Source organism: Zalophus californianus, chromosome 12 (genome assembly GCF_009762305.2).
Source record: "Zalophus californianus isolate mZalCal1 chromosome 12, mZalCal1.pri.v2, whole genome shotgun sequence".
NCBI classification, from domain to species: Eukaryota; Metazoa; Chordata; class Mammalia; order Carnivora; family Otariidae; genus Zalophus; species Zalophus californianus.
In genome coordinates, this window is record NC_045606.1 from 33,200,666 (window position 1) to 33,272,754 (window position 72,089).

General features: G+C 38.4%; 1 protein-coding gene and 1 pseudogene across 1 annotated transcript; both read left to right on the forward strand.

Moving 5' to 3' along the window:
- Window positions 1–36,574: 36,574 nt before the first annotated feature.
- LOC113911969 lies at window positions 36,575–36,920 on the forward strand (annotated as a pseudogene).
- A 7,889-nt stretch (window positions 36,921–44,809) lies between these two features.
- STEAP1 (STEAP family member 1) lies at window positions 44,810–56,599 on the forward strand. The gene is made up of 5 exons (XM_027574960.1): window positions 44,810–45,035; window positions 50,246–50,334; window positions 52,297–52,809; window positions 53,412–53,576; window positions 56,152–56,599. The coding sequence occupies exons 2-5, from the start codon at window positions 50,251–50,253 to the stop codon at window positions 56,407–56,409; spliced, it is 1,020 nt and encodes a 339-aa protein (XP_027430761.1). The 5' UTR covers window positions 44,810–45,035; window positions 50,246–50,250; the 3' UTR covers window positions 56,410–56,599.
- The last annotated feature ends 15,490 nt before the right edge of the window (window positions 56,600–72,089 follow it).

Sequence of the window (72,089 nt, forward strand, 5' to 3'; positions counted from 1 at the left end):
ACTCACTCCATTCCAGCCACATTAGCTTTCTCATTGTCCTTTGAACAAGCCACATATTAGGGATTCTGTTTTAACTATTCTTCACCCAGAACACTCTTACCCAACATCTGTTCACTTCCTGAAAGGTTTTGTTCAAATCAAGGCCATTACCTGGACCACTCTACTTAATATTTCAACTTGTTCTCCCCTACCCAGAAATCTACTCCTACCTTGCCTGCTTTCCTTTTTCTTTTTCCATAGCCCTTAAAGCGTCCTAAATGTTTATTGATTTGGTAGTTTCATTGGGCATTGTCTATTTCACCAACTAAAATGCAAGTTCCATGAAGGCATAAATCTCTGTCAGTTTTGATCCCTAATGTTTCCCAGTGTCAGGAAAAATTGTCCAACTATTGGAAAAGAGCAAGAGACATTACTATGTATCTTTTCAGTGGAATACTAGACATTTCTAGTAAACCTTCTGAGGATTTTCAGATTCTATAAAAGGTGTATACCTTGGGTTTGTCTTGATAGATTCTGTACAGATAGAAGTTAACTTACTAAAAAACTAATAGCAATGCAAGTGTCTCTTTCCATAGTAATGCAAATTATTTCTTTTCACAGCAATACAAATGTATTTTGTTCACCACTTCTTATTGGTTGCATTGTTAATTAATGAGTTAAGAAAAATATTTGAATGTGTTCATATTTTATTTCTATCAATGTCATATTTTCACCTTTCTGAAAATTATCTTTTAGTGTTTTCGCAAATCACTGGACTGACTTGATGGATCCAGGTAAACTGGGTTGCCAGAGAAGCATACTTCGTTAGCTATTTAAACCCAGCACGTCTTTTCTTGGTTTCCACAGTGAATCCCAAGGGGCAATAGAAGCTTAGCTTTGCTAATGGTTTCTCTAGGACTTTTGTTTCCTCTCTACTGAATTTGTGTTTTGTTTTTGTTTCTGGTTTGTACCTAATAAAATAATTCCCCATTGGTGGCAGCAATGATTGGGACTTTGGTTTATAATCTAACCATCTGATGAATTTCTTGGAGGAGGATGGAGAAGCATTTTCTGTTAAGTGAGGGAGAAGAGAAATCTGATTTGCTAGTCTTTTTTGTTTGCTTGTCTATTTGTGACCACGAATCAACTAGGATTTCATACCCACTGAGAAGAAAGTCCTTGAGATCTGAATCAGAGAGTTGCTGTTTTTCTCTGTTTATTTATTTACTTTTATTTTTTTAGAGAGGGAGACAGAGAGAGCAAGAATCTTAAACATGCTCCATGCCCAGAGCAGAGCCCTATGTGGGGTTCAATCTCACAACCCTGAGATCATGACCTGAGCTGAAATCAAGTCGGACACTTAACCAACTGAGCCACCCAGGCGCCCCTCTGTTTATTTTCAACCAATAGGTAAAGTAATACAACTTAGTTATACAACACACTATCTATGTGTCTGGGTGTCTATATGTTTATAATTGACAAAGGTCTTGACCTCTTGTTATGTGAATGCAAAATGTTATCCTATCTCCAAATAGTATTAATAATTTAGATTATATCTCTGAAATTGAAGGAGTTCCACTTTAATTAGTTTATAGAGATTGCTATCAAGATTGCCTAAGCAACTACCATCTCTAATATTTCCATAATTCACAAAACAATAAGGAAATTGAACTTCTAAGGATAATAAATTTCTAAATGCACTGGACATTTAAGGAAAAGAATCCTGTTATGGAAACTGCTAGCTCAGAAATATTTGAAAAATCCAAGATCACATAATTAAGTCTTAGTTATATGGGTTTAATATTTTTTTAAAAATAAGCTATGTCTTTTCTCTAATTTATCAGAGTTACAGATAATACAAGTGTACATTTTTTTTCTTTTCCTTCTATAGTCTGTTTTACATCAACTACATTTTTTTTCTTTTTACCTTTTGACCCCCTTCACCCATTTCTTCTACCTCCTACCACCTGCTTCTGGCAACCACCAATATGTACTCTGTACCTATGAGCTTGGTTTTGTTGTTGTTGTTGTTGTTGTTGTTAGTAGGTTTTTGTTTGTTTGTTTGTTTTCTTTTGTTTTGTCTCTTAAGACTCTACATATACAAAAGGTCATATGTTATTTGTCTTTCTCTGTCTGACTTTTTTCACATAGTATAATGCCTTCAATGTCTATCCATGTTATTGCAAATGGTAAGATTTCATTCTTTTCAGTAGTTGAAAAATATTCTATTGTATATATATACACCATAATTTCTTCATCCATTCATTCCTTCATTATTTTACTTTTTATAAGACGTAGGTTGTTATCTCATGAACATAAGAGTGAGTGTATCTTTGTGTCATACTGATGAACATGTTCATTTTTGGTACTTGAATATGTGAATTCTGTGTGGCCAAAGAAAATTTTGTTATGTGTATGCACAGTTATAGTCTGCTAAAATGCTTGTATTGACTGTTTTCAGTTACCTGTCCCTCAGTTTTCTCTGTGCAATAAAGGTCAAATATTTTGATTAAAAGTTATAATATTATGACACAGAGGAAAATGGCAGTGGAGTAGGAGAACCCTAGGCTCATCTCATCACACAAACACAACTAGATAACTATCAAATCATCCTAAATGCCCCAGAAATTGACCTGAAGAGTGAGAACAAACTCCACAAGTAAAGGGATAGAAGAGGTCACATTGAAGAAGGTAGGAAGTGCAAAGATGTGGTTTAGGGGAGAAATGGATTGCAGGTGCTGTGGAAGGGAGGGTGTTATGGTCATGGAGAAGGGCAAGAGAGAGCGGAGCACACAGGGAATGCACAAGGAGAATGTTTCCCCAAAGCCATTGGCTTGGAAAATGAGAGGGGTTGAGTTTCATGAGTTCTTGCAACCAGCAAGGCTCAAAGCCTAGATTTTTAAATGTTACCAGGTTTGGCTGGTATAGAGCCAGGAGGCCACTGCACTGCTCCTGGAGAGAAGGCAGGCAAACAACCTGGGGGCCAGACAGTGTGGAAACATCAATCTGAAAAATGCTACAAACCCCTGCCCATGCCACATCTCCCAGCCAGAGAGTTCTGCAGGGCCTCAGTTCTGGTGGAGCTGGTGTCAGGTCTCATTTCAAAAGCAGACCAGAGCACACCTAGTTAAAACTCACCACATACAGGCCAGGGGCCAAACACTGCCTACAGCAGGCAAGGAGAGCCTCTGCAAATGACTGGCCTAAAGGATAGAGCAGCCAAAACACAACAGCAGAGCGCAGGCAGCACACACCAGAGACACTCACTGAAGCACCAGGCCATAGACACTACATGACCTCTTCTTCATAAAGCCATTATTTTCCAGAAGCAGGAGACATAACTGGCTTTTCTAACACAGAGAAGAATGCAGAGACTTAGACAAAATGCCAAGACAGAGGAATTTATCCCAAATGAAAGGACAAGATAAGGCGACGGCCAGAGATCTAAGCAAAACAGATATAAGTAACATGCCTGATGGAGAATTTAGAGCAACAATCATAAGGATACACAGGGGCCTTGAGAAAAGAAGAGAAGACCTCAGGGAGACCCTTACCACAGAGATAAAAGAGTTTAAGAAGAAACAATCAGGGATGAAGAACACTCTAAAAGAAATTGAAATGGGCTTGGAGCAATGAGCAAAAGGCTGGAAGAAGCAGAGGAATGAATTAGTGACCTTGAAGACAAAATAATGGAAAATAATGAAACTAAACAAAAGAGAGAAAGAAGAATTATGGAACACTAGAATAGACTTAGAGAACTCAGTGACTCCATCAAATGTAATAATATTCCTATTACAGGAATATCAGAAGAAGAGAGAGAAAAGGGGACAGAAAATTTATTTCAAAAAATAATGGCAGAAAACATCCCTAATCTGAGAAAGGAAACACAGGAGGCACAGAGAATTCCCATCAAAATCAACAAAAGCAGGCCAACACTAAGACACATTGTATTTAAATTTGCAAAATATAGTGATAAAGGAAAAAATCCTAAAAACAGCAAGACAAAAGAAATCCTTAACTTACAAGGGGAGATCCATAAGGTTAGCTGGAGATTTCTCAACAGAAACTTGGCAAGCCAGAAGAGAGTGGCATGATATATTCAAACTACTGAATGGGAAAAATCTGCAGCCAAGAATATTCTATCCAGCAAGGTTATCATTCAGAATAGAAAGAGATATAAAGAGTTTCCCACACAAACAAAAACTAAAGGAATTCATGACCACTAAACCAGCCCTGCAAGAAATATTAAAGGGGACTCTTTGAGCACAAAGGAGAGACCAAAAGGGACAAAAACAAGAAAGGATCAGAGAAAATCACCAGAAACAATAATAAAACAAGTAATAAAATGGCAATAAATACATATCTATAAATAATTACTTTGAATGTAAATAGACTAAACACTCCAATCAAAAGACACAGGGCATCAGAATGGATAAAATAAAAATAAAAATAAAAGACCTATCTACATGCCACCTACAAGAGACTCATTTTAGACCTGAAGCCACCTGCAGATTGAAAGTGTGGAACTGAAGAAACATTTATCACACAAATGGATGTCAAAAGAAAGCCAGAGTAGCAATACTTATATTGGATAAACTATACCTTTTTTGTTCTTGTATTGTTTTTATCCTGCTTTGGTATCAGGATAGTGCTGGTCTCATGAAATGATTTTGAATGTGTTCCCTCTCTTCCATTATTTGTAAGATTTTGATAAAATTTACATTGTTTTTTTTTAAATGTTTGGTAGAATTCACCAAGGAAACCATGTGGTCTTGGGCTTTTCTGTACTGGGAGATTTTTTATTCCTAATTTAACTTTCATTCTTGTTACTGGTCTAAGATTTTCTACTTTGTGAAATCAAGATTCATGATTCAATTTTGGTAATTTGTCCATTTTTAGGAACTACCTGGGTTTTTTCCTAAGTTATCTGATTTTTTAGTATATAATTGTCTATGGTAATCTGTTATCACATTGTGTAATTCTGTGGTGTCTGTTGTAGTGTTTTCTATTTCTCATTTTGGTTTTTGAGTCTTCTCTCTTTTTTTTCTTAGTATAGTTAAAGCATTGTCAATATTGTTTTTTGTTTTTTTTTTTTAAACTGGTCATTACCTTCAATGTTATGTTATTATTTATTCTGGTCTCTCATTTATTTCTGATTTTTCTTGGTTATTTCTTTCCTCTACTAAATTTCAGCTAAGTTTCTTCTTTTTCTAGTTCCTTGTAATGTAGTTGTATATTTGAACTTTTTTTCTTAATACAAGCACTTATAGCATAAATTTCACTCTAACATCTGCTTTTGCTGTATCCCATAGGTTTTGGAATATTGTATTCTCTTTTCTTTTGTTTTGATACATATTTTGATTTGCCATTTGATTTCTTATGTGGCCCATTGCTTGTGCAGTAGTGTGTTATTTAATGTTTACATATTAAATATTCATAAAAACAAACAAAACTACAATGAGATATCCCCTCACACCTGTCAGAATGGCTAAAATCAACAACACAAGAAACAGCAGGTGTTGGCAAGGATGTGGAGAAAAAGGAACCCTTGTGCCCTGTTGGTGGGAATGCAAACTGCTGCAGCCACTGTGGAAAACAGTATGGAGGTTCCTCAAAAAGTTAAAATTACAACTACCTACAGTCCAGCAATTGCACTACTGGGTATTTACCCAAAGAATACAAAAACCCTAATTCAAAGGGATACATGCACCCCAATGTTTATAGCATCATTATTTACAATACCAAAGATATGGGAGCAACCCAAGTGTCCATCAGTTGACAAATGGATAAAGAAGATGTGATATATACACACAATGGAATGTTACTCAGCCATTAAAAAGTATGAAATCTTGCCATTTGCAACATGGATGGAGCTAGAGGATATCACACTAAGTGAAATAAGTCAACCAGAGAAAGACAAATATCATATGACTTCACTCATATGTGGAATTCAAGAAACAAAAAACAAACAAAGAAAAAAAGAGACAAACCTAAAAATGGACTCTTAACTATAGAGAACAAGCTGATGGTGACCAGAGGGGAGGTGGGAGGGAGGGATGGGTGAAGCAGGTGACGGGGATTAAGAGTACACTTATCATAATAATGTATAGAATTGTTGAATCACTATACTGTACACCAGAAACTAATATAAAACTGTATGTTAACTACATTGAAATTAAAATGTTTAAAAATATAAACATAAAACACAAAAATAAAAATGAAAGTTATAATAGTATGAATGGTTAAGACTATACTAAGCAATAGCAATAGAGAACCACAGCTGAGCATGTGGGGGAAAAAAAGTACAGTTTTGTCCTAAAGTAGAATGTCAGTTTGTCCTAGAATATGAAAAAACATAGTAAAGGACAAAAGTTGAAGCAAGTGAATTTTATTTGCTTGGTTTATAACACCTGAATTTGGAGGGAAAATATATATATATATATATAAAATGCATTCCAACCTTGGGGCACCTGGATGGCTCAGTAGGTTAAGCATCTGACTCTTGATTTCAGCTCAGGTCATGATCTCAGGGTCATGACATTGAGCCCTGAGTCAGGCTCCAGCTCAGCACAGAGTGCTTGAGATTCTCTCTCCCTTTCCCTCTCCTTCTACCACTGCCCCCTGCTCACGCTCTCTCTCTCAAATAAATAAATAAAATCTTTTTTTAAAAAGTGCATTCAATCTTTAGGAAATGTTGCACAATTTTGACGATCTTTTGTTCTAGCACATTTATAGATAGATAATTTGATAGATAATTCTTTACCTTTTATAAACCTATCTAGATTGCAGAGATTCTGTTTCTTAACAGAATAATTTTTCTGCTCTTTATGTTGACACATTCACTCAATTAATTTTAAAAAAAGTGCTAAGGACAAAAGTTTTTTCACTTGTGAAAGAGCTAAGTTTCCTATACTTGAGTTACTTTCTTCTGTGTTCATTTTAATATACTCTGTGTTCACTTTGCTTGAATAGGAAAACAAGTGTTATTTCTTAGAAACCCATGAGCCCATCTTCAAAAATTGACAATATCTTCTCTGACAACTGCTCACTTTGTTTTCTGAACATCATAGCCTATGGTTAGAAAAAAATAATAATAAACTAAAACTTTCAGGATATCCTTTATAACTAAAACTATCTTTGAATTTCCCAGAAGATTCCTGGAAAAATCACAAAGATTTGTTCTTTCATCTAATAAAAAGAAGGATGTTCTTGACTAAGATGGTCTTAATGCTCTCCTCTGCTTGACTAAACTTTAGACAAGCTTCTTCCAGATACTAGGCCCCTACCCTCCCTTCCTTAGACTATTTACTTTATAAAATTTGCAATCATAAATTCTTCCTCTTTCTCTTTTATATGTAAATCTTTTAAAAAGCCTCCTGCCAGTTTTAGAGCCGAGGACCATCTTTTACAAAGACCTAGGAACCATCCCTTTGAAATGTATCATCAAGGAAGATAGTGCCCCTATCTCTTACTCTCCATGGGACAGTAGGAGACTAGCTGTAGTGACTGCCTTGCTCCAAGTTGTAAAACCATCTCCTGTCATGAAGGTACAAGAAAATGTACTTTTCCTACGGGAAATACCACTTAGCAAACATGACTAGCCTACAGTGCCCCCACCTCAGCTCTTCAAAACTCTCCTGATGTTTATTTTACTGGAGTTAAGATTTTAGGTCTAGCCTCTCTCCCCTATTGTAATAGCCTTGAATAATGTCTTTCTTGCCTGTTTAACTTTGTCAGGTATAATTTCTACTTTGACCCTATAAACAATTAGATTTGATTTGTTCCATAGGGATCTTAATTAGATTCAATAGAGGAATAGCTGCATAGGAAACACTGTCAAATCAAAAGATATATTCAACCTTCCTTAGATTAAGGTAAAAAATCTACCAAGGTAAATATTTCAGAAAGTTTATGTGTTATGGAAAAGCCTTGTAGATTTGTCAATGCCTTACTGTTTATAACTGGTTTTTAACCTCAGGGAAAATGTTGATCAAACTCTTAGGAAATCATATGTACAATACTCCAATAAAGAATTTTACTCTCCAAGGAATCGATTCCATTTACAATAGCACTAAAAACCATAAGATACCTAGGAATAAACCTAACCAAAGAGGTAAAGGATCTATACTCTAGAAACTACAGAACACTTATGAAAGAAATTGAGGAAGACACAGGGCGCCTGGGTGGCTCAGATGGTTAAGCGTCTGCCTTCGGCTCAGGTCATGATCCCAGAGTCCTGGGATCGAGTCCCGTATTGGGCTCCCTGCTCCTTGGGAGCCTGCTTCTCCCTCTGCCTCTCTCTCGCTCTCTCTCTCTCTCTCTGTGTCTCTCATGAATAAATAAATAAAATCTTTAAAAAAAAAAAGAAATTGAGGAAGACACAAAGAGATGGAAAAACATTCCATGTTCATGGATTGGAAGAATAAACATTGTGAAAATATCTATGCTGCCCAGAGCAATCTATACTTTCAGTGCAATCCCTATCAAAATACCCATTGACATTTTTCACAAAGCTGGAACAAACAATCCTAAAATCTGTATGGAACCAGAAAAGACCCCGAATCACCAGGGGAATGTTGGAAAAGAAAACCAAAGCTGGGGGCATCACAATGCCTGACTTCAAACTCTATTACAAAGCTGTGATCATCAAGACAACATGGTATTGGCACAAAAACAGACACATAGATCAACGGAACAGAACAGAGAGCCCAGAAATGGACCCTCAACTCTATGGTCAAATAATCTTCGACACATCAGGAAAGAATATCCAATGGAAAAAAGACAGTCTTTTCAATAAACGGTGCTGGGAAAAATGGACAGCTATATACAGAAGAATGAAACTCAATCATTCTCTAACACCATACACAAAGATAAACTCAAAATGGATGAAAGACCTCAATGTGAGACAGGAATCCATCAAAATCCTAGAGGAGAACATAGGCAGTAACCTCTTTGACAGTGGCCACAGCGACTGCTTTCAAAATACATCTCCAAAGGCTAGTGAAACAAAAGCAAAAATGAACTTTTGGGACTTCATCAAGATAAAAAGCTTCTGCACAGCAAAGGAAACAGTCAACAAAACAAAGAGGCAACCCACAGAATGGGAGAAGATATTTGCAAATGACACTACAGACAAAGTAATGATTTCCAAGATTTATAAAGAACTTCTCAAACTCAACACCCAAAAAACAAATAATCCAGTCAAGAAATGGGCAGAAGACATGAAAAGACACTTCTCCAAAGAAGATATACAAATGGCCAATAGACACATGAAAAAATGTTCAACATCACTAGCCACCAGGGAAATACAAATCAAAACCACAATGAGATACCAACTTACACCAGTTAGAATGGCAAAAATTAAAAAGATAGAAAACAAGTGTTGGTGAGGATGTGGAGAAAGGGGAACCCTCTTACACTGTTGGTGGGAATGCAATATACATGGTACAGACACTCTGGAAAACAGTATGGAGGTTCCTCAAGATGTTAAAAATAGATCTACCCTACAACCCAGCAATTGCACTACTGGGTATTTACCCCAAAGATACAGATGTAGTGAAAAGAAGGGGCACATGCACCCTAATGTTCATAGCAACAATGTCCACAATAGCCAAATTGTGGAAGGGCCCAAGATGTCCTTCAACAGATGAATGGATAAAGATGTGGTTCATATATACAATGGAATATTACTCAGCCATCATTAAGGATGAATACCTACCTTTTGCATCAATATGGGTGGAACTGGAGGGGATTAAGCTAAGTGAAGTAAGTCAAGCAGAGAAAGTCAATTATCATACGGTTTCACTCATTTGTGGAACATAAGGAACAGCACAGAGGACCATAGGGGAAGGGAGGGAAAACTGAATGGGAAGAAATCAGAGAGGGAGACAAACCATGAGAGACTCTGGATTCCAGGAAACAAACTGAGGGTTACAGAAGGGAGGGGGTTGGGGGGATAGGGTAGCCAGGTGATGGGTATGAAGGAGGGCACGTGTTGTGATGAGCACTGTGTTATGCACAACTAATGAATCATTGAACACTACATCAAAAACTAACGATGTAGGGACGCCTGGGTGGCTCAGTCATTAGGTGTCTGCCTTTGGCTCAGGTCATGATCCCGGGATCCTGGATCAAGCCCTGCATCGGTCTCCCTGCTCCTCGGGAAGGCTGCTTCTCCCTCTCCCACTCCCCCTGCTTGAGTTCCCTCTCTCACTATGCCTCTATCTGTCAAATAAATAAATAAAATCTTTAAAAAAATAAAAAACAACTAATGATGTAGTATATGTTGGCTAACTGAACATAATAAAAAGAATTTTTTTTAAAGAATTTTACCCTCCTCCAGCCCATATTAGTGGTTATACTGGATCAAATTAATCATAACTATTCAGTTTAGGCATCTACAAATAAGTTTGTTTTACTTTGGTGCTTGCCTGCAAGCTCTGCTACAAGTGCCTGATCACAGTTTGTATCTTCAACACAGGATAGATTCATGTGACAACAGCCTCACACAAAGTACCAGGTTCTTTAAACTATTGATACTTTAGAAAATAAGTTCTTAGGCACAGAGCTCCAAAATGATATCACTTAGACAACTTTCAGAAAGTACCAAGGTACTGAGTCAGGATTTCCAGGACTCTTTTTGGTCCAGAAGCAAAGGGTTTTATGAAAACATCTGATGACTCCACCTCCAGAAGAATAAGAATTATTACATAGGACTAAATGAACAGATGAGGAAAATTTAATTATGGATACTTCTTTGGAATATTATTAATATTATTTAATCTTAGGTATATATATATATATATATATGGTAGCACCTCCTCTTTTTCTTAAGTTTATCTCTAATCCTCAATTTCAGTAAAATTTGCTTTTGAAAACTGATATGAAATACTTTAAAAATGGAACCTAATTCTCACTGGACTCCCCCAGATTTATAATTTCTTAACTGAGCCTACTTACTTTTTATGGCAATATGGTTATTTGCATAGATTTAATAAAAATCTCTCCTTTTTTTTTTTACCAGAACAGAACTGGACAAATCAATGTTGAATCTGGAGCAGCATATCCAAGAATGAATCTCATTTAATCAGGCATGACAAGCCACTGTTAATGAAAAAATTTGACTTTATATATGGATCCAATGTCTACAATGTTCTTCCAGGAAAACCGGCCTCACAAGGGGAAAGGAAGGTCACTTCCTGACAAGCCAGGAACCTTAGCAAATTTTAGGGACCTCAAGAAGAAATTCACATAAATTTAGTTACTATAGGTAAAGTCTGATGGACTTTGTTTCTTAATCTTGGGATAGAAGAACAAATAATAGAACCTTTCAAAGTCCAATCCAAGAGTCCTTATAACAACTTCAAAATCAAAGTTAATTCTGTAGCCTCTGTAGTTTTATATTATTGGCTGGATATAGATTTGAAAAGCAAACTCAGGGAGGCCTATAAGGATAACTATTAGTCTTCTCACAAACAATATTAATAATCAGGCAAAACATGATGAGACCAGCCTTTTGGGTATTATATGATCACAAATGCGGGAGGTTGAAACTGTCAGAAAAGTTGCCAAAACTTGGAAAAATAGCAAAAGAGATTATTAGGTGTCCTTCACCCCACCCCCAGAGTTCTAATGTTCTCTAAATGTTATAAACATTTATTTTAAAAATACTACAGAGGACAGATATGTACTCAAAAAAAAAAAAAAAACAGGGCGCCTGGGTGGCTCAGTCGGTTGGGCTTCTGCCTTCGGCTCGGGTCATGATCCCGGGGTCCTGGGATCGAGCCCCGCATCGGGCTCCCTGCTCGGCGGGGAGCCTGCTTCTCCATCTCCCACTCTCCCTGCTTGTGTTCCCTCTCTCACTGTGTCTATCTCTGTCAAATAAATAAATAAAATCTTTAAAAAAAAGAACAGAGTCATATACAGAAACAAAATATACAGGACCCCCCCCAAAAAAAACGACACTATATGCATTCTAGAAGGGAGGAAAACTATTTACACATCATTTATGAAAAAGCAAGTCTATAAAAGAATGTACTGCCCTTCCAGGGGAATGTTGGTCATTTGTCTAATAAGTTCTCCAGGAATATCTGATTCCATGGGGCTGTGCACCTTTGATAGTCTTTGATTGCCTAAACTATTTAACAAACTCTTTAGGGATAGAAGTTAACTTATAGAAAACTGAACAGTAATACAAATGTTTCTAGCTTGTAGCAATTTAAATTATTCCTGTTCATAGAGTTGCAAGTAAATTTCATCTGATAGAGAATATAAATCTCTGTAAATCAAACTCTCTTTGAATTAGTTTTAACACTACTGGTTCCCTCATTAACTAAATAATTAATTTAAATCTTTGGTAGATATTCATTTTCTATTTGTATGAGAATCATGACTCTGCATTTTTTAAAATTACTCTTTATTACCATGGACCTAGTTTTTATGTAAATAAAGGACAATAAGTGAGAAATATATTTTAATTGAATTAGATTATGTGTTAGCAATCATAAGAATAGTTACTATTTATTAGGTTTTTAGTAAATAGTACCAATACTATGCTGATGCCAATACTTTCGTTGTCTTTCCAGGGACCCCGCACTATTACCATACCCACTTTTTAGATGAAGAAACATGTTCGAAACTTTGAAGTTGCCCAGGATCATGGAACTGGTAAATTAAAATCCAAGAATCAAAAGCGGATCTGGCTGATTTCAAACCTATTTCCACTAGCAATGCTGCCAGCCAGTCTCTTAATCTCTCTGGATGTTAGTCTTTCCCTTGTTACCTAATGGCAACCTTCCAAAGTCCGACAAGTTTTTAATTGCCGTACCTCTCCCAGATAGAAGCCTTCATTCACTCAAGCGATTTCAAGTGTGTTCAATATATCAAAAGGTGAACTTTTAATTTGAGGAGTCAAGAGACAAAAATAATACAACACAGCACTAATTAAAGTAATCGAAGAAAATCAGCTAAAATAATTAATAAAGCATCCAGTTAAAATACTTATCTAGGCACCCCATTGTTAATGGGCACATCTCAAACAAGAAATAAATGTGAGGGGAAACACAATAAAAGAAATTAATGACCCTTTTAACATTACAAGTGATAAATTGAAGCTCAAGTAAAACAGCAACACAAATTAAGTGTAAAGAGTGTTGTAAGTTTGAAATTAAGAGGTACCAAAAGAAGGTAGGCAAGAATGTAAAAGTCAAGAGTCTGAAACCCAGAGAAAGCTATCTGCAGAGGCAGTTGGAGATGGCTTCTAGACAAGGTTCTCCAGACTGAGTCTCTACAAAGTGTTGTGGGGGACACAGGAAAACTACCCAAAAAACCTGGGTCCTGCAACCTGCCATCATATAACTATCCAATTCATCACCTCATTGTGCCTACATAATATAGCCAGAAATTATGACACATTACAGGTGTCAGCTCCGAATAACCATGAGAAGGGAAACACACACACACACACACACACACACACACACACACACACAAGAAGAGTCAGGATAACCACATGCTTAAAACTTCTAGCTAGATAATCCCCTGCAAGCCTGAAGTATTTAAATTGGGTAAGCCTTTTTGTTGGAAACTTACATATAACCTCAAACTTAACTTTTTCTGAAGCTGATCCAATTTCAGATGATGTAAAGAAAGGGTTCCCCGATTTGCTTCACCCCTATGGCCATGTGGTAGAGCTTGGAACTTCAAGTCAGAGATACCTGGGTTTAACTGGTTCACTTACCAGCTCTGTGACTGTGAGCAAATTACTTATGTCTTCTAAATCCCAGTTAGATGAAGCAAATGAGCAAAAGAATACCTACCTCATTAAGTTATAGTGAGAATTAAACACAATAACATACTGAGTACCTGGCCTGTGCCTACCACAAGAAATCCACTCAGCAAATGTTCTCATTCCTTTCTCTTCTTGCAAAGTATAACTGTTTGGGGAATGATTCGGGGATCCCCTACCTCATTTAAAATATTCTATTCCAGAGGGGCGCCTGGGTGGCTCAGTCGTTAAGCGTCTGCCTTCGGCTCAGGTCATGATCCTGGGGTCCTGGGATCGGGCTCCGCATCGGGCTCCGCATCGGGCTCCGCATCGGGCTCCGCATCGGGCTCCCTGCTCCGCAAAAAGCCTGCTTCTCCCTCTCCCTCTCCCCCTACTTGTGTTCTCTCCCTCGCTGTCTCTCTCTCTGTCAAATAAATAAATAAAATCTTTTAAAAAATATTTTATTCCAGAGACAAGTTATATCTACTGAGTTTTTTCCCAATAGAATTGAATCACTGGAAACATTTAAGTTTAGAATCGAGTGCACCTCCAACTTTTCCATGTCTTGACACATTTAGAAAGCAATACTATTCATATGGTGCACAGGGATTAAACAGTCAAGACTGATCGCAGTCAGAGGCCACAGGCCTATGACTCTGGCACTTCTGTGACCCATTTGCTACCCCAAAGATACAGTTGTCTATATTTAAGCTCATCTAAAACCCATTTGAGGCACAAAACTGAGTCACGATCACCCATTAGAACTCTAAAATAGTTCTAAAAGTGTGGTTCCCAGACCAACAGAAACCTGTTAGAAATGCAGTCTCTTCACCACCCGACTCCTACAGAATCAGAAATTCTGGGATTAGAGATCAACAATCTCTTCTAATAAACCCTGCAAGTGATTCTGATGCACATTGAGGTTTGAGAATTACGTATGCTCTGTATGGCTCTCTTAAGTTCTTAAATAACAACACTTTCCATTTTATTGAATGTTCTCATTTTTAAAAAATCTTGCCGTTTTAGTGATACATGTGACCCTGAGGTGACCCTAAGGTAGGACCCACTCTTGGATTATCTTTCTCCACATATGCATGGCATCTTCAAGACTGAATGGTAGAGTTCTATCCCCGCTACAGCCCAGCACCAAATGTGTCCCCTCATGGGCCAGAGGCTTAGTATTTGCAGAGAGAGGGATAAGGGAAATAAAATACAGAGTCCAACTGGAAAATACTTCATTTTTAAAAAACCTTTTCAAAGGGCCTTAGGTCCTTTGCTGCCCTCTAGAACCTATTTCCTTGAGCACCTATGTAACTTGATCTTTTGCTAAAGCCATTCTTGCCTAGAAGATGAATGAAATTTCCTACAAGAGGGAAGCCCTTGACCTTTCCTACTCCATTACATTATGAAAATTAAAGTTAAATAGCCTAATGGAGAAGAGGGGAATTTATTTCATGTTTAATAATTAAAGTCATCATGATGATCAATTGAAAGCATGCAGAGTATTAGGTAGCAAATGTGAAAAAGAATTGTTCTCCAGATTAAAGTTCCATTTTATCATAAAGTAAGCGTTTTTAAAAATGCTTTTACAATTCAAACAGCATCTCTCTTATCCCCTATGACCACAAAAATGAGAGACTTGTTCTTTTGTTGTGAGTAATTTCCAAGTGAAAGAGTCACAGTAGGAGTGAGACTAAGTACAGCTCCAAAAGATCTTAAAAGAAAAGATTGATTCATCTTTTGACATTTTGGTTTCCTGTGTACTTATTAAAAAGTATACTGTTTTAGTGGAATGGGTTTTAACAAATGTCAACCCCAAGCATTTTTACATTTTTTTTAAAAACCAGTTCTACGTATCAGCTGCTTCCTTATTCACACCTCCAATCCTGGTCCACCCTGAGGAGCGTGCACTTAGTACTCACTTGTCTCCACAGAACTTTTGTCAGAGGATTTAATGTCTCCCAGCACTGTGGTTAAAGATTTCTCTTTGTTGTTCCACTAGTTTATATTTCATGTGTTCTCTTCCCCTCACAAATGAATGTTATTCATTTCTATTTTTTAATTTTGCTATTTTATACTTAAATTCCACAATATCCATTTCTGAAAAATGTCTTCTAAATTTCATAATGTTTTCTACCAAAGAGTCTCTAAATTAGCCACAGTCAATAAACAATTTACTCTCCTACATTTTTTTTTTTTGCTGGGTATATTAATCTAAAAAGAACTTATTTAAGCCAGATAATTGAAATTTCATGTGTTTATAACTCTGTCATTCATATGCAAAATAATGTCATTATTATTGGATCTCAAAAGATATAATCTACTTATTTACAATATTTAAATACTATGTTTTCCATTACTTTGTCTTGTTTTTGTGTTTTCTGTTTGCTTGTTTGCTCTCTGTAGGTTAATTTCTGCCTCTCCCAAACAAGTGATTTTAAAATGCTGGATGGATGTCTTTCCATCCAGCATCCAATGCTTTATGTATAAATATAAGGAATGATAGCTTTCTATCCAATTAAAAAAAAAATGGGCAGAGGACCTGAATAGACATTTCTCCAAAGAAGACCTACAGATGGCCAACAGACACACAAAAAGACACTCGAGATCACTCACCATCAGGGAAATGCAAATCAAAACCACAATGAGATATTACCTCACACCTGTCAGAATGGCTACTTTCAAAAAGATAAGAAATAAGTGTTGGCCTGGATGTGGAGAAAAGAGAAACTTCATATATTGTTGGTGGGAATGCAAAATGGTGCAGCCACTCTGGAAACCACTATGGAAGTTCCTCAAAAAATTAAAAATAGAACTGCCATGTGATCCATCAATTCTACTTCTGCATATTTTTATAAAGGAAACAAAAACATTAATTCAGAAAGTTATATGCACCCCCCATGTTTATTGCAGCATCATTTACAATAGCCAAGATATGGAAGCAACCCGAGTGTCCATCAATAAATGAACTGATAAAGAAGATGGGGTATATACAAATAAGGGAATACTACTCAGCCATAAAGGAGAATGAGATCTTGCCATTTGCAATAACATGGATGGACCTAGAGGATTTTATGCTAAATGAAATGTCAGATAGGGAAAGACAAATACTATATGATTTCATTTATATGTGGAATCTAAAAAATAAAACAAATGAACAAACAAAACAGAAACAGACTTCTAGATACAGAGAACAATTTGGTGGGGAGGCAGGGAGAGGAATGAAGAAATAGGGGGAGGGGATTAAAAAGTATAAACTTCCAGTTATAAAATAACTAAGACATAGATGCAATGTATAGCATAAAGAATATAATTAATAATAAGTTACAACAATTTTGTATGGTGACAGTAGCTAGATTTATTGTGGTGATCACTTCATAATGTATATAAATGTTGATTCACTATGTTATACACCTGAAACTAATATAATATTGTATGTCAACTACATTTCAATTAAAAAAAATTGTTTTTAATTTTAAAAAGAATGGTAGCCTTCCTTTGGTGATTTTACTGAGAACTTCTAATTTACCTAGCAACAGGCAATAAAATGTAATTGTTTTGAAATCAGAGATTCCTGGGTTCTAATTCTAGTTCTCCCTCTTACACAAGTTGAATGACAATGAGAACAATGCTAAATTTCCAGTGCATGGCATATAACAAGCCTAACAGCCACTAAAAAAATAGTTTTAGGGTGTTTGGCTGAGACATATCACCCTTTGACCTGCAGAGTAGATACAGTTGATTCGGTTGTTTACATGGGTCCCCATTCTATTCATCAAAATCCCAGTCATTCTCAAATACTTTATCTAATCCTTCTGGATAAAATTAATTTCATTCTCTAGAATCTCTCAATACTGTGGAGTTTTAACTCAATTACAAACCTTATTTGACTCCTGAAATTCTCTTTTCAGAATTAGATCAGACATATATGCATTAAATAAAATAACATAGCTCTTATATCATACTGCCTTGTATCATAATTGCATATAATATTACCAAAACTAGGTTTAAAATCCTCTCAAATCTTTAAACCTTCCATTAAATTCTCCAGACTGCTTAACATAGAGTAGACATTCAAATATATGTCCCATTTGATGACCCAGAATTGCAACAGATTATTTGAAGCTGGTTGAGGAAAGAGAAAATTGAATTTGTTTCCAACATTCCATTCGTCCTCCATCTAGACCCACATTTACTACACTCCTTAAGACAGGAAGATAAAACAACATATTTTACCTTCTGACATTAAAATATCATAGAGAAAGATCCATCTTCAGTTTAATGATTTCTGAGAACTAGGTCATATGCATCTTATTACCACATAATTTGGGCATTTCCATACAGCCAGAGTGAAGATTATAGTACAGCTAACAAATGCATTCAAATAAATGTAAAAAGTCAGTGTGCATTATTCAAATCCAAAATACATTAAAAGCAGGTTTTATTGGCCTGTATCATCAGGAGAATTTCCTCTCCACTTAGTTTACTTGCACTGGCACAGCTTTAGGGAAATGAATGTACAGATAATGCTTTACTTTAAATGGAGCCGGGGAGGGAATCCTATAATTCTCATTTATTTCCTGTATTGTCTTAACTTCCATTTCATAAGAAAAATATTCCCCAATAAACTAGAGCTAAAACTTTGGTGAGTTGGGATCTAACCGAAGAGCTTCTTAAACTCTCTAGCCTTCCAAAGGACCTAAGTTCTAGGAAACGGAGAGCTCTCCTAACTTCTTGAAGATTTCTTTTTTTAATTTCCTTTCATTGTTGGTCACACTCCTAGTCCTCAACAAGTTCTCCAGTCCAGCCATAATTTCCCTCTTGCAGCTCCTAACGTTGTGGCTCCTCCTTGCTTTCGTCTAAGTACTTACCAAATACACTAAAATTTAGCTGTGTATTACTCTCTTTTAGGTACCAATTGTTCATCTTATACTTAAGGAATAAAATAAACCCTAAGATTCCTTACATGAGATTTTATCCCTACTTCCTTAAGCCTATATACTATATATTGTGTTCATTAGCAAAGAATCTATTAATGAAGGGAAGTATCTATCCATATTACTGTTCCTGGTACCTTTTTTTCCACAGGCTCAGGGAAAATAATTTGAACAACACATTTATTGCTAATGGTAGTTCACATTTATTAGTCACTATTCTAAATGCTTTGCATGGATTAGTTCATTCAATCCTCACAACAATCTCATCAGGCAGATACTATTATTATCCCCATTTTATAGATGAGAAAATTGAGGCACACGAGGTTTGTTAACCTGCCCCAGATTAAACAGTTACTGACAGACATGGTATTTGAACCCAAGTAATCTGGCTCCAGAATAAATGTTTTCAATTACTACATTACACTACCTCTTTTGAAATCATGAGCAGAATAAATGTTTTCAATTACTACATTACACTACCTCTTTTGAAATCATGAGCAAGAAAGTCAATCATCTGAAATCCCCATATTGAGAGATAATACAATTAATATTTTAAGTATTCTTTCAAGCATGTCTTTTTTCCCCCCATTACAATAGTTCCTAAATAAAATCTGGTTTTACCGCTTTAACTACTGTCCAGGTCTGGTTTTTCTTTAACATAAATACATGGGAAATCACTCCAAGTTGCATGGAAAGGAGTTAACATTCTTTTTATTGGATATATATCTATGCTATTAATATTATTGGATATATATCTATGCTATTAATATTAATATATCAAAATGCATTCAACCATTCCCTTGAAAGATAGAAATTGATATTCAAGAAAATTATAAAAAGAAAGTGCTGAGGGGGATAAAAAGGTGGATTAAACAAATGGGTCTACTCCTGACCCTTCCTGAAAGCTTACTAACACGCATTCACAGGGAATTTACTGCAAATCTCAAACCTACAGTGACAGGGTTAATGGAAGAGCCCATAACAGCAACAAAATCTTGGAAACCAGAAAGCAGATGATGTTTTGTCAGTCATGTTTCAGACCTAAGAACATGAATTCCTGTCAGTATTGAGGAAAGCCAAAACAAACCTAGTCATACTGTTAAATCCCCAAAGGATCAGAATTGGTGACAACACATATCTCTGGAAGAAGGGTTGAATAGGAGACTAAAGTGGATTGATTGCAAGTCTATTTAAGAAACAAGAAAGGTGGGGTGCCTGGGTGGCTCAGTTAGTTAAGCATCTGCCTTTGTCTCAGGTCATGATCCCATGATCCCAGGGTCCTGGGATCGAGCCCCGCATTGGGCTCCTTACTCAGTAGGGAGCCTGCTTCTCCCTCTGCTTGCTGCTCCCCCTGCTTGTGCTCTCTCTCTCTCTCTCTCTCTCACTCTGTCAAATAAATAAATAAAATAGTAAAAAAAAAAAAGGAACAAGAAAGGTGACATCATCAAGATGGCAACATAGGTCATTTCTGGCTTCAGTCCCCTTCACAAAAAGACCAACTACCAACTATCCACAGACAAGACATCACTGTGAAAATCCCAGAACCTGGGGGTGAGGCTGAGGCACCCCCCTGGGTGACAGGATCAAGAAGGACCATATTAGAAGGGTAAAAGGAGCAGTTTCACTTTGATCTCATTGCCCCTCCCCCAGGCCAGCACAGCACCATGAGGAGAGAGCCCCCTTGGGCCTATGGTTTCCCCAATGGGAAAACAGAGTCCAGAGTGGACATCCAGCTGCCCCAGCATTGCAGGACCCTTCTCAGGAGGCCCACTCAGGTTTTTCATCAGGAGGATCACTGAGAGAATCTGCAGGGCTAGACCACTAGGGATCAGATAGAGAAGTGGGGTGGAGGTATAGCAACTAGGGCTCAGATCTTGGAGGACCACATTCTTTCTCATAGCTCTGCCTGAGCAGAGATCTCAGCCAGCAGTTCCGTCCATCTGTGGAACCAAGCCAGTGGCCTGGTCTGGCCAGGGAGCTTGGTTGGCAATTTTCCCCAATTTGGATCCCTAGCCAATGGGCTATACCTGCCATGAAGTCTGTTCTATGGCCCCATGCAGTCAGTGAAGCAAATTCTCAGCTCTATCCAATTGCAGAGCATAACCTCCAATCGGACTACTATTCGGCCATAAAATAATAAAAACAAAACTCCAGAAATCCTGCCACTTACAACATGGATGGACCTTGAGGATATTATGCAAAGTGAAATAAGACAGAGAAAAACAAATGCTGTATGATCCCACTTATATGTGGAATGTAAGAAAACTGAATTCACAGAAAGAGTAAACTGGTGGTTCTCATGGACAGGGAGAGGTGGGAAAAATGGATGAAGGTGTTCAAAGGGTACAAACTTTCAGTTATAAGATGAGTATGTTTTGGATCACAAGATCTTCAGGAGCTTCCCAGGTGTAATCTGAAACTAGCCCCCCTATATAGATGGTAAGGAGACACCAATGAAAGACACAGGTCACTCCAGGTTGGTAGACAGCAGTTTCAGAAAGCAAAGGGAACTTACAAACAAGCCTTGTCTTGGGCAGAAGCAAGATCTCCGCACCTGTCACCAAATCTTAAACGTTTATATAGAGGTCTTAACTGGGTTCAGTCACATATAATGGCCAGCACTGGCCAGGTGGTTTCAACACCATATCACTATCTCAAGGCTATGTCCTTGGAGCAGCCTTCAGGAGCAGGGAAAGCAAGTGGAATCCACATTTCAAGGATAGGGGAGGGGTGAAGAGCCTCCAGTTGCTGGGGTCCAGCTCATGCGTCAACTGGTAGTCAAGTCTTCTCAAGGATCTTCCCCAACAATATGTTCTGGGATATAATATACAGCATGGAGACTACCCTTAACAATATTGTATTCTTTATTTGAAAGTTGCTAAGAAAGTAGGTCTTAAAAGTTCTCATCACACACACACACACAAAAGCTATATGTGAGGTGTTGAATATGATAACTAACCTTATTGTGCTTACCATTTAACAACATATATGTATATCAATCATCACCTTACATACCTTAAACTTACACAGTGTTATATGTCTATTATATCTCCATAGAGCTAGGGGGGTGGGGAAGAAACAGATCGCAACTCCAATCAGAACAGGCAGAAGATTGCCTCTGCACCACCCCGCCCCAGCAGAAGACTGGAGGTTTAGTCTCTAAAGAAGGAAAACAAAAGATGTGGCAGTTACTGCTATGTGTTCACCAAAATCATTTTTCCTTTTTCTTCCAGGAACACAGCTGGCTAAACAACTGGCTAAACAACATTTGCCAGTCTCACTTGCAGGGAGATGCAAACATGTGACTGAATTACAGCCATTAGAATGTGAGCGGGAGTGATGCCTCTCATCAAAACTTCCCATACATTTTTCTCCTTTTGGCCAACCAGATGCAATGGATCCAGCATGAATTCCAAGGCCATAAAATTGAAATAACCTGGCTCCCTAAAGTGAAATAAGTAAGATCAGCAAAAGACAAATATGGCATGGTATCACTTACATGTGGACTCTAAAGAAGCCAAACTCACAGATACAGAGACTAGAGGTGGTTGCCATGCTGGAGAGTTGGGAAATGGGGAGACATTGGTCAAAGAGTATAAACTTTCAGTTAAAAGATTAATAAGTTCTGGGGATCTAATGGTGATTGGTGAATGGTGAAATGTAATCTGGTGATTACAATTAATAATACCATCCTATACTCTTGAAAGTTTGCTGAAAGAGTAGATCTGAAATGTTCTCACCACAAAAACAGAAATGGTAATTATGTAACATGATGGAAGGTATTAGCTAGCATCATAGTGGTAATCATTGTGCAATACGTAAGTGAATCAAATCAACATCTTGTACACCTTAAATTTATGCAATGTTATGTGTCAATTATATCTCAGTCAACCTGGGGGGAAAAGAAATCTATAAAAGTATAAGTTCAAAAGGCTCTTCATTAACTTCCCCAAATGGGTATAACTTTCCAACAGAGTAGGGGGAACTGGTTTTTTTTTTAAGATTTTATTTATTTATTCATGAGAGACAGAGAGAGAGAGGCAGAGGGAGAAGCAGGCTCCCAAGGAGCAGGGAGCCCGATGCGGGACTCGATCCCAGGACCCTGGGATCATGACCTGAGCCGAAAGCAGATGCTTAACCATCTGAGCCACCCAGGCACCCAAGGTGGAACTGGTTTTGAAGTTACAAAAAGAACTCTGGTGAACTGTGAGGATCCTCCTGAGAGCATCATTCTGTCACACAACTCCAGGGCACATGATTCAAGTGGATAATTGTGAATGTTGTCCCTTGGATTGATGCAAGATGGCAGCCTGAATTCCTGTTAAACTATCTCTGTTTTGAACAACAATAAGTTGCTTTAGACTTGTTTGCATTTAAAATATATGAAAGAGTTCTCAGAGGACAGTGCCATTCGGGTGAATCAGTGCTCAAAACCCCTGCTCCCCAGTGCTGCCCAGCATGAAGACACATGCTGAATAAAAGAGCAATGGGGAGGGAGGTCAGGTTTTTCTCAAGTGGCTATTATCTAAAAGCTCAAAGATGTACCCATGTAGTGTGTCAGATGGCTAAATTTTGGCCTAAATAAATAAGTCATCTGGCTCCCTAAATAACCATATAGAAAGCTACCTAGTGAACATTACATTAAATTTTGGGTAAGCAAAGTACAAACTTTTACTGTGTTAAGCCATTATGATTCAGGAATTGTCTGTTATAACAGCTAATATTCTTTATCCTAATTTCCATAGAACCTAACACTCTGCAGTGGGGAGTTTTTTATAACAAAACAAAACAACAAAAAAATCTAAAATGTGTGGGGTTGACATGAAGTTCAAGTAAACAAACATGAGAGTCTGGAAGGCCTGAGACCCTTGTAATGCCAGGCAAAACATTTAATAAAACTGCTGTCTATGATAACTTGAAAGACAGGCCACTGCCTACAAGTTTGGAGCTCCAGGGGAAGTGGCTGGAAAGTGTTAGAGAGATCATATATATTGGCTACTATTGCCTGCTGTCAGCGAGGTATTACATGTAAAAGATGAGCTCAGGTAAGAATTTGTCTGGTTTTCAAGGAATAACAGAAAAGAATAGAGTCCAAAGTCAGAACAATTTACTGGGTTAGAAAATCTGTCTCTTCTTTCACCAAATATTAAGAAATAAGATTTTAAAACGCCTTAAGCAATAAAATCCAAAGAGACTTTTCAGCTAAGCAAGGGAATTCAGCTTTGCTGCAGACACAAAATAAGGGTGTCACCTTCCAACCAAGCCAGGACTCAAAGTCGTCACTCTTAAGTTGAACGATATGAGAGTGAAGAAATACACAGGGAAAGCTTGAGAATTATATCTAGGGAAAATCTGTGTGAGTGGTAACCAGTATTTGGAACTTACTGAAAGTAAGTTTTTATTTAAAAACCATCAAAATTTTGGTAGACTTGCCAAAGAAACCATGAGGCTGCTTTAAAGGAACCTGAATTGGAAAAGTCTTAATACAACCCTTCAGAAGGAAGGGACAATGAGAGCTACACACACTCCCAAAGAAGGCAGACTCATCAAAGTCTAGGTCTGATGTGAGCATAATGTGCTATGGTGAGCGCTGGAAAAATGAAGGGGGGGAAATCGGAGGTAGAGACGAACCATGAGAGACTATGGACCCTGAGAAACAAACTGAGGGTTCTAGAGGGGAGGGGGGTGGGGGATGGGTTAGCCTGGTGATGGGTATTAAAGAGGGCATGTACTGCATGGAGCACTGGGTGTTATGCACAAACAATGAATCATGGAACACTACATCAAAAACTAATGATGTATGGTGATTAACATAACATAATAAAATAAAATAAATTTTAAAAATTTTAAAAAGGTAATGGAGGAGAAAGAACCTCCCAGAAGGAGGCCCCTCTCCCAGGGGCCATGAGGAACGGTATCAAGGAAATTCCTCTCCAAAAGCAGAATCGGAGCCACAGAAGGAATTTCCTCATCCTCAGGCAAGGACACCTTTATAATGCTTGCCTAACAGAATTTCAGAATCTAGGGACCAGGGATTGTTCTATGTCTCCAATCCTTTTATTTTTTCCCCGCTTTTCTTTTCCTGAGTAGAGTTTTCTCTGTGTTTATCCCATCCCTGCTCCACCATCACTACGGTGGTTGGAAGAGCAGACAACGTTTCTTCCTTGTGTACATGGAGGTCCCTCATAGTGGGACTGCATATCACACAGAAATCCCAAAGTCAGAACTGGATGCAGTGACCAGATGGGTTGTCTGCCTTGGGAAGGCATGGGGAGTGATGTGTTCTATGTGTAGGAGGAATATGAGACAGATCCTAAGTGACCAGCAGAGGAAATGACCACAGAAGTCTCTTTACATTCACAAAACCCTCTTCTCCTCCTAGACACATGCTAGACTATATTTTCCCGACTCGCTTATATTTAGGTGTGACTGAGTTTGGCCAATAGGATATAAATGTAATGATGTCTACCCTTTCTAGGCCTGACCCATTAAAACCACCCTCTCTTTTCCTATCTGCTGGCCAGATTCAGAGATCCAGAGGATTCCAAGGCCTTCAGGGATAGCAGAGCCACAAGATCAAACAAGCAACAAAAAACCTGGGTCCCTGTAGGACCATGAAAAAACAAGGACAGTGAGGAGGGGTCTGTCAACAAGGAGTTGAGAAAATTTTACAGAACAAAAGGATATAAGCTCTATCGAAGCCAAAATCATACCAGACAAAGTTGAACAGGCACAGAAGACTTTATTCGAGGCTATTGCAACAGGCAAGAGAAACCAGAACTAAGTCTGGTTCTAACCTTTGGGAGAGGCTTTAAGACTCGGGTGAGGGGATCGTAGGCCACTTGTGTTTGCTAATTGGCCTTACCCAAAAGGAAAGTAAATTTTCTTGTATCCTTTTTTTTTTTTTTAAGATTTACTTACTTATTTGAGAGAGACAGAGCAAGCAGGGGGGCATAGGAATAGGGAGGAGAAAGAGAATTTTAAGCAAACTCCTGCTGAGCATGGAGCCCAATGTGGGGCTCAGTCTCACCACCCCGAGATCGTGACCTGAGCCAAAATCAAGAGTCAGATGCTTAACTGACAGAGCCACCCAGGCGCCCCAAATTTTCTTGTATCTTTATGACAGGAGGTAGTTTTATAACATGGAGCAAGCTGCCTACCAAAGTTAGGCAAAAATCTGTCTCTATTAAGCCACTAAATTCAACTCAATTTGGCATTGGTGTGGTAAAGGATAAACAGTAAAATGCAAACAAACTAAACCCAAATAGATCCCACTATATATGGTAACTTAATTATGAAAAAGGTGATATTTAAATTCTGTAGGAAAGAAGAGCTTGGCACAAATGACCAGTCATCTGAAAGAAAATAAAATCATAGCCCTATCTAAACAATATATAAAAATAAATTTAAGCTACATTAAAGACTCAAATATACAATAAAGGATTAAAAATTTTAGGAAAAAATAACAAAAATAAGGTTTTTTTATGAAGGTGGATGTATTTGACTACGTATATGAAGCATATATGAAGATATGCTTGAACTTGCAGGTAATTAGAGAAAAACAAATTAAAGTAGCCATATTATGAGTTTGTATATATATTAGATTAGCAATTTTCTTTAGTGAAACCTACTTTGATGGCACTGCCAGGAGAAGGCACTACTAGCAGAAATGTGAGTCATTAGGAGTGTTTTTAAGAAACAATCTTCCATTATCAATTAAATTTAAAATTCATATAGCCTCAGACCCAGAAATCCCCTGCATGGATATTAATCACATATAATAAAATGCCAGTGAGTAAGAATATCAATACAAGGGTGTTTATTGTAGCATTGTTTGAAGAGGCAAAAACTGTCAACCTCGAGGGGTTTTTTAAAGGCACCACTGATGAAAACAGCTATTTCAATAGGTTAAACCAGAAAAACTGAATCAACACACTCTGTTCCATTTAAACACCACCTTTGACTTAATCAAGAAAGCTAGTATTTTCTTTTCTCTTCCTTTTTTACACCCTGTCTCTTGGTTACAGTCATTCAGACATTTTCAAATCTCGGAACCCCATGTCAGCAAAAATCCCTGGAACCCACAGAAACAGTCACATGTCCAAAGCTTTTCATCAGAAGAAATTACTCTATTTCTGTTTTCTACACTCACCACTGTTTCCCTTTAGACCATGCCTCCTTTTAATAAGATATTGCTTTGAGATTCCAGGAAACTGAGTAATGAACAACTAAAAAGCCGCAGTATCTACTGTAATCCTCCTCGCGTGTAACAATATCTATCTTTCTCTAGAAAGGCATACACCGAATTCTCAACAGAAGAATAACTCCACTTGCTTGATGAACTTACCATTCATTCTTACTTTCTTCTTTCTGTTCTATAATTTCCACATTTCCTTCAATAAACAGTACTTTTGTCATCAGAAGCCACAATAAATATAATGTTTTAACTTAGCATTATCACAGTTCCAATTTTTGTCTTCACCCATATTGATGTATGTATCTAAGAGTGGGAGGGAAGGAATAATTTTTTCTAAAAGGTACTTATTTGAATAGTGAAATGAAAAAATCTCATTAACAACATATAAAAATGAACCAATAAAATGGTACAGTGACTCTGTCTGAGCCCACAAATAAAATTTTCAATGTAATTTTAAAGGAAATGGTCCTTCCATTTTAACAGCCTCTAAAGCTTGAGAAACTACTCAAAGAACTACTCCCCACTTCCTTTTGTCCAGTAGCCGTGTATACAAAAGATAGATGCTAATATATCTATGTAAGTAAGATTTTTTTTTCTCTAAGGAAGACCCAGAAAGCATAACTCTATGGAAAATATATTAGCCCATAAAATCAAGTTACTGCTTTTCATATTTGGGATCTTACTGAGAAATAAGTCTCTATAAGGTGATATCATACATAAAGATAATAGAAGGCATCTGGAAGAGGTCACACACAAAAGAAATCATAATTCTCTCCTAACAGGGAAAAATCAAATCACACGTAGCCTTTGTAGGAAGAGATGTATTGAATGCACCATGAACTTGAGGAGACTATGCCAAGGAGAACTAACTCTCCATGTGAGTTGCCCTTCTGATTTAAAGTTATAATACCTTGCCCTCCCCCAATTCCAAATGGCACTATTTCAGCAACTCAAGGCTCTGAAGTGAGCCCATATAATACAGACAAAGTATATCTCAATCTCATGCTTGCAAATATCCAGATTAACATAAAGCAATGTGAGCAGTGGTAAAACAACACCAGAACCAAAGGCAGGCGTTCTGGATTCTAGGCCAAGAGCTGCTGCTAGCTGACCTTGAGGAAGTCCCAGAATTCACTTTTCTCTCATGCATCCTGGTTAAATCAGATGATCTCTAAGTCTCCTGCCAGAAAGTCTATGACTTTGGGGCTGGTTGTTACCAGGACATAGGAACTAACAGCTTCTGCTGCCTGCAGATGCCACCAAGGGCCTCCGTCCTCTGCCCTTCATTCCCTCACGTATCTGACCTGCCTTCCTTCCTTTGCACGGGCCTTTCCTTCCTCCTTCTGCCAATTCCCTGCCTTCATTCAACACTATCACCCATTATTCTCGAATAATAATGGCAACATTCATGGAACCCTTTCTATGTGCCATACAGTTTATATTCATTTCCTCATTTACCTGACAACTACCTTATGAAATAGCGTAAATTATTTTCTCATGTTATAGGCCATGAACCTGAGTTAGAAAGACAGTTTTTCCAAGGGGCGGAGCAAGATGGCGGAGGAGTAGGAGACCTAGATTTCGTCTGGTCTCAGGAATTCAGCTGAATAGGGATCAAACCATTCTGAACACCTACGAACTCAACAGGAGATCGAACAGGAGAGTAGCAACAACTCTCTGAACAGAGAAGCGACCACTTACTGGAAGGTAGGGCGTGCGGAGAAGTGAATCCGAGGCGATATTCGGGAGGATAGACGGCGGGGGAGGGGCCTCCGCCGGCCGCTTCTGGCAAGTGATAGAGCCGCGGAGCACAAAATCGGACCTTTTAGAAGTTGGCTCGGCGGAGGGACATCGCTGCAGTGGCTAAGCGGGGGGTGGAATCCTCCCGGGACAGTGTGGTCTCAGGACCCTTGGGGTCACAGAGAGACCGGGGGTGTCTGAGTGCGCCAGAGCTCCCAGGTATCGGAGCGGGGAAGCCGGCCGCAGAGACGGAGCAGAGTCACGGGCTCTCAGCTCGGGGTTTCCATAAACTGTGATCCGCGGCCCAGTCGGGGCACGGCCCCTCCAGCAGGGACCCAACAAGCAGCAGATCCGGGGAGACACCCCTTCCTTCCCGGGGAGGAGCGGTGCGGGAACACACTGCAGGGATCTGCTGGGTTTGGAGACTCCACACGGGGTCGGGTGCCAGAGATAGCAACGCTCGATCACAGGCCGGGTGAGCACGGAGTGCAGCCGGAGACCGGGGACAAGGGAGTGACTGCTTTTCTCTGGGGGCGCACTGAGGAGCGGGGCCCCGAGTTCTCAGCTCCTCCGGGTGGAGATTGGGAGGCCACCATTTCTACCCTGGTCCTCCAAAGCTGTACCGAGAGCTTGCAGGGAACAAAAGCTCCTGAGAGCAAACCTGAGCAGCTTCCTTAGCCCGGACTGACAAGGGCGGGGCAATTCCGCCTCCGGCAAAGACATTTGGAAACCACAGCAACAGGCCCCTCCCCCAGAAGATCAGCACAAACAGCCAGCAAGCCAAGACCAAGTTGATCGATCAAGGAGAATGGGAGAACTCCAGCGCTAGGGGAATACTGCACATAGATTCATGGCTTTTTTTTTTTTTTTTACCATGATTCATTATTTCATCAAAGTTAATTTTTGTTGACTTTTTTTATTTTTATTTTTCCCTTTTTCAACCATCTTATCAATACCCTTTTAAAAAAAAAAAAAAACATTTTTTATTTTTCATTTTTAGAGTCATATTTTATCCCTTCATAGTAGTTACCCTTATTTTTGGCATATATATATAAGTTGTTCTCTCTTTAAAATTTTGAGGTACAGTTTCTTCTAACAGATCAAAATATACCCTAAATCACTAGTGTATGGCTTTGTTCTAGTCTCCTGCCTGATCACATTCTCTCCCTTTTTCCTTTTTTTTTTTCTTAAATCTTCTTTCTTTTTTCAAACAACTTATCTTATCAAGTCCTTTTATAAAATCTTTTATAATTTTCATCTTTACAGTCATCTTCCATCCCTTCATTGTATCAACCCTTATTTTGTACATATATGTCTTTCTTCCTTTAAAATCTTAGGAGGCACTTTTTTCTAACAGACCAAAATACGCCCAAAATCTAGTGTGTGGCACTGATCTATGCACTAGCCTGATCATATTTGATCATATTCTGCTTTTTTTGTATTGTTTTGTTTTTGTTTTTATCTTTTTTTTTTCTCTCTTTCTTTTTTCTTTCTTTCCCTTTCTTTCCCCCTGGTTTCAGGTCTTTTCTGATTTGTATACAGTATATTTGCTGGGGACGTTGTAAACCCGTTAGCATTTTGTTCTCTCATTCATCTATTCTCCTCTGGACAAAATGACAAGACGAAAGAAATCACCTCAGCAAAAAGAACAAGAGGTAGTACCGTCAGCCAGGGACCTACTCAATACGGACATTAGTACGATGTCGGACCTAGAGTTCAGAATCATGACTTTAAAGATACTAGCTGGGCTTGAAAAAAGCATGGAAATTATTAGAGAAACCCTTTCTGGAGAAATAAAAGAACTAAAATCTAACCAAATCGAAATCAAAAAGGCTATTGATGAGGTGCAATAAAAAATGGGGGCACTAAATGCTAGGATAAATGAGGCAGAAGAGAGAATCAGCGATATAGAAGACCAAATGATGGAAAATAAAGAGGCTGAGAAAAAGAGAGAGAAACAACTACAGGATCACGAGGGCAGAATTCGAGAGATAAGTGATACGATAAGACAAAACAACATTAGAATAATTGGGATCCCAGAAGAAGAAGAGAGAGAGAGAGGGGCAGAAGGTATATTGGAGCAAATTATAGCAGAGAACTTCCCTAATGTGAGGAAGGAAACAGGCATTAAAATCCAGGAGGCACAGAGAACCCCTCTCAAAATCAATAATAATAGGTCAACACCCCGACATCTAATAGTAAAACTTACGAGTCTCAGAGACAAAGAGAAAATCCTGAAAGCAGCTCGGGAGAAGAGATATGTAACCTACAATGGTAGAAACATTAGATTGGCAACAGACCTATCCACAGAGACCTGGCAGGCCAGAAAGGACTGGCAAGATATCTTCAGAGCACTAATGAGAAAAATATGCAGCCAAGAATACTATATCCAGCTAGGCTATCATTGAAAATAGAAGGAGAGATAAAAAGCTTCCAGAACAAACAAAAACTAAAGGAATTTGCAAACACGAAACCAGCCCTCCAAGAAATATTGAGAGGGGTCCTCTAAGCAAAGAGAGAACCTAAAAGCAGCAAAGAGCAGAAACGAACACAGACAACAGACAGTTAACAGTCACCTTACAGGTAATACAATGACACTAAATTCATACCTTTCAATAGTTACCCTGAATGTAAATGGGCTAAATGCCCCAATCAAAAGACACAGGCTATCAGATTGAATTAAAAAACAAGACCCATCAATATGCTGTCTGCAAGAGACTCATTTTAGACCCAAAGAAACCCCCAGATTGAATGTGAGGGGGTGGAAAACCATTTACTATGCTAATGGACACCAAAAGAAAGCTGGGGTGGCAATCCTTATACCAGACAAACTAGATTTTAAAACAAAGACTGTAATAAGAGATGAGGAAGGACACTATATCCTACTTAAAGGGTCTATCCAACAAGAAGATCTAACAATTGTAAATATCTATGCCCCTAACATGGGAGCAGCCAATTATATAAGGCAATTAATAACAAAAGCAAAGAAACACATTGACAACAATACAATAATAGTGGGGGACTTTAACACCCCCCTGTCTGAAATGGACAGATCATCTAAGCAAAAGATCAACAAGGAAATAAAGACTTTAAATGACACACTGGACCAAATGGACTTCACAGACATATTCAGAACATTCCATCCCAAAGCAACGGAATACACATTCTTCTCTAGTGCCCATGGAACATGCTCCAGAATTGATCACATCCTAGGTCACAAATCAGGTCTCAATCGGTACCAAAAGATTGGGATCATTCCCTGCATATTTTCAGACCACAATGCTTTGAAACTAGAACTCAACCACAAGAGGAAAGTCAGAAAGAACTCAAATACATGGAGGCTAAAGAGCATCCTACTAAAGAATGAATGGGTCAACCAAGAAATTAAAGAAGAATTAAAAAAATTCATGGAAACCAATGAAAATGAAAACACAACTGTTCAAAATCTTTGGGATACAGCAAAGGCAGTCCTGAGAGGAAAGTATATAGCAATACAAGCCTTTCTCAAGAAACAAGAAAGGTCTCAAATACATAACCTAACCCTACACCTAAAAGAGCTGGAGAAAGAACAGCAAATAAAGCCTAAACCCAGCAGGAGAAGAGAAATCATAAAGATCAGAGCAGAAATCAATGAACTAGAAACCAAAAGAACAGTAGAACAGATCAACGAAACTAGGAGCTGGTTCTTTGAAAGAATTAACAAGATTGATAAACCCCTGGCCAGACTGATCAAAAAGAAAAGAGAAATGACCCAAATCAACAAAATCATGAATGAAAGAGGAGAGATCACAACCAACACCAAAGAAATACAAACAATTATAAGAACATATTATGAGCAACTCTATGCCAGCAAATTAGATAACCTGGAAGAAATGGGTGCATTCCTAGAGATGTATCTACTACCAAAATTGAACCAGGAAGAAATAGAAAACCTGAACAGACCTATAACCACTGAGGAAATTGAAACAGTCATCAAAAATCTCCCAAGAAACAAAAGCCCAGGGCCAGATGGCTTCCCAGGGGAATTCTATCAGACATTTCAAGAAGAATTAATACCTATTCTCCTGAAACTGTTCCAAAAAATATAAATGGAAGGGAAACTTCCAAACTCATTTTATGAGGCCAGGATTACCTTGATCCCAAAACCAGACAAAGACCCCATCAAAAAAGAGAATTACAGACCAATATCCTTGATGAACATGGATGCAAAAATGCTCACCAAAATACTAGCCAATAGGATCCAACAGTACATTAAAAGGATTATTCACCATGACCAAGTGGGATTTATTCCTGGGCTGCAAGCCTGGTTCAACATCCGTAAATCAATCAACGTGATACAATACATTAACAAAAGAAAGAACAAGAATCATATGATCCTCTCAATAGATGCAGAAAAAGCACTTGACAAAGTATAACATCCTTTCTTGATCAAAACTCTTCAGAGTATAGGGATAGAGGGTACATACCTCAATATCATAAAAGCCATCTATGAAAAACCTACAGCGAATATCATTTTCAATGGGGAAAGGCTGAGAGCTTTTCCCCTAAGGTCAGGAACGCGGCAGGGATGTCCACTCTCACCACTGCTATTCAACATAGTATTAGAAGTCCTAGCCACAGCAATCAGACGACAAAAAGAAATTAAAGGCATCCAAATCGGCCAAGAGGAAGTCAAACTCTCACTCTTTGCAGATGATATGATACTGTATGTGGAAAACCCAAAAGACTCCACCCCAAAACTGCTAGAACTCATACAGGAATTCAGTAAAGTAGCAGGATATAAAATCAATGCACAGAAATCAGTGGCATTCCTATACACCAACAACAAGACAGAAGAGAGACAAATCAAGGAGTCGATCCCATTTACAATTGCACCCAAAACCATTAGATACCTAGGAATAAATCTAACCAAAGAGGCAAAGGATCTGTACTCAGAAAACTATAAAATACTCATGAAAGAAATTGAAGAAGACACAAAGAAATGGAAAAACGTTCCATGCTCATGGATTGGGAGAATCAACATTGTGAAGATGTCAATGCTACCTAGAGCAATCTACACATTCAATGCAATCCCCATCAAAATACCATCCACTTTTTTCAAAGAAATGGAACAAATAATCCTAAAATTTGTATGGAACCAGAAGAGACCCCGAATAGCCAGAGGAATACTGAAAAAGAAAAGCAAAGCTGGCGGCATCACAATTCCGGACTTCCAGCTCTATTACAAAGCTGTCATCATCAAGACAGTATGGTACTGGCACAAAAACAGACACATAGATCAATGGAACAGAATCAAGAGCCCAGAAATGGACCCTCAACTCTGTGGTCAACTTATTTTTGACAAAGCAGGAAAGAATGTCCCATGGAAAAAAGACAGTCTCTTCAACAAATGGTGTTGGGAAAATTGGACAGCCACATGCAGAAGAATGAAACTGGACCATTTCCTTACACCACACACAAAAATAGACTCCAAATGGTTGAAAGACCTAAATGTGAGACAGGAGTCCATCCAAATCCTAAAGGAGAACACAGGTAGCAACCTTTTCGACCTTAGCCGCAGCAACTTCTTCCTAGAAACATCACCAAAGGCACGGGAAGCCAGGGCAAAAATGAACTATTGGGATTTCATCAAGATAAAAAGCTTTTGCACAGCAAAAGAAACAGTCCACAAAACCAAAAGACAACCGACAGAATGGGAGAAAATATTTGCAAATGACATATCAGATAAAGGGCTAGTATCCAAAATCTACAAAGAACTTATCAAACTCAACACCCAAAGAACAAATAATCCAATCAAGAAATGGGCAGAAGACATGAACAGACATTTCTCCAAAGAAGACATCCAAATGGCCAACAGGCACATGAAAAAGTGCTCAACATCGCTCGGCATCAGGGAAATCCAAATCAAAACCTCAATGAGATACCACCTCACACCCGTCAGAATGGCTAAAATTAACAAGTCAGGGAATGACAGATGTTGGTGGGGATGTGGAGAAAGGGGAACCCTCCTACACTGTTGGTGGGAATGCAAGCTGGTGCAACCACTCTGGAAAACAGTATGGAGGTTCCTCAAACAGTTGAAATTAGAGCTACCGTTCGATCCAGCAATTGCACTGCTGGGTATTTACCACAAAGATACAAATGTAGGGACCCGAAGGGGTACGTGTACCCCAATGTTTATAGCAGCAATGTCCACAATAGCCAAACTGTGGAAAGAGCCAAGATGCCCATCGACAGATGAATGGATAAAGAAGATGTGGTATATATACACAATGGAATATTATGCAGCCATCAAAAGGAATGAGATCTTGCCATTTGCAACGACGTGGATGGAACTGGAGGGTGTTATGCTGAGTGAAATAAGTCAATCAGAGAAAGACATGTATCACATGACCTCACTGATATGAGGAATTCTTAATCTCAGGAAACAAACTGAGTGTTACTGGAGTGGTTGGGGTGGGAGGGATGGGGTGGCTGGGTGATAGACATTGGGGAGGGTATGTGCTACGGTGAGCGCTGTGAATTGTGCAAGACTGTTGAATCACAGATCTGTACTTCTGAAACAAATAACGCAACATATTTTAAGAAAAAAGAAAAAGAAGAAGATAACAGGAGAGGAAGAAAAGGGGAGTATGTCAGAGGGGGAGACGAACCATGAGAGATGATGGACTCTGAAAAACAAACTGAGGGTTCTAGAGGGTCGGGGGGTCGGGGGATGGGTTAGCCTGGTGATGGGTATTGAGGAGGTCACGTTCTGCATGGAGCACTGGGTGTTATGAACAAACAATGAATCATGGAACACTGCATCAAAAACTAATGATGTAATATATGGTGATTAACATAACAATAAAAAATTTAAAAAAAAAGAAAGACAGTTTTTCCTTTGCTCTACCTCTGACCACTTATATACAATAAAGTGATCATTAAACACCTGGTATGAAGTCCTGGGCCATGGTAACCAGAATAAAAGGATCACATGGGTGATCTCACAATGTCTCAGCTCATGGCAGCTGTTCATGATTTTTGAGCAAATTCCTTAAGTAGTGCCTGAGGTTTAAATGGGGCTGTTAAAGTTCTTGGGGAATGGAATGATTTCTTCCATCCTACGGTAACCTGTGCTAGTAGTCGTGCTTCCGTTGTAGCAGCAGTGTGGGTGTGATGTGTCTACTTTGACCAAGGACAAAATCACCACACTCAAAGAAACTAAAATTCAACAGGTCAGGAACCAGAGACAAACACTTGGGTCATCAAGACTTTCTTCCCTATTTAATCAACTGACTATAAACTGCTCCTATTTCTACTATGCATATGTATCACTAAGATGTTGTGAAAGTTAAAGGAACTATCAGAAGTATCACACTGTGTTTGTAAAGAATAAAAAGGCTTTGTGTGCTTGAGCAGGCTATTTATCTTCTCTAAGCATCAATTTCCTGATCTATAAAATGAAAAAAGTACCTATTTTCAAGGGGTTTGTACAGAGTAAATAAGATAACTTCTATCACCTCACAGCTGTTAGAATGCCTATTATCAAAAAGACAAGAAATGACGAGTGTTGGTGAGGATGTGGAGCAAAGGGAACTCATGTGCACTGTTGGTGGGAATGTAAATTGGTACAGCCACTATGGCAAACAGTAAAAAATTACAGCTAGAACTACCATATGACCCAGCAATTCCACTCCTGGATATGCATCTGAAGAAAACAAAACCCCTCATTCAAAAAGACATATGCACCCCCATATTTATTGAGGATTATTTACAATAGTCAAGACATGGAAACAACCTAAGTGTCCACTGAAGGATGACTAGATGAAGAAAGTGTGGAGTGTGTGTGTGTACAATGAAATAGTATTCAGTAATATAAAGGAACGAAATCTTGGTAGGAGCTCTTTCCTTTCTCACTCTGGCCATCTTGGCGGCTGCTCTTGGCTGGGGCTGTCCTGCACCTAAGGCAGGAAGATGGTGGTCACAAAGAAGATGAAAAAGCCACTGGAGTTGATCAACTCTAGGCCCAACTCATTAAGAAAAGTGGAAAGTACTCACTGGGATACAAGCAGACTCTGAAAATGATTAGACATGACAAGTGAAACTGGTCCTCCTCGCCAACAACAGCCCAACCTTGAGGAAATCTGAAATAGAATACTACGCCATGTTGGCCAAAACTGGTGTCCATCACCACAGCGGCAATAATATTGAATTGGACACAGCATGTGGGAAATACTATGGAATATGAACTCTGGCTATCATTGATCCAGATGATTCTGATATCATTAGAAGCATGCCAGAACAGGCTGGTGAAAAGTAAAATCACGCAAAAATTTTTCTTTAGTAAACCTGTCCAGAGCTTGTTTAAAAAAAAAAAAAAAGGAATGAAATCTTGACATTTACAGCAACATGGATAGATCTTGAGGGCATGATGCTAAGTGCAGTAAGTCAAACACAGAAAGACAAATACTGTATGATCTCACTTTTATGTGTAATATAAAAAAAAAAAAAAAGCTGAGCTCATAGATAGAGAGAACAGACCGGTGGTTGCCAGCGGTTGGGGGGCTGGAGAATGGGTGAAGGGGGTCAAACGGTCCAAATTTCCAATTATAAAATACATAAGTCACAGGCATGTCATGTATAGTATGGTTACTATAGTTAATAATACTACATTGCAGAATTGAAAGTTGCTAAGAGAATAGATCTTAAAAATCCTCATCACAAGAAAAAAACATTTTTTGTCACTATATACAGTGACAGATGTTAACCAGACTTACTGTGGTGATCATTTTGCAATATATACAACTATCAAAAGATGTTGTAAACCTGAAAGTTGTATAATTTTAGATATCAATTATACCTCCCTAAAAAAAATAGTAATTTATGGAAGTGCTTGAAGTGGTAAGCATTTAGTACCATTTAATTCAGTAAATATTAGATACAGATGCAGAGAGAGATAGTAAAGGATATGATGTAACAATACACACATATATACTCATAAGCAAACATAGATGATAGACCGACACACCCCCAGGAGTCTGAGCATACGGAATCTGATGCTTACTCTCAGCCTCGTAGAAATTATTTAGACCTCAGAATATGCTCAGCTATCATAATATGAACACAATCACAAAAAAATGCACTCTTCTCTCTTTACAGTGAGTTTGAAGAAGTCTGGCGAAACCATGCAAGCAGAAAGCAGCTTCGGCAGATACCCCAGGATAGATGTGTTCATTTTTACTACAAAGGGCACTGGAGCCACCATGTGGCCGCACAGCACACCAGCCTACCACTACATCATCTCTGCAGAAGCTGTTAAGTCTGAGTTTTCCAAAGGCTCCCTTCCACACTGCAAAGATGAATGGTTTCCTTGATTGGAAGAAGAACCCTATCCCTTCTCAGACAGAAACAGTGCATAAAGCTTGCTCTATTGTTTGAACCTATTTTTGTGTTTTGTGTTGGATGATCCCAACTGACCACTCTCCCCGTGAAGCTCCTGGTGGGTCTGTCACTGCCAATCAGTAGGAGAGATAGGCATGTTACATGACGGACTAGAACATGATCAGAAATGAGCTATAATAGAGGTGTGTGGACAGAAAGGAGGGCTTTGGGGGAAGCTAACTGGAAAACAAAAGCAGGACCAAGGACAGCTGACAACAAGGGCTGAGCGGGAGAATTCAACTCAATTATTCGTTGTTTTTGGTTTTTGAGCTGCAGCTACTATGAGTCATGCTCTCTGCTAAGGGCTAAAGAGCTGAAGAAAGGTAACACCTTCAGAAGCTCAGTGAGGAAGGAGAAATCTTGAGAAAGGGCTAGGGAATCACAACCAATATACCATGTTAGAAATTCTCTGGTTAACCCAAAAGAGCAGTGCTCTAGGGAAGGAACCCTACTAAGTTTTGGTTTTTGTTTTTTTGTTTTTTTAACTTTATTATGTTATGTTAGTCACCATACATTAAATCATTAGGTTTTGATGTAGTGAAACTTCCCTGGACATAAACATGCTGCTAGACCAGAGAAAACTTTAATCCATATATGCCACTTCTGGTTTGGAAGAGAAAACAAGACCTTTCCCTTTCTTTGGCCAGGTGAAAAATCTCTCACTCTTTGGAGGCCAAGTTCAAAAGATCCACTTCTCCACTGTATCTTCCCTAATCAACGAAATGCCAAATCATTGCTTTATCACTTCTTTGAGTTTTAGGCACCCCTGCCTTTATTTTATTACCCAGTACTTGGTTCTAAGTGACTTTGCGTTTTTTTTCCTGGTGAACTCAGGTTTTCATATACCTTATCGTCCCATTTTACCCAAACAAATGTTAGACCCTCTGAAGACTGAGAATAACTCGTCAATTTTTGTAGTTTCAGAGTCCTTACCCTGCATTCCCTTCAGTGGGTCCTGACTGCCATCAGACCTAAGCTCACTCATTGTCCTTTACCCCTCCCCACAAGGCTGTGTGCATCTCCCATTTCTCTTCTTTCTCCTAATCCCTGAGAAAAAGGGGGCCCCTACTTCTGCTCAAAGATCATCTTTCCGCCATGTTCTGCCTTTCCTCTCTGTTCACTTTTCTCCAGGACCTAACTCCATCAATTAGTCTCTTTTTTTCATAGCTCTTCAATCTCTCTCTTCACACAGCTCTCTTCTTCTCGGTCTATAAGAAGAATCAAATTCCACTCACCCTGTTCCCTGGCGGCTACCCCAACTCTCCTTCCTTTCTTATCCAATCTATTGGGGCCATTTCTGCCTTGATACACTCAGTCTGGCTTCCTCCCTCAATAGTTTTCATACAGTTAACAAAGTCATCTCAAATGTCGAATCCAACATTTATTTCTTACCTTATTTGATCTTTTTTTTTAGCACCTGACACCGTTGGCCACTTGCTCCTTAAACTCTCCCCAGGGAGAAGCAGTTTATCGGCTCTTCACTATATACTATGTCCTTTACTGAGCCTGAGAAGTCAAATGAAAAGAAATGGTCCCTGCCTCCCAACAGGTTACAGTCTAGCAGAGAAAGCTGAGTACAAGGTAAGGAAAGTGCAGAAGTCTCTTTGTCTCCTGGTTCTCCTACCGACGTTTCCATGTTCTCCTTTCCCTACAACAAAGGTCTCTCCAGTTTCTGATCACACACCCTATCAATATATACATCCCTATTATACTTATAAATATAAGCACATACATACAATTAGAGGCTAATATCTCAAGATAATTAGGTGAGACTTTTCATTATCTATGCTGGACATACATTCACATTTCAAATAGTCTTCTGGGTGGTGTCCCCAAAATTACTTTGTAATGAAACTGACAAAGACATTTAACTTGGAGTAAGAAAAGATACCAGCTCTCAAGGAAGTGGAGAAAAGGGAGCCATTATACAATCTTGGTGGGAATCTTCACTAGAGCAGCCTCTATAAAAAACAATATGGTGAATTCCTAAACAAATTGAAAATAGAGCTACCATATGATCCAGCAATTCCATTTCTGGGTATATATCTGAAGGAAATAAAGTCACCATCTTGAAGAGATATCTGCACCCCATGTTCATTGCAGTATTATTTATAATACTCAAGACAGGGAAACAACCTAAGTGTCTGCTGAAGGATGAATAGATAAAGAAAATGTGATATATATCCTATATGTGACATGTATATATACACACACAATATATAGTATGAATTACATGATTATATTAAATATTATGTATTTGATATGTGTATACACACATATATACACACTCTGGAATATTATTCAGCCATAAAAAAGAAGAAAATTCTGCCATTTATGACAACATATATGAAACTCAACGGCATTATGCTAAGTGAAATACGTAAGAGAGAGAAAAACAAATACAGAGCAAGATCTCACTTACATGGGGAATCTGAAAAAACTGAAGTCATAGAAATAGAGAATAGGCCAGTGGTTGCCAGGAATCAGGGCAGCGGTGGGGAGGAGTGGAATGGACGAAAGTTGTCAAAAATACAAACTTTCAGTTATAAGATGAATAAAGTCCTGGGGATGTCATGTATAGCATGGTGACTATACTTAACAATACTGTATTGTATATTTGAAAGTTGCTAAGAGAGTAGATCTTAAAAGTTCTCACCACAAAAAAAATTGTTAGCAATGTGAGTTCATGCCGTATATATACATATTATATAATATATACTATATACAATATATAATATCTAAAATAAATAATATATATTATATATTAACATAATATATAATATAATATATAATAAATGATTATATATATATTATATATAATCATTATACCATGATTGCATATGTTATAGGTCAATTATATCTCAATGAAGCTGGAAAAAATAAAAATAAAAGACAGCAACAAAACATACCAGCTCTTTCACCTTCTTTTTGTTGATTATGTTTTCATTATGGATATTCATTTTCAAACTGCAATTTCCTTGCAAGAATCTTTTCTTTTTAAAGTAATCTCTACACCCAATGTGGGGCTTGAACCCACAACCCCCAAGAGTCGGATGCTCTATTGACTGAGGCAGCCAGCTGCCCCCTTTACAAAAATCTTTTTCAGTGACTGTTTAAGTTGGATGCTATCTTACAGGATTCAGCACAAGGCCATATATATGTATATATATATATATATATATACATATATATACTGCATTTAATGAGTATTTATTAATAAATTAATATGCATTAGGGCTTAGGTATTTTCTGTGCTAAGAAAAAATATGTTTCAGGTCCTTAGGAAGACTTTAGAAACCCAAGGTGCTGTGAGAAACTGGAAAAGCTGCTAAGAAGTGGTTCTGGATCACTGTGCATAAACTCCACTCTTGGAAATATAAACAACATAAGTCATATAGATTTGCCTTCTTGGTACCACTAGTATTGGTTTTCAGTTATGGCACCTGGCTAGTTTATTTTTAATTAAAAATAAAAATCAATTCTATGTCAAAGAGGACCTCTATGTCAAAGAGGACCAAGATAGAGTGGTTTAAACAAGAGATTTATTTCACTATCATGAAATGTTTGATATGCACATGTGACAAAAGGAGGAACTGCCTAGTTTAAGTAATATTATGAAAGTGGTGAAATCTATTCTCTTGGTCCCAGGGCTTCTTTTTCTTCTAAGATACAACCCCTTTACAATCTTCCCAGTGTAAGTCTTCAATATCCTGGCATGTCACCCCCTACGCTAGAACATATTTTCAAAAAAGTACTGAAGTATTTATTCATAGTAGGATGTAAATAACTTGTAAGACTTAACATGGTACCATTTCCAGAGATTTTAGCCCTTTGATGAATTACCACAGAGAAAAAGACAACAGAATATATTTTATCATGGAATTTTGAGCATCATTAAGCAGTATTTGGGCAGAGATGGATCTGCGAGTATCAAAATAAACCACCTATTCTTAAAACATATCTAGAATAGATGTTGACTGTTAACAGTGTTGGTGAATGAGCAATAAATTGTGTTGGAGGGAAATATATGGAAAAATTTTTTAAACCTCCAACCCCAAGGTTAGGCCTTCTCTCTACCCCCAATTACTTTAACTTACAGACTTGGGGACAAACTGACCACATACAGTACTTTGATCATTACCAGGAGATCTTGAGTGAGTGAAGAGAATTTATCATATGAGGCTAGTAGAATCAGAAAATTAGGCCAGTTCAGCTTTATCATGACTGCACTAAAATGATCATTTTGACGAAATATTTCTTCATGAACTTAGGGTAATTTTTTCCTCATCTTAAAATAAACCTGACTATTCTTACACAGTAAGAAGTAGACTTGGAATTATGATGATCATTAATTCCAAATTACTGTGCCCTTAGGAGTTAGTTTGATTTCCCAAGGAGATAAACTAAAGTTCTTGTCATCAACTTACAATTTGCTGTGTATTGCTCATTGTGATTATTTGTAATGGTATGATCGTTTTTTATTTTATCCCTTACACCATCATACTCCATTCTTCTTAAATGGTAGTCCCATCAAGTTCTAAGATTAGGTTGCTTATTGGTCAGGGAGAAGTATTCATAGATTCCAAATTATTATATTTTCCCTGTGATACATTCATGTGAAATCACTAGTTCAGCATTTGATCCCAAATAACATTAAAGAACTGTTTTGTTAATATGCTCTCTCACTATAGTTTAAGTTTGTTACAAATATTCTGAATGATCCAATTCGTTTGTAGCTCACAGTTGAATTCCTCCTTTAAAATCCTCTAGTTCTTATGATTCATGCCAAAACCAGCAATCTGCTTTTCAAAATGTGTAATAGTCTCACACTGTTTTCCACAAATCATACTGGTTTTGAAAAGTATGTGCTATATAGAAGCTGACTCAGAACATTTTTAGATGCCTTGGCTTTGTTTTTCTAAAAAAAAAAAAAAAAAAGCAGCAGAAGAAGAAGAAAAGAAAAAGAAAAAAGAAAAAATCTAGTCATACCCAAATCACAGGTCATTTTGGCCATTTGCATGCAAAAACTACAGAAATTTCATCTGTAATATTAACTCCTGATAACTTAATAAAAGTTCTTTAATACCACAGTTTTTAATCCAATATTGTACTGCCTTTATAATATCTACAAACTAATTTGTAAACAACCTCATATTTTCAATCTTTTTACTTAGAAACATACTATATTCACCACACCAAAATACTGAACAAAAAAACTTTAAGAAGAAATGCAGAAATAAAATTGTTAGTTTAATTATAAAACAAAAACATTTGGGCCTTGATTTTAAGTGTTTTAATTAGAAACAGAAAAGCAGTCTTAATTGGAGTTGGCTATAATTAGCCAACTTATATTAATATAATAACTTCCTTGCCCTCTTCATGTGCAAAATAGATTATGAAAAAGAGAAGGATCTCTGTTCTACGGAAGCTTAAAAAATGAAAGCATATTGCTTTGTTTGATCCTTTTAGACCCAAGATCATTTTAAAAATTCAACAGTGCTTAGACTCATTTAACAATCTCTCTTAATTCTTTGTGGTTTGTGCTACAAACACAGAGATTTTTTTTTCTAAAACTTTTTAAAGTGAATATATTCTCTTTTCACTAGAAATAAAGAGTGTAAGATTCTGTTTCTACCACAAGGCGTCAGGCCATGGCAATTTAATCTTCAAAGGGCTTTACTATTACCCCGTGCAAAGTCAATGACTACAAAAAAAGTACATATTAAAACTGAACAGTCCTTAGTTGCCTTAGCTTTGATTAAAGAACAATCACAGAAATTGCGGTTGAGCGGTTGAGCATTTAGTTTCCTTTGTTTTTCTAATCAGATTAGTTCTGAGGATGTTGCAAAATCCTCTTGCAATTCAGGTCTCAGACACTCTACCCTGAGGCTGGTTCCAACTCAGAAAAATAACTCCCCACCCCCACACACATTCTCTCTTTCTCCATACCCCTTATATTTTAAAAACACCCCCTGAAACTTTGAAATAGCGACAGTAGCTTTATTTTAGGGTTGGATGCCTGATTGGGTTAGGGGATGGGAAGTTGGCTTTAATATATCAGAGGCAAGGAAGAGGAGTTAACGTGGGGTTTAAGGGCCTATTCAGCCTGGGGACAGGATTCGCGTGGTTTAGGGTACAAGATTTGTACAATTTAGGGGGCAAGTCACTCTCAGAGATTCGCATTCGGATTCCTCAACGGTAAATAGCAATCACTTCAGAGAGTTGCTGCAAAGTTTAAAACGGAACGGCTAAGCTCTAAAGCAGTCCATCTCAAAGTGTGATCTGAGAGTGCTCCAGCATCACCAGGGAACTTGCTAGAAACACAGAATCTCAGACCTCATCCCAGACTTAAGGATCAGGAAACCGTGAGGGGGAAGGGGGCAAATCATTTCTTTTTTTTTTTTTAAGATTTTATTTACTTATTTGAGAGAGAGAGAATGAGAGATAGAGAGCACGAGAGGGAAGAGGGTCAGAGGGAGAAGCAGACTCCCTGCCGAGCAGGGAGCCCGATGCGGGACTCGATCCCGTGACTCCAGGATCATGACCTGAGCCGAAGGCAGTCGCCTAACCAACTGAGCCACCCAGGCGTCCGCAAATCATTTCTAATAAGGCCTACAGGTGATACACGTTAAAGTTTGAGAACCACTGCTCCAAAGAATGGCACGAATGTTCCCCCCTCGGGGGATTAACGAAAGTGGGAGGAGCAGGGCTCAGACGGAAGACAGGGCCATTTGAGAGAAAACCGGGAGCGGCCTGGTGGCAATGTGGGGAAACCCTTGGTTCGGCTGCTGGGACCTCCGAGGACTGTCCCTCCGAGGCAGGAGCCGTGCGGTCGCCCGGCACCTGCAGGTGGCGCTGGACGGGCCTTTGACCAAGAGGCGGGGTCTGAGGGGGAGAGCAGGCTTGGCACTCCAGGGCTAGGACACCTCGTGGGGCTGGCCAGTCCCCGCAGCAGCTGCGCCGCAACTTACCGTCTGGTCGCGCCGAGGAGCGGGTGAGTCCCTTGAATCGTCCCGGCTCGCTGCTTGCTCCCTGCCTCCGCGCGTCCCCGCGAGGGCGGGCGCGGGCTCGCAGCCTCGCGACGGGTGTAGCGGCTTGCAAGCCTCCCCAGCCCTGGGGCGGCGGCGTTCTGGGTTGAGAGCAGCTCAGTTCGCCCCTTGTGCGCGGCTCCAAGACGCACTGCCCTCCTGCCCAGCTCTCGGCCGGAGCACACTGCTCCGTTGTGGCCGGTCTAGGGACTGGGAGCCAGTGACTCACAAGGAAGTCTTTTCGCTGGGGGCTCGAGGGATACGATAAGGTTTGTCCTTCGGTTGGATTCTGACGGCAAGTTTTCCAGCTTGGCAAGATCGCCGCCAGTTTGCATAGCATTAATGAATGATTGGTACATAGTGCTTAAAATCGTGTGACTTGCCTTCAGGTTTCCTAGGAACAGGAAGTTTTCATTTTAAGTTCTGGGATCATTAGTCTTACTCCTTCAGGATCTGGTTTGGGGTTCAAGTTCTCTCCAAACAGTCGATCAAGGAAGGCTTCATATAATGCGTGGGTCAAACCCACTGGAAGGGGAGACATAAAATTTACAAACACTTCTAAATTTCTTTCTCTTTAAAAAAAATTTCACGGGGCGCCTGGGTGGCTCAGTCTGTTAAGCGGCCGCCTTGGGCTCGGGTCATTGTCCCAGGGTCCTGCGATCGAGCCCCGCATCGCATCAGGCTCCCTGCTCAGGGGGGGAGCCTGCTTCTCCCTCTCCCTCTGCCTACCACTCTGCCTACTTGTGCTCTCTCTCTCTCTCTCTGTATCAAATAAATAAATAAAATCTTTAAAAATTTCACATGACATCCTGACATTTACTTAGATTTATTTAACACAGATATTAAGCAATGCTCAAAAAAACAGCCCAGTGAAGAAAAACATCTTACCTTTACATAGTTAAATGTGGGGAAGCAAATATATACTTGAAAGTATAGAAGGTTTGGAAATGCAGTGCAATCCATATTGTGCTCCAGTCAATGAGTTTCTTCATATTCTAAACTCTTTGACAAAAACATGAGTCATTTGGGCTGTGTCAATATTTAGCAGGAACATCAGGTCAGCCATCCTGGTACAGCAAAACGGAACAGTCACATCAGAACTATGTTTTGCTTTTGAAAGGGGATGAAAGTTAGAGAACTTTGGGTCAAATCTGGAGTTCCTAACATCTGAACACTGTGTTGTTTCCCCTTTTTTTTTTTTTCATGAAAAGATGTTACTGCAGAATTTAAATTATATATTTGGTTAAAGTCTGATGGAAACCAACATATTTTATTTGACAGATATTTTATTTTCTTGGCTTCTGGCACAAATTTGACTGTGGACCACAGAGCCAACAGGCTCCCTCACTGCCCTGGGCTTTTCCTTGGCCTTGCTCTCCAGTATGGTCTCCCTACCATGCAGATGAATGGGTGGATACTTCTCCAAGGCCACTGTGCCTTTTCACCCAGATTCTGAACAAAGTGGCCCTCAATCAGCAAATACTGCCAACTTGCTTGAGGCCCCAGGACCAGGTCTACAAGAGAGCCCTCACCCTTTACATGCCACGATCTGCCTATAAAACTTTCTTTGGAATCCATTGCACTACCACACAGTTGTTGAAATTTCTGCCTTTTCCCCTAGACTTTGAGTTTGTGAGAGCAGAGGCTCCATCTCATTTAACTTAGTATTCCCACTGCCTAATATTGTTGTTCACAATATAGTTAATGAGTTAACATTGAATAAGTGTAGATTTGCATGTTAACATCTTTGCTGTCCTACAACTCAGAGTTAAAACATCTAAACATAGTGAATTATTTCTTGTTTGGTTACAGTAGTTAAAACTTCTATTACCGGGGTTCCCAGGTGGCTCAGTTGGTTAAGCGTCTGCCTTTGGCTCAGGTCATGATCTCGGGGTCCTGGGATTGAGACCCGAGTCAGGCTACCCGCTTGGGGAGCCTGCTCTCCCTCTCCTTCTGCTGCTTCCCCTGCTTGTGCTCTCTCTCTGTCAAATAAATAAAATCTTAAAAAAAGGGGCGCCTGGGTGACTCAGTTGGTTAAACGACTGCCTTCAGCTCAGGTCATGATCCCAGGGTCCTGGGATCGAGCCCCGCATCGGGCTCCCTGCTTGGCCAGAAGCCTGCTTCTCCCTCTCCCACTCCCCCTGCTGTGTTCCCTCTCATGCTGTCCCTCTCTCTCTCTCTCTGTGTGTCAATTAAATAAATAAATAAAATCTTTAAAAAAAATCTTAAAAAAAGGAAAAAAAGCCTCTATTCCTATTCCTAGACACATACATACCTCCCAGATTACTCTATTTATAATGTTGGTTAAATCACTAAATGATTTGGAATTATACTTATTAAGCATATAGACTGGAGACCCTCCAGAACAGACACAAAGTCTCATTTCTTTTTCCTCCTCCAATGTCTACCATAGAGTTGAGGTCCATAAATACCTGATGATTGGCATATGCTTTACTCAGAACTCTTTCAAATGCCTTTGATAGACACCCAAATCAAACTGAAGCAAAAAAGGGAATGTATTGGCTTGTGTAACTGAAAAATTCGTGATCTGGTCTCAGGAACTCTAAATACTTAAAATATACCACCAGGACTCTTCTATGTCTTTCCCCATTTCTTGCTTGTACTTTTGTGTGTTGGCTTTCTTCTGTTCTGTTGAAGACCTCTTCCTCCTTAGAGCAAGGAGAAGAAAACATGGTAGGCTTCTTTCATGCCAACGTAACAAAATGTTAAAAGACATCTCTTTATCTTCCACTCCCATATATAAATATCAGAGAAGGATTCTAATTGGTTCAACTAGGGTTGTATGCCATCCCTAAGCCAGTCAATGCCATCAAGGGAATGGAGAACTGTGATTAGCCAAGACTGAGTCATATGGCAAAGGAGGGACCTTTCTCCAAATGGAGGAAATGTTTTAGATCATTAAAAAGTAAGGGGAGCCACTCTGGAAAACAGTATGGACGTTCCTCAAAAAGTTGAAAAGAGAGCTACCGTATGACCCAACAATTGCCCTACTGGGTATTTACCCCAAAGATACAAATGTATTCACCTGAAGGGGTACGTGCACCCCAAAGTTTATAGCAGCAATGTCCCCAATAGCCAAACTATGGAAAGAGCTGAGATGTCCATCAACAGATGAATGGATAAAGAAGATGTGATGTATATATACACAATGGAATATTATGCAGCCATCAAAAAACACGACATCTTGCCATTTGCAACGACGTGGATGGAACTAGAGGGTATTATGCTAAGCGAAATAAGTCAATCAGAGAAAGACATGTATCATATGATCTCACTGATATGAGGAATTCTTAATCTCAGGAAACAAACTGAGGGTTGCTGGAGTGGTGGGGGGTGGGAGGGATGGGGTGGCTGGGTGATAGACATTGGGGAGGGTATGTGCTATGGTGAGTGCTATGAATTGTGTAAGACTGATGAATCACAGACCTCTACCTCCGAAACAAATAATACATTATATGTTAAAAAAAAAAAATAGCAGGAAGGGAAAAATGAGGGGGGGGAATCGGAGAGGGAGACGAACCATGAGAGACTATGGACTCTGAGAAACAAACTGAGGGTTCTAGAGGGGAGGGGGGTGGGGGATGGGTTAGCCTGGTGATGGGTATTAAAGAGGGCACGTATTGAATGGAGCACTGGGTGTTATACGCAAACAATGAATCATGGAACACTACATCAAAAACTAATGATGAAATGTATGGTGATTAAAAATTTAAAAAAAAATGTAGGGGGATAATGTGAGCAGACCAAAACAAATATCCTCAGCGTGAATGTTGCAAAATTTCAAAATAGATAATAGGGCGCCTGGGTGGCTCAGTTGGTTAAGCGACTGCCTTCGGCTCAGGTCATGATCCTGGAGTCCCAGGATCGAGTCCCACATCGGGCTTCCTGCTCAGCAGGGAGTCTGCTTCTCCCTCTGACCCTCTTCCCTCTCATGCTTTCTATCTCTCATTCTCTCTCTCTCAAATGAATAAATAAAATCTTAAAAAAAATTCAAAATAGATAATATATGGAAAATGTTCTCCGAGCACTTGAACAGAGGAAGATGGTTGGCATTATGTAAAGATGGCTCCTCTTTATTTTTTGAGAAAATCAAGCCTTTAAATTTGGAGAATGTTTTAAGTATTTTAAGCTACTCGTGGAAAAAACTTTCCACTTGGTAAAGTGTTACAGGTGTTCTAAAATTCAGAAACACTTGGAACCTTTCTGATCATCAAGTTGTTGTATATCTAATCTGTTTTTCTCACTGAATTTCATAAAGTACAAATTGGCGAGGTATTCCTCTAGAAATAAATTTAGAACTAATGAAAACAGTGAATAATATTGTGATGGCATATGTTCACTTCCTTTAAAAAAATGCTACACCAAGCCTCAGGAGGATCTGTGAAGCATGTTAAGGCAAAGAATCCTTTGTCAGGTAGTAAGTTTGACAAAACTAATTTCCACAGGGTTGACCAGGAGAATAGGCATGTCAGTGATTGAACACAACTCGACAACTCCATTGGAACTGTACTAACAATTCATGTCTTACCAACAAAACCAGCCTGTTACTCTGATGAGAAAATGGCACTCTGAAAATACAGCCTTTTGGTCCTTTATGCTACTATCAGGGCCCACCTTACCAAGAGTGTCAGAATACATTTCCCCATAAAATCATTTAATTATTATTTCAGATTCCAATATCAACCCCAAAAGTCTATCAAATACAACTTCCTAAAGTATAATCTTACATCAGCTAACTCCAACCTGTACTGATAGCATTGTTACTCAAAAAAATGCATTCCTAATCCTATTTACTTTTGAGCAGAGTTGGCTTTCCTCTAAATGAGCACCTGGAGTTAACTTCTCCTAAAATAAAGGCAACATCTGACCCTTTGAATTCCATATAGACAGTTTGTCATTCATTGCACCAATAGCTGGACAAAGCAAAGCTGTTATTATTGACACAAGGGCACTGGTTGGAGATTCCGACAGATTATGTGAGGTTAAATGGTAAATCAGTCACTATTTTAATTGTACTTTCTAGGCCACTCTAGTCCTTATGTAAGTAAATTTTTCTATTGCCCTATCAAACATTAATGTCTTAAATAGTATAGACGTGACGAAGACAATGATGTTTATTTTTCATTTCCATGGCTGACGCTATTCTATTTTACAGAATTAATGGAGAACAGACGAGACATTACAAACCAACAAGAACTTTGGACAATGAAGCCTAGGAGAAATCCAGAAGAAGATGATTACTTGGTAATATATTAATAATAATTCACTGAAATCTAGAAACAGAATTTCAATGTTGTCCTGTATCTCCTAGGGTTCTAACAGTGATTTTCACCCAGCTGACAGTATCTTCACTCTGATTCCTGTCACTGATACTACGGTGGGCAAAGGAGGTATATAAGGGTGGTATATAAGGGTGGTATATAAGAGAACTTGTACCTTGATGACTGTCATGGCCTTAGCTGATAACCTCTAAGTCACTGAAAATCCTGGGTCTTGGTTTATCTATAAAATGAGAGAGTTGGACCAGATCAGCTCCAAGGCCCTTCTCATTCCTTCTAACATTCTGTGGGTCTAAGTTTCTTAAGAGAGTCATCAGGGCCCATATAACAGTAGTTTTGTAAGCACGCATTTTTTTTCATAGGCTTTATGGCAGCTTACCAAGAGATCATCAGGTTGATTGATGATTCACCGTTTAAACAGATAAATTCAATTTTGGAATAAGAATCACTTGTCCCACTTTTGTGCCACCTGAAGATTAAATGTTTCTTACTACATTATTTGACTGAAAAAGTGGTGGAAATTTTCAGTTCCAAACTCTTTTTGCCTTTCTAAATGATGTCAACTGCATTTTTTACAGAAAGTATTTTATCTTAATTATTTTAATAGGAAAGATAATATATGCAATAATTTTACATAACGTTACCTTTTAAAATTATTTTTGTTAGTTATTTTAATAGGAATAATAAGATAGTACAGGTGCATATTCTATAAAGTAAGTGTGCATAAAATAAAATCATTTTCGTTTTTCAAGTTAACCATCTTCCTTGCTGTTCTATAATTTTTCATCGTTAACCAGAAAATCGATCTCAGTTGATTGTACTTAGATTGTTTGAACATGCAGAGATGACAGAAGCTGTCCTATGTATCATGCTCAACTCTCTTCTAAATGGGGCCATTGGAAAAAGCATTGGCTGTAACAGTGATTTATCATTGAAAATAGAAGTCAAATGGCTTTTAAACACCAAAAATTATAGAGAACTATGTGAACTAAGGTTTCTCTGCATAAAATGAGGAAATGAACAAGATAATCATATCACATTAAACATTAAAATGTTATGGTTCTACACAGCTATAAGAAATGAGGAATAGCATATTGAGTGAAAAAGTAAATTAATTCATTAAAGCAGCACAATATGAAACATCCTAAGTTCTTATTTAGAAGTGTTTTGTTTTTTTTTAATTTTCTGGTATATCAGTCAGTTGGAGAAATGACAAAATAGTCAACATAACCTTTTGTGAATTGTTGACTGCTTAGAAATGCAACTGGATAAAGAAGTATGACTTTCTTAGGAAGTCATCTCTATGGGATTTAACTATGTATATAAACTTTGTACCTTCTGATAGAGTATTTGTCAATCATTACTTGCACAAATGAGATATTTTAGAAATACAAAATCAAAGTACAGCATGATGGAAATTATATATTTTTATAACTGTAATGACTATATTATTCCTGACCCTTTGTACTTGAATTAATGAAGAATTTGCTCCTCAGTTCTTTGTGGAGAGTTGCCCAATTACCAATAAGAATATTATAAAACAAATTCAACCATTACAATACAAGTTTTATTATTTTTGCCAAAGATTACTGGATTATTTTTATGTTTTTCAATTTTAGTTTCCCACTTACATTATTCCATTTAATGCCTTCAAGGTGGAAACACAATGGTCTCAGCTTTCATGGATAATCCTCTGTCTTTAAAAAAAGCATGTATTCCTTTGTCTTAAAGAAAAACAAATAACAGAAATTAATGGAGAATCCCAGCATAGCTAAATCCATATTCAATCAGTGCTACAGCAGTATCCAAAAGCAAGGTTCTGAATGTCCTAAAATTTTTTACTGATAAGCACCATGAGCAAAATAAGTAATGCGTTGAAGAGAAATCCCATTGTTTGTTTAAGATGTTGATTTTCTTCCCTTTGCAGGATAAGGACTCTGGAGAGACCAGCATGCTGAAAAGAACTGTGTTTTCGCACATGCACCAAACAACCCACTTTGATGGATTTGACTGCCCCTCCGAGCTTCAGCACAAACAAGAACTCTTTCCAGTGTGGCGCTGGCCAATTAAAATTGCTGCTGTCATATCATCTCTGACTTTCCTTTACACTCTCCTGAGGGAAATAATTCACCCTTTTGTAACTTCCCACCAACAGTATTTTTATAAAATTCCAATCCTGGTCATCAACAAAGTCTTGCCAATGGTGTCCATCACCCTCTTGGCGCTGGTCTATTTGCCGGGGGTGATAGCAGCCATGGTACAGCTTCATAACGGAACCAAATATAAGAAGTTTCCACATTGGTTGGATAGATGGATGTTAACAAGAAAACAATTGGGGCTTCTCAGTTTCTTTTTTGCTGTGCTGCATGCAATTTATAGTTTATCCTATCCAATGAGGCGATCCTACAGATACAAGTTGCTCAACTGGGCATATCAACAGGTAGGGTGATGATGTTGACAGTACCACTAAACTAAAAAGTCTAAATCATCTAACAAATTAACGCTTTCTTATTTTAATATCAATACCCCAAACCTCTTTTGAAATGCTGTGTCGGGAATGTAATCTAAATTTTTCAATGTTTTATTATAATGCTTCATTGGAGCTTGGTTATATATAGTTTCACACGGAGGAATTTTTTTTTTTTTTTACATTGAAAATAGTAAACTATAACTTTAAAAACTTCAACACATATTTTGTTCATGGACAGGGCCACACAGCAACCTTCTACCACCCTCACAAGATTACTTTTTAATGCTAATTGTTCTTATTTACCACATTACAATGCACATTACAGTCCTAACCAGCAAGTAACTATTATATGAATTAGCAAAACAGATTTATATAAGTGCTGCATTCAAGGAAAGAGATTGAGCGCTCCTATGTCATTTCTCATAGAAGAATGCACAAACAAAGTCACAAATCTGTGGAGGCTCCTAGTTATCAGGCCCTCCATTGTGGACAGAGGGAATGTAGAGGGCGATTCATCTGCCAGAAACAGATGTTGTTTGCATTCCGTCTTTCCCCTTTTCACCCTCTGGTAGGTCCAACAAAATAAAGAAGATGCCTGGATTGAGCATGATGTTTGGAGAATGGAAATATATGTGTCTCTGGGAATTGTAGCACTTGGAATACTGGCTCTGTTAGCTGTGACATCCATTCCATCCGTGAGCGATTCTTTGACATGGAGAGAATTTCACTTTATTCAGGTAAATTATATATCAGTTTTTATAATTGGTCCCTCCCAAAAGATTTGCCTCTCGGGTCCCTCAGAGAGGCAGATCTTTTCTGTGCTTAGAATACCATCAACTATATTGACTTTGTCCCATAAAAAATAACAAATGGTTTTCCAGTAGCAAAGATCCCACACTTGTTCCAATCAAAAAGGTTCTCCCCGATAATTTTTCCTTATCACTTCTAAGTAGAAGTGTTTTCTAGACACAAATAAAAAGCATTACTCAAAGAAAAATATTTCTAACATTTGAAACTTGTTAGACAATTTTCTGTCCACCTAATAATGCCACAGGTGATATTTTAGGAATTTAATATTCATGGTTTATTCATTCCCCCCAAATAAAAATATTCTTTTGCCTGCCCCCTGATTTTACTTATGCCTTTTAAGTTACACAGCTTGGTACTACCTTTAAAAAAGTATCTGTCATTGAAATTTGGAGTTTTAATTACCAAAGGTATTCTAATATCTAATTTTATTTTATTTTAGAGATTTTATTTATTTATGTGTGAGAGAGAGAGCATGAGAGGGGGGAGGGTCAGAGGGAGAAGCAGACTTCCCGCTGAGCAGGGAGCCCGCCACGGGACTCAATCCCAGGACTCCAGGATCATGACCTGAGCCGAAGGCAGTCACTTAACCAACTGAGCTACCCAGGCGCCCAACTAATATCTAATTTTAAAGACTGCTTTTTCCAACTTACATTTGATGTAGCTTACTGACTTGAAGTTTCTCAATATTCTTGGAATTCAAGATTATCTCGGACTTACAGAGGTTTATCTCCTAGTGGTAGATTACACCATAAGAAAAGCAGTGTGCCAGAACTCACGGGGGATCCGTGTCTGACAGGATGCAAAGGACTGAATTTAGTTTAATCGTAAGCACTGCCGGGATTTTTTTAAAGTACGTAGTTTAGCTTCTATGGGTGCTCATTTTTGGAAATTCCCACGAAGTCATAATTTCCCCACTATCCCTTCTACATGTCTATACATATATTCCTACAGAAACTTTACCAGAATATCTGATTAGGCAGGAAAACATGTCTCCATCTGAATTATTACAATGGAGCTTAGAAATAGTGCCACATTTTCCAAGCACAGTATTTGCTGATTGTGTAGGCTTAGATTGATAGCCATTAGAGTTCTCTGTTCCTCATTAAATACCTTGTTTTTACATTTGCTCTGCCTGTCACAATATGCTGAGCACCACTTTTTATGTTTAATTAGGAATTCAAGCACTGCATCTTGACTACCCAGCCCATTCTACTATGTACACAAGACCTAATCCATGATAAGTATACAGTACACATTTGGTAAAATTAATCTTCAACCAATCACATATATTTTTCAATTAATAACCTAGAAACTTTCCATTTACAATCCAAGATTAGTTATTCTATGATTTACCTTGGAGATTGATATTTGAAAATATAAACTTAGCTTTTGATTGTATTCATTGGGGCTTAAGAGTGCTTACTGCTGAATAATTGTGAGTTGGATTCATTCTGGCAGGCTAATGACCATTTCCAGTAAAGCGAATAGAAGTCAAAACTTATCTAGAAGAGCCATTGTCAGAATGCCATAAAATTACATAGGTGAACAACTATTTTTAAGCAACTTTTTCTGGATAGTGCCAAGTATCCCAATACAAGTTGAAATTTTTCTTCACATCTTCGTATCTGTGTTATGTAAATAGTGGAAATAGTTGTTGGCATTTTTCCACTTTATCAGGATGTTTGATTTTTTTTAATTTTTATTTTATTTTTTTTAAGATTTTATTTATTTATTTGACAGAGAGAGACCCAGCGAGAGAGGGAACACAAGCAGGGGGAGTGGGAGAGGGAGAAGCAGGCTTCCCGCGGAGCAGGGAGCCCAATGCAGGGCTCGATCCCAGGACCCTGGGATCATGACCTGAGCCGAAGGCAGATGCTTAATGACCTAGCCACCCAGGTGCCCCTGGATGTTTGATTTTTAACATGGGCCACGCTCACTCACCTTAGTATTCATGTACCAAAATCAGAATCAGTTACGCTAGTTGCTTTCATAATTGATAAAGATCACTGATGTCAAATTGATTTTTGCACTAAAATCGTCAGTCAACCTATTAGTATTTACTGAGCACCTTAAATGCACGAATCATTGTGTTGATTCTGCAGGGAATCTGTAATGAGTCAAAGTCCCTGATTGTAGATGTCTCTTGATAGGCAGAATGAAAGCAAATGCTCAAGAGACAAAGCACCATAAAATAAACGTCATCAGACAGATGAACAAAGTATGGAGAGAAAAGAAAGACGGTGTTATTGATTGGCTGAGGTTGAAAGGAGATTGATTGTGAACTTTCTCAACTTAAATCACCTGTGGACAAAACATTACCCAAAGTAAGGGGGTGAGGTGGGGATGTGTGAGGAGAATGGAAAGATGTGAGTGGGCATTGTTGAGAAATATAATAGGGAAACGATTACAGGTGAATGAAGGAATTTCCAAGCGACAGAACAGATGAGGTAGGATGGAATAAACTCTTACTAAACCAATCCCACCATTTTTTTTCTTTTGCAGAGCAAGCTAGGAATTGTTTCCCTTCTTCTGGGCACAATACATGCATTGATTTTTGCCTGGAATAAATGGGTAGATATAAAACAATTTGTGTGGTACACACCTCCAACTTTTATGATAGCTGTCTTCCTTCCGATTGTTGTCCTGTTCTGCAAAGCCATACTGTGCCTGCCATGCTTGAGGAAGAAGATACTGAAGATTAGACATGGTTGGGAAGATGTCACCAAAATTAATAAAACTGACATATCTTCCCAGTTGTAGAATCACTGTTTACACACATTTTTGTTCAATTGATATATTTTACCATAAATGTTTCAGATTTGTATTTGTTTGATAAAGTGACCACTTGAGGGTCTTAATGTATCTCTTTGTTGATGAGTCCTGAGTTTGAAGTATGTGTAGTTCTCTGTAGATTTGATTCAAAGCAATAAATAAAGCAATCTTGAGCACATTCTCTATGTTCAGTAGAACTAAGCATAACAAAACAATCACATCTGATTTGTCAGACTGTATAGATTTATAAATAATAAAAGGCCTTGCAGTCCCAGTCCCTACAACTCATTAGCCATGAAAAAATATATTATCTGAATCTACCATGCAAGTATATCCAGTATTTATGATTGTTGTTAAAGATGGGTTTCATTTTCCTGTAACTGGGTGTTATTCATGAATTACCGATTGCAAAAACCACACAGATTGTGTCTACACAAGTAAAGCAACAGAATAACATCAGATATACCTCCAGGAAAAATAAAACTCAAGCTTTCCAGGAGAAAAAGTAAATTCACTTTTCTCTGTATGAGTTACATAAACTCAGTTGGACATAATACACTGGTGAAAGCATACCTTGAACCAGTTCCTCAAAGAACAAAGTATACATCAGCTGTCAGGACTCTCTAACCCAACAGACTACACTTCAGAGGTTTTTTTATAATTAGAAAAAACTATGAACATTATCTTTTATATAGGTAAACCATTTTTTATGATTTAGAATAATAGAGCTAATGCTAATGATACAAATTAGGAAAAACAGTATATTCACTGAGTGTTCTTTTTTTTTCTTTAATTTTTTATTCTGTTAAAAAAGGACAATTCTTTTGGTGCCTGGGTGGCTCAGTCAGTTAAGCTTCCAACTCTTGACTTTGGCTCAGGGTCGTGAGATCGTGGAAACTGCTTAAGATTCTCTCTCTCCCTCTCTGCCCCCCCCATCTTTCAGAAAGAGAGAGAGAGAGAGAGAGAGAGAAAGAAAGAAAGAAAGAAGAAAGAGAAAAGGAAAAGAAAAAGAGAAAGAAAGAAAAGGAAAGAAAGAAAGAAGGAAAGAAGAAAGAAAGAAAAAAAAAGAAAGAAAGAAAAAGGAAGGAAGGAAAAGAAAGAAGAAAAGAAAGGGAAAGGACAATTCTGCATTATTACATGGGGACTAAGGAGCTATCTGGAGTATAAATTTGAGTTCTATGCACTACTGAGATTCAGACTTACAGAGATAGATCTATGTCTGGAGATAGTGAAGAGTTCAGAGTAGCATAATTGGAAACAGCAGACAATAGTGCCCCGGAGAAAAAAGTCACCATTAGAGAAGAAATGTAGGGCTTTAAAATTACAATGCAGATTCTTCAAGGGGATATAACAATGGTACCTCTTCACTAAGCATGTGATGCATGTCATACCCTTACCAACCAGCCCTGGGATGCCGCGGTAAACTACCCGTCCTCTCAACTGCATTGCGTGATGGCATAGTGGCAACATGTCCAGTACTGAGAGGGAGAAATCAAGTGCTGGCCTTCCTCACACCAAGACATCATGGAGGCTGCAGCTTGGGAACAGGGTTCCAACCGGAAGCAGCATTTCCATGAAACTGTCAGGGACAACAGCTGACTTCTGGCTTGGTTATTGGAGTCCTATCTCTGTTCGCCATGGTAATACACAACAACAGGCCTATTCTGAAACACAGAATATACCCTTTAGGGAATTCCTAATGGTAGAAGAAAAGGAGTCTATGAGGACCTTAGAAGTAAGGCATAAAAAGATATAGATTCAATTGGTACTTATAGGCTTTTGAAAACCAGACCATTCACACTTGGGTATCTTTTCTGAATTTTTTACAATGGTTGGATAGTATTATTACTAGAAGAAAACAATAAAAGTTGTCTTAAAAAGAACAAATATTATATTCCGGTATGAGCTTGGATTTCCTTTTACTCAATGGATGTTTATAGAGCACCTCCCCTATATAAGGCCCAGTGTTAGAAGATATATCAAGAGAGGAATAACCAGTCCCACTCACTGTCTCAAAGGAAAGACAAATTGTAGGTCAGCAATGGATTCTAGGCTTACTGGTATCCCTAAGGAGGAAATGACCAGTTCTGCCTAGAATGACAAAATCAGAAAGCTGTAAAGTTGATGCAAAAAAAAAAAAAAAAAAAAGGAGGAACTATCTGAAATAAAGTATAAATAAGAGTCCTTCGGATGGAATGGGAAGCAAAAAGAAAGGTGTTTCTCAGCTCCTTTGATAAGGTGATTTTTTTAAATGAAACTACTAATACAATTAACATGATTGTGGAGGACAGTCACACAGTCTCTCACGTACAAAGAACAGCACCTAGAAAAGCTGCTGGCCAGGAGCCCAAAGCCCTCCTTCCCCAGAGCTTCCTTTTCTACTTAAAATGAAGTCTATCCAGGGTTTATTTTCTTTAAGCATTTGCTCTCTAGGAATCTTACAGTCTTTCATTTAAAAAAAAATTGTTAAAATGATGCCTTTTTACTATTTTTTTAAGATTTTATTTATTTACTTGATATAGAGAGAGAGAGAGACAGCGAGAGAGGGAACACAAGCAGGGGGAGTGGGAGAGGGAGAAGCAGGCTTCCCGCTGAGCAGGGAGCCCGATGCGGGGCTCGATTCCAGGACCCTGGGATCATGACCTGAGCCGAAGTCAGACGCTTAATGACTGAGCCACCCAGGCACCCCTCTTTTTACTATTTTAATAATGAGTTCATTTAATATTTTAAGACAATAAAAAAAGAAATGTATGATTCTGATCTGATTTTCAGACCATAGACCACACATCTGAGGAAGCCTGTAAAGAATTATTAAGCACAGGATCTGTAAAATTAAACATATAAATTAATAACAAAAATACATGATTTTTATTGGTAACATTAACTCTGGAATTTTCTTCCAAGAAAATGAACAAGTTGTAGTAGCTCCTTTTCCTAAAGCTGGTCTTCAGAGTACAAGTATTACAAATTTTCCAGCTTGGATTTAATGTTAAGTTTTACTTGGTTAACTAGAAGTCCTCTTTCTTCATGCCAATTTTTCCAGGTGTTTTCAAGAGGCCCTCTGAAGAGGTAATAAATTATGTGATCCATTTGTGGAAAATAATCCTATGCTTGAAGAAATTAATGAATCATTGACTTGTAACCATTACACATGACCCGAGGCTAAAGTTCAGTCCTTTCTTCTCAGCTAATTCTACTTCTTCAGCTGGTCAGGGGGTCCTCACATTTCTTGCTAGTGAGTTGTGAGATTCCCAGAACTATTAATGGATGCCCATTTTAACCGTGCCAAGAACAAGTTGCCAGTTCATGTAACTGTAAAATTATTGACCTGGAAGAGACCGATGAGATCACCTGAGCTTCTAATCCCTTGCCCGAAGGCATGACCCCCACTGAAATGAGGCTCCCTCAGCAAAATGTTTGTATTTCTGGATCATGCTAAAGAGAGAGAAGAAGGGAAAGAAAACACAGGTGCCGGTATTGTAATGTGAAGAAGCTGTTGATCTTCCCAGAACCAATGCTCCCCTGCAACACCAGATCAGGGAGTGCCTGGTTGGACAAGATCTGAGAGTCAGAGAACCAGGAAGCTAAGCTCAGGGATTCTTGATGCCTTGGCCCATCATCTGGGAAATGACTTCAGACCTTCCCTGTCTTGTAACATGAAGTTGTGACCACAAAAGAAATATTAATTGATTTACACAGTGTAAGAGTTGGAAGAGTAGGTTCTATTTTCATTTTTTTAATACAACTTTTTTTTTTTTTTGAGAGAGAGAGAGCAGGGGAGGGGCAGAGGGAGAGGGAGAGAGAGCATCCCAAGCAGACTCCATGCCCAGCCCAGAGACCTACACGGGGCTCAATCTCATGACCCTGAGATCACGACATGAGCTGAAATCAAGAGTTGGATGCTTAACCCTACTGAGCCACTCAGGTACCCCTTTAATACAACATTTTTAAGCAAAATCCCTAACAAAAGCCCAGCATGTAATAGAGGTCAGATTTGAAGTGGGCTAGTAGGACCAGAAGCCATACTTTGTTTTTCCTTCTTCCATCCTGCTCACAAGCCCCTGTGACAATTTGGACTCCACAGTGCACAGTTTGAAAACCACTCCTCACTTACACACACGAGGGAACTAATCTTTTTGTCAAAGATTACTTATTTGCAAAGCACAGAAACCTACTCAAAGTCGCTCAGGTAAAGGAGGAAAATATTGATAACATAAAGGGGACACTGATATAACCCACAGGTAGAGGGGATGACTTACCCTTCCGGGCCCTAGAGCTGGGTCCCACAAGCCAGGATCTTCCTTCTCTGTTCCTTCTCTGCAGACAGATGTCACAATGACGTGAAGTTAAAAGTGGGTTCTTGCCTTTTGTCTCAAATTTGGCAACTAGGCCCACGGCTGAGAACCAAAAGGGCTAAGTAGTGCTCCTCATTTCAGTGGACAAGCAGCCGTGGGGTCAGATGGGGTTTGCCGAGACATGCTTTTCAGCAGAACCGGCCCTACAACCACTCAACACCTCATTGCCAATACCTCTAAGAGGACAGAGGGAGGGGTCAGGGTCTCCTTTGGTCTGGGAAGAGAAACTATGCACACGTCTTACCACACTTCACCTGAGCACCGAATAAACTCTTCACCTTCTCTGCATCCTCAATGCACACGGACTTGGCTTGAAAAGACCTACAATGATGCACTGACTAGCCCTGCTTGACATGGATCATAACAAATGTTATGTGAACTCTCAACACTGCTCTCAACTCTCAACCTATGACCTTTGTATATTTCCATAGGAAGTCTGTTTTTCCTCTTGTTAAAACTGTATCACACCATCCCTCTGCTCCAACCAATAATAATCTCTCCTCCTACACTCCACTGGTACATTTTTTTTTTTAGGAAATAGCTGTACTCAGAAGAGAGCTGTCTCATCTTCTAAGAAATCTATCTACCAATATACACACACCTGGTGCCTTTGTCCTCTGCTTGTTAAAGCCTTGTCCCTGTCTCTAAGGTCAACTCTTCCATTGCGGCACCAAATCTCATCCCTTTTTCTACTCAAAGAACTTACAGACATCTTTCCTGTGTCATCAATTTACCTGTCTCTGCTGTAGTATTCCTGTCAGGAAACGGTATTAAAAAAACAAATAAATAAACTGGCTTGAACCAATGCCCCCCTCTAGTTCTTCACCCATTCCTCAGCAAACTTAAAGTTCCTCAAAAGACTTGCCTAGTTTGATTGTAATTTATCTATTCAGCTTTCTTTGGATTAATATCTGTATGGCATATATTTTCTCATCCTATGACTTGCAACTTTCTGTTTTCCCTTATTTTTAGGTGTGTGTTTTGAGAGCAACACATACTTGCTGTTTTTTTTAATCCAGTCTGGTGAACTTTGCTTTTAATGATAGCATCTACACCATAATATGTAACATAATCATTGAAACATTTGAACTTCTACCATTTTATTGTTTGCTCCCTATTACTTACCAGTTCTGTTCTAAATTTCTTTATTATATTACCTTCTTTCAGTTTGAGATCATTTATTATTCCAGTTTTCTCCTCGACATCAGTTATACTTTTTTTTTTTTACTATTTTTGGAAGTTACACTGGAGTAGAGCATCACTGACTTAGTAAAATCTAACATTAATTGGCACTTTTACCTCTTATTGTGCAATGTATGAAACTTAAACCTTTTTATCTTCATTTAACCCTCTCTTGACATTGTTGTTGTATATTTTAATTCTACATATATTTAGGCCCATCAAGAATTATAACTATTGTTTTATACAGTCATTTACATTTATATGCATTTACCCTTTTGGTTGGTCTTTATTCTTTCCTGCATCTCCTAGGTTCCATCTGATTTCATTTTCCCACTACCTGAAAAAAAGATCTTTCGTGTTCCTTTCAGGGCATAATGCATGCCTACTGGAAAAAAATTTTTTTCATAAGGTTTTGGTCTGAAAATATCTTGATTACATCTTCATTATTGAAAGCTCTATTTTTAATGTTTAGAAATCTAGGTTGGAAATTTATTTTCTTTCAGAACTTTGTAGAAAGTTCCATTGTTCTCATGAAAGAAAGGAAATCTCATTCTAACTCTTGGTTCATGAGGTTCCTATGGCTACTTTATGATTTTTTTCTTTTTGTTTCAGTCTTCAATACTTTTACTAAAATTAGGCTAAGTGTGGTTCTCCTTATAGTTATCCTGGTTAGGGTTGATAGTGCTTCTTGAAACTGTGGTTTGATATTCATCAACAGATTTGGAAAATTCTCAGTCAGTGTCTTTTCAAATATTGCTTATGTCCCATTTCCTTTCTCCTCTGCTTCTTCCCGGGCTCCAGTGACGCATGCCAATGTTCTCACTATATCTCCTATTTCATAACCTTCTTGCATTCCTTTTTTTCTCTATACTTTATTCTGGTAATCACTTTTACTTATCTCCTAGCTCACAAGTACTCTCTTCAACTCTGCCTAATCAGTTATCAAGTCCCTCCAATGAGTTTCGAGGTGTGTGGGTTTTTTTAGTTAGTTAGTTAGTTAGTTAGTTTATTTATTTATTTATTTATTTATTTATTTATTTATTTATTTATTTATTTAAGTCATCCCTATACCCAACATGGGGCTTGAACTCACAAACATGAGATCAAGAGTCACATGCTCTTCTGACTAAGCCAGTGAGGCAGCCCCCCCATTCATAGAGTTTTTCATTTCTGGTACCATGTACATTCAGTTTTAGAATTTCAATTTGGTTTGTTTTCATGGCTTACAATTTTCTGTCAGACTTCCTAATCTGTCCTTAATCTCCTTGAGTGTAGTAAGAATCCTAAAGATAAGTTCATGATGCTCCTGTGAGTCTGTTTCTATTATTAGGGGTTTTCCCCACTTGATTTTCACTCATGTCATTTTATCTCTTCACGTGACTGGTTATTTTATGGAGTGCCAGACACCATATATTAAGACATTGTGGAAATAGGGTGCCTGGGTGGCTCAGTCGTTAAGCGTCTGCCTTCAGCTCAGGTCATGATCCCAGGGTCCTGGGATCGAGCCCCACATTGGGCTTCCTGCTCTGCGGGAAGCCTGCTTCCCCCTCTCCCACTCCCCCTGCTTGTGTTCCCTCTCTTGCTGTCTCTGTCTGTCTGTCAAAATAAATAAATAAATAAATAATCTTTAAAAAAAAAAAAGACATTGTGGAAATAATTTGCGGCCTTAAATGATATTATCTTACTCCAGAACAAATTTATGTTTCTTCTGGCAGGTAGTTAGGGACACTAACAATGTAAGATTTCCTTAATTCCATTTTAATAATTGAGTTTATTTGAAGCTGGGCTTCAGTTTCTGCCAGACTTGAATTACTTCTGATTCACATTTCTTCCATAGAGTTAGTTCTCTGGGATTTCAATGCAAAGCCTAGTGGAGGATGACTACCTAACTCTCTCCCTTGGCATACTCTGGATTACATATTTTGTCCAAATAATCCCTTGGTTAAATAATCCCTTGTTAAAAATCCTGTTGAGTTTCTCAACCTCTCAGCTACCTATTCTCCTAATTAAAAAAACAAACAGATTTTGGTGCTGAGTTTGTTTCTTTGGGCTTCTTTCTACTTCCAAAACTTATTTTTCTTCACCACTTTGTTAGCTATCCAGTACCTTAAGGCAAAGAATTTTTATAATGAGGCTTATTTTTCTAGTGGTTCTCAGGATTGGTACATATAACTAGGGCAGGCATTACTGGAAGCAGAAGTCCCCTAGAGAGTTGTTTACTGTTTCTGTGTCCTCTTCTTCCATTTTCTGTCTTTTATTCTGAACAGCTTTATCCCTCACTATTCCACTGCATCCTCTCTTGTCAAGATCACCAAGTGATCAAGTTTCAGTCCTCATCTCATTTGCTCACCTCATCTCAATGACATTTGACAAGTCTGATGACTCTCTCTTTCTTGAAATATTTTCTTTACCTTGCTTCTGAGCAACCATACTCACTCTCCTACGTGCTTTCTCTGTTACCTTTGCTGGCTCCTCTTCTTTTTCCCATCATCTTGGTTAGCAAGGCTAACTCCTTGGCCGGATCTCTGTCTACACGCACAGTTTGGATGATCTCCTTCAGCCTTGTGGCCTTACAATAAAACATTGAAAGTATGTTGATGTGTCCCAAATTTATATTTTATTTCCAGCCTTGACCTTTCACCTGATCTCCAACTTATTACATCTAACTACCTTCTTGACAACTTTATTTGAACATCTAAAAAGCATCTCAAACATAAAATCCTAAAAGTAAAATCTTAAGGTATCTTTCCCATCTCCACCCAGTTACTCAAGACAGACACTCAGGAGATATTTTTAACACTGCTTTTTACCTCCCACTCCACATCCAATTTGTCAGCAAATTCTACTGGCTCAACCATCACAATATATTCTGCATCCAGCTGTGTCGCATTACTAAAATCATATCAGTCCAAGCCACTATAGTCATACTTGCTCTTTCCTCTTCCTAGAATTCTATCCCTTTCCCATAATTAAGTCTTTTACATCATTACATCTATGTTGGTATGTTATCTCTTTAGAGCAACCTTCCCGGACAATCGTATCTAACATAGTTCTCTTTCCTTGTCACTCTCTCCTTTTCCTGGGCTTTATTTGTGTAGTTCTTCTTACTATCCAACGTTGTATCTTTTATAGAAATACTGTGTTTGTCTGGTCATCTGGTTCCCCCACTCATGAGAACAGAGACTGTGTCTTGTTCATGACAATATTCTCATGACCTGGAACAGAGCCTGGCACATAGTAGAAGCTCAATAAATACTTGCTGAATGAACCAACAAATGAATGCATGAATAAGGAACCCAGTTGTATTATCAATAAATGGTTGAGATGGTGGTATTTAGGAAATAAAAATTATTTAGATGAGTGGGCTCTCAAAGTACGGTCCATAGACCAATATTATCAGCATTACTTGGGAGCTTATTAAACTGTAAATTCTGGGACACCCCCTCCAACCCCAGACCCATTGAGTCAGAAACTGGAGGTGAAGAGAGCAATCCCTTCCAGAAATTCTGTTGCATAATCAGTTTGAGAACCCCTGGTTTCAGGGATAGGCCAAACCTGGCCCACTGCCTGTTTTTATAAGTAAAGTTTTATTGAAACATAGTCACTCTTGTATATTTATATACTGTCTAGGCTGTTTTTGCACTAAAACAGCAGTATTGAATAGTTGCAACAGAGACCTCATAGCCCAAAACACCTATAACATTTACTATCCGGCCCTTTGCAGAAAAAGTTTGATGACCTCCAGCTAAATGCCACTGAAATTAAAGAAAATATATGATTAAAGAAGGATCCATAACAGAAAACAAGAAAAGGTGGTATCAGTGAAGCAGAAAACTTAAGGAATTTCCAATTCACAAACAGCATTTTTGGGGAGATTAGGGGGAAGCTGATGAGATCAGCTTAACAGAGAAACAGGTGGGAGAAGCTGCAACACAAGATTCAAATAAAAGCTATTCCAAAAGGAAGCAAAAGTTCTTAAGAACACCCTGGGTGAGTTTTACACTCTAAGTTAACCAAACCAAATCAGTCCTAGAGAAATCACTGGATGAGTCATTAAAGGACCAATCAGAGAATCTGGCCAGTGACCCTTTCACCCAAAGATCCAAACAGCTGGCTGTAGACCTCATTTATAAACAAAGCTAAAAGACTTTGGGAAAGGCTCCTGGCTTCAGTGCTGGGGACTGACAAGCAGAGTCCAGCAAGGCTTCCACAATGGCAGCAGAGGACAGAAAGAAAAGGATATATGACTCAAACATTGGTACCAGGATAAGCTGTCATGCACAGCTCTCCAAATTGGGATTTCTGGAAGCAGAGACTCCCAGAGTAGCTTCTGGCAATGGAGAAGCAGAACTACGTTCAAGGTAAGGATGGGAAGTCCACTTTTACTAAGTGGACAAGCTACAAACCCACGATTGTAGGTCAAATCGTATGTCTCAAAAAGATATGTTGAAGTCCCAAACCCTAGTAGCTCAGAATGTGACCTTACTTGGAACTAGATCATGGCAGATATCATTAGTTAAGATGAAGTTGTAATGGAGTATGGTGGAGCCTTTACTCCAATATGATTAGCATCCTTATAAGAAGAGGAGAGAGACATAGAGACAAGAAGGTCATGTGAAGACATAAAGATACACGGATACAGAGGGAAGACCACCATGTGAAGACAGAGGCAGAGGCTAGAGTTATGCGGCTATAAGCCAAAGCACTCCTGGGGCCACCAGAAGAAAGAAGACACGAAGATGGATTCTCCCGTAGGGGCTTTGGAGCTTGCATGGCCTTGGCAACACCTTGATTTTAGATGCTGTCTCTAGAACTGTGGGAGAATAAATTTCTCTTTTTAAAAGCCACTCAATTTGGGGTACTTTGTTAGGGCAGCCTTAGAAAACTAAATCGCCAGCCCTCTGGGCCACACATCCCACTGTGCTCCCCCTTTATCACCCAAAATGGAACCTGCATTCACAGACAAGTAAACGGGGATTCTCCTTAGGCCAAGGACATAGACCCTCACCAACAATAGAAACAATCATCACCAAATATTTGAGGAAAATATTTTAGGAAGTCTGACAGAAAATTGTAAGCCATGAAATCTGATTCAAATAACAGAATAAATAAAACCTACAGAAAATTAATGGAGACAACAGAATACGACTTTAAAATAAGTATATTTTTGGAGAGATCTAAGAAGATACTACATTCATTAGCAAAAACATGACTGCTAAACAGAAACAACTGGAATTCTTAGGAATCAGATCTCCACTGCAAAAAAAATTTTTTTTTAATTTTATGCTACATAGCACAACACTGTATATTTATCAGGTCAGGAAAAAAGCATGCAGAGAAGACAACAAAATATATTGTAGCATGCAAAAATACATGCATAGTTAAGAACACATGTCAAACATCTTAAATGGAAACAGTGGTAGGGAGAATGGAAATGCAAATCAGGGAGGAAGTTTTGGAAATGAATAAAATAAGACTGTTACATGAACAAATAATAATGTTGTGCTGTGAACTAAGGTGTTATAATTAAGCCAACTGTCTACACTAGGGATTCAAAAAGGAAAATAATGAAATATTAGTGGAAATATGGAATTCCAAAATAGATATAATTGAAGATTAATTTATAGGACTATAAGACTAAACTGAAGAATTCCTCCAGAAAGTAGTGCAGAAGAAAAAAATTCATGGAATGGAAAATGTTCAAGAAAAGTTAAGGGACTTGGAAAAGGGACCTAGGTGATTTCAAATACTTCTCGTGTAAGTTTCAGAAGGATGGAATGGAAACAATTAAAAAGAAAATAAATAATAAAAGACAATTTTCTGGAGCTAGAGAAGGGTACTAGACTTCAGATCAAAGGGCTCCCTAAGTTGAATTAGGATGTGGGGGAGTATGGGAATCCACACCTATACAATCTTGGTGAAATTTCAGGCCACCAAGGATAAGGAAGAAAAAAAAAATCCCCAAAAAGAGAAAAAAAAAAACCAGACTATTCACTTTAGAAAACAAATTTCTAAGTTCTAAGCAATTGAGCAGAGAGTAGGTGGTTATGTGCATCCCTAAAATTTGGCTCTAGACAAAAGCTGGGTAGTGGATGGTATTACTAGAAGGGGTGTCATTAACAATGAGCTAAGGACACTAAAATTATTACTTTCCTCATAAAGTCTCATGTCCTGACAGGAACAAGGCAATTATAATTCTGGTCCCTTCTATAAATGAACTGGTGCCAAAATATCAATGCACCATCACCCACCCTTTTATGTAAAATCCATCTCACAAAAGAAGCAGAGTTTATAAGATCACATTCTAATCTCTACATATTCACAATCCAAAATAATTTCTGTAAATTCTAATAAGTAGTATAATTTTGTGTCATAAATCCTCCATGAAGTCCCCCATTTTGCAGACGACACTGAGACCAGAGAGAGGAGACTCTTCCAGAGTCACGGTTGTAGGTGGCAGAACAAAGCCTGAGACCCAGAGCTCCTGACGTTGTAACCACTGTGTCATGCGGAGAGCTTAGCACTGATCCTTCTACACTCTTGTGTTTGCTCTCCTCTGGGATAAAGGATGGGCATTTGTGTCATTGGGTTGGTGAAGAGTCCAGAGACTCAAAACAAAGCAAATTTCCCTGTCTTTTGCAGAAATCCTCAGCAAAGCTCTCCACTCAGAGGCAGGAAATCTGAGTTTACTTCAGGTTACCAGGTAGGCGAGGTGCATAATAGTGCTGGGAAAACAGCCATCTGAAAACCCATGTCTAGGCATTGTTTAATGACTACTAATAAATACTTGGTGGCAAAATTCTTCTTTCTATTGAGACAGAAGGCTAGGAACAGTCTGATACCCCCATTAATCACCCCATAACTTCCTGACTCATCTCGTTTTTCAGATCCCTGGGCCTTGTAGGTAAAATTTAAACAATAACTCTGGCAATCATTCCTCCTTCAAAGTAACCCTAGAATAATCAGTAAAATCCCATGGACTAGTCACAGTAGCAAGATATGCTTATAAATTAAGAGGCACCATTTCTTCCTTTTAAAAATTTGGGGGTTTTTTTCCTAATCTTCCAGAAAGCAAATCTAATGTGAAATTTATTAAATACTGCTTTAGAAACCTGAAACTCAAATACAAAACAGCCTATTAACGTCTAACTATCAATGTCTAATGTCTACCTACTAGAGTTTCCTAAATCTATATTACACAGGCTATAAAATGAAATCTTGTCTTTACCTAAATAAGTTAAATTTAGTCTTCCTGAATTTTCTTTGAGGTTAATTGTTTTAATATAGACCAGTATTTTACCTGCTTTTCCTATCTCTGTTAGTCCCAAACCACATTCCCTTCCACATAACAGTCCTTTGAAAAAAATCTATCATTTTCTTCTTTTTAGAGAATAAGACAGAAACTGTGACTAATTCATAAGGAGACGTCAGTGAAAACCAAAGTTATTTCAAGTTTTCACTACATTTGTGCAATATAACCAGTAGAAGAGGAATGGCTTTCCAGACAATTTTCTGGAAGGAAAATATGAGTGGGAAATACACCAAGCTTGTAAAGTTAAACAATCCCAAGGTAGAAATCACTTCTCTCCTTGGCAACCAAATGCTTGATTTTCATAGTTCAACATATAATTTTAAACTAGGGCAACCAGATTTGCAACATGAAAACTGGAATTTTATTATTAAATGATACCAGGATACTGCACAAGTCATACCGAAAGAAACAGCAAAACATTTTTAAATCAGTCTTTTGCAATGAATGCTCAGGAATCTTCTCCCTGAGGTAACTATAGAAAAAAAAGAACATTTTGTCTGCTGAGGGCTCAGCTAAATTTGTTCCATAAAAGCTGGTGGGATCTATTTCTCACTTCTAAGGGGATAGAGAAGGAAGAATGTACATTGTCTTTAAGAACATCCAGAATGTGGGGGCGCCTGGGTGGCTCAGTTGTTAAAGCGCCTGCCTTTGGCTCAGGTCATGATCCCAGGGTCCTGGGATCAAGCCCCTGGTCTGGCTCCTGGCTCAGCGGGGAGCCTGCTTCTCCCTCTCCCACTTCCCCTGCTTGTGTTCCCTCTCTCTCTGTGTCTCTATCTGTCAAATAAATAAATAAAATCTTTAAAAAAAAATCCAGAATGCTGCCAAAATTCTGCCTCCCACTTTGGCATTCTGCCTTTATCCTGAAAGATAATATCTTTGTGTTATAATAGCTGATGGTAAAACAAACTGTCAATAAAAGGAGAGAGGCTGGAGAGACAGAAGGAAAGGAAAATTATGAACCCAACTGAGTCACAATACTCTCTTGGTTTGCGTTTATTTATACAAACAGAATTAAAAAGTCAAATAGCCCTGTTAGCCAGGTATGGTGTAGTTAGAAATGACTGACTGGGAATTCCCCTGCTTTCATTAAACAATTGATGAGTGAATGTTCCATCAGCTTGGTCTTTTTAACATTCCTAGATGGCATAAGAAAACCTTAAAATGGTAAGTGCGTTTCCAGTGATGAACAATTCTCCTGTGTGGTTTTAGAAAATCATTAAAATTATCAATGCTTTTGCTAATCCTTCTACGCTTGCCAAAACAAATATTTTTAAAGAAAGGCTCTATTTTTCATTAAAACATTCAACTGGATGCAGGGAAAGTACGTAATAAATCTCTAGGGCCAGCATCTACCAAATCATGCAGGCAGGAGAGATTTTTCCAGAATTGAAAATAAAAAGCACTCGGCGACTCCAAGGTGTGGCTGAAGGGAGGCGGAAGAACGAGGCAAGAATCTGATGGACCTGCTTTCTTTGCATTGTCCCACTTCCTTGTTTTCTGTGCTGCACAAACACTATTAGATATCAAGATTTGGCTTCTCGTGAATAAGATACTTAATAAAGAACCATGTTAGCCCTGTCAAGCCCATAAATGCCTTTTAAGTGTTCACAGAATTTTACAACAATCTGATGAAAAAATGTAGCTTGCGTAAATTTTATCACTACAAATACTTTTAACTATTAGTAAAGGAGCTCAGCGATGCTGCATACTAAATACATAGGATTTGCTATTTAAATTTGTAAGCTAGGAGGAATCCTAGCAATTGTCTAGGCTAACTTCCTTGTTCTACATTTCTGTTTTATTGTCCCCAAGCTATGTATTGTATTTGCTTTAGGATTTTGTTAGAGAAAAGGAGAAATGCTTTTGGAAACAAGGACTAGATGATAACTCTTTTTTAAGGGAAGAGAAAATTAAGCGAGGAGGGAATTTAAATGTATTAGACACTATAGGAAAGCTATTTATGGGCCATAAAATCATTTCTGATGGAAAGAATACATATGAGGTTGTCAGTTTGCTGGAGTACCTTTTGGTTTCCTCTTTTTTTTAATTATTATTATTTTGTGAGAAGGCCAGTTTTATACAGCATAGAATCAAGTACGAGTGGAGATAAAGTATTTCACAAAGAGATGTGACCATGAGTCCCCTGATCCTGGTTTCAGCCTGCCTACTAAACTGAGTAGGTGCTCCAACAGAGATTATAATTCACCTGAAGCAGCAGTGAAAAACAAGGAGAAAACTGTTAAGAGCTCTATGGTAGGAGCTCAGGTAAGCATCCGCTCTTGATTTCGGCTCAGGTCAGGATCTCAAGATGGTGAGTTCGAACCCTGTGTCCAGGGAGTCTGCTTGAGATTCTCTCCCTCTCCCTCCCTGTCTGCCTCTCCCCACTAACTCAAGCATTCTCTCTCTCTTTCTTTCTCAAAAAAAAGTGATTTTAGATGCCGTATTATTATAAGTCCAGTCTCCAGCATCCTTAATAAGGAATCAAACTGTCAGAGAACTCACTATTTTGTGAGACAGTCTACTTTGTTTTTCTAAATACCGGCCATTGTGTGTAAAACTGCTATTCAGAGTTTAAACCTGACATAAATTCCTTATCTCGTCCTGTTCATCTTGCACAACAATAACAAATCCTCCTTCCAGACATTGTTACATCTGTTAAGGATACAACCATTTTGTCAAACTCAAACTTAAAAACTTTGTGTTCTCTTACAACTAAAAATCCAATCAATTACCAAGTCTTGTTGATTCCATTTTGGAACCTGTAGCTTCCAGTTTCAGGTATAAAATACCACCACGTCTGCTGTATACTCATGTGTCAC

Excerpts from the sequence above, each read along its gene's own strand:
- STEAP1 (XM_027574960.1), top strand. The coding sequence starts at position 50,251 with ATGGAGAACAGACGAGACATTACAAACCAACAAGAACTTTGGACAATG. Across the intron at positions 50,335-52,296 it reads CAGAAGAAGATGATTACTTG|GATAAGGACTCTGGAGAGAC; the intron begins GTAATATATTAA and ends TTCCCTTTGCAG. Across the intron at positions 53,577-56,151 it reads GAGAATTTCACTTTATTCAG|AGCAAGCTAGGAATTGTTTC; the intron begins GTAAATTATATA and ends TTTCTTTTGCAG.